The 62,653-nt window shown below is 38.4% G+C and overlaps 2 protein-coding genes across 2 annotated transcripts; one reads left to right on the top strand and one right to left on the bottom strand.

Moving 5' to 3' along the window:
* Window positions 1-25,617: 25,617 nt before the first annotated feature.
* LOC105640024 (uncharacterized) lies at window positions 25,618-29,835 on the bottom strand. The gene is made up of 3 exons (XM_012224227.4): window positions 29,581-29,835; window positions 29,019-29,498; window positions 25,618-26,080 (listed from the first exon to the last, which is right to left on the bottom strand). The coding sequence occupies exons 1-3, from the start codon at window positions 29,729-29,731 to the stop codon at window positions 25,737-25,739; spliced, it is 975 nt and encodes a 324-aa protein (XP_012079617.1). The 5' UTR covers window positions 29,732-29,835; the 3' UTR covers window positions 25,618-25,736.
* A 7,766-nt stretch (window positions 29,836-37,601) lies between these two features.
* On the top strand, window positions 37,602-42,142 carry LOC149498327 (uncharacterized). Its single transcript, XM_089717298.1, has 2 exons — window positions 37,602-38,811; window positions 42,102-42,142. The coding sequence occupies exons 1-2, from the start codon at window positions 37,602-37,604 to the stop codon at window positions 42,140-42,142; spliced, it is 1,251 nt and encodes a 416-aa protein (XP_089573424.1).
* The last annotated feature ends 20,511 nt before the right edge of the window (window positions 42,143-62,653 follow it).

Raw genomic sequence — 62,653 nt, 5'->3', positions numbered from 1 at the left:
TCAATGCGATTGGGAGCGGATTACCAGAAGAGGTAGTATTAGCTGAAGCAGAATGGGAAGAGCAGATGTGTGCTATGTTAAACATATGGGATGACTGTAGTAGTGATGAGGAAGAAAAGGTACCAGTGAAGATTGAAATCGAGAAAAGTATCACTGTGAAAGTAGGTGATGTACCAGAGGATGAAGATGAACAGCTCCAGCTGGCCATTCAAAAGAGCTTAGCCGACCAAGAGGAACAATGGTACTACAGCAGTGAAGAAGAAGTGAATGAAGTAGGTGTTCAGAGCTTGACCCGCAGTGGGCGAGTGTACAATCCCGAGAGCAGTATGCAGGCTAAGGGAAAAGAGATTGCTGTTGATGGAGCGAAGAAGAGAATGACAGAGAAAGGCGGAGAGGAGCCGAAAGAAAAGAAGAATGAGGAAGAGGTAGTGAAAGGGCAAAAGAAGGCTGTCGAAGTTGGAGAAAGCAATCAGAACAAGACACCTAGTGGGATGACCGCCAGTTCAGTGCTGAGTCAATTACAAAGAACCAGAGCAGACATTTCAATATGGGATTTGCTGATAGCATCTAAAGAACATAGAGAGGCCTTGCTTGAAGCCATGACCTTTGTCAGAGTGCCGGCTCGGATCCAGAGTGTTGATATGATCAACGTGCTACAGCGTAGAATCGGTGAAGTTACCTTCTTTGACTCAGACCTTCCACCAGAAGGAAGAAACCACTGTAAACCGTTATACATTCAGATCACCGTCAATGGAAGAGATACCCGGAATGTAATGATTGATAACGGATCAGCACTGTGTGTATGTCCGCTAAAGATGCTGTCCAAATTTAAAATTGAAGAATCAGAGCTTGAGCCATCAAACATGGTGGTCAAGGCTTATGATAACACTATGCGGAATGCAAAAGGGACTTCAAAGCGAAGATATCCACAGGGGTAGTGGAAAGCTGGGTAGACGTAGTTGTGCTAGACATCTTAGCCAACTATGCTCTTTTGTTAGGAAGACCATGGCTCCATCCCTTAGGCGCAGTCCCGTCCACTTTGCACAGAAAAGTGAAAATTCCGTGGGGTACAGATGTGGTGACAGTCAATTCACAGGAAGATCTGAGTGTGGCTACAGTGGAAGGACTAGAGCTGGCAGTGCCCTTATCAGGATTTCAGGTGGCAGTAATTGATGCGCCCACCACCGAGAGCAAGAGTGCAGTGAATCGGATGAGTCCTTTCTCGAGGAAGATGATGAAGAGAATGCAATGGCAGTATGGTCGAGGTTTGGGCCGGGAGCTACAAGGAAGGTTTGAGCCTCTCTCATCGGCATTTGGACAACAAGACAAGCGCGGATTGGGCTATTCCGAAAATAGAAAGAAGGAGAAGTATGAGATCCGGTCTCCATTTAGAGGGTCAAATTTGAATCATATCTTCTTTGTTCCACAAGCTGAGGGAGAATTTCGAAGTAGGGGGAAGACCTATCCCGGTTTGGAGATATTTATGACTGATTATGAGGAGAAGCTGATCAAGTCGCCCAAACCTTCCTTGGAATAGCTGATGGATGGAACTGAGTTTATGGTGGGTATGACAGAAGCAAACACTGGATCTGATTGGTTGAAGAAGATATCCGAGTTTGAAGACTTTTTGGGGATTGGGGATGAAGCTTCCAAGTTAGTACAAGAGCAAAAAGCCAAGGCGAGGATCCTCTAGTCTGTTCTAGCTGTTGAAGATGCCGAAGAGGCAGAGAGGAAGGCGGAGAAGATGATAGAGCATGGAGAGTCTGAGAAAGAAGCTACCCCGGAAGATGAAGGAGATGCAGATCCAGATGAAGTAATCTCGGCAATAAAAGATACTTGTAATGAATGTATTGAACAGGCAATTAATCCTGTGTTTTGCTTTTCTGATGCTTGTTTTAAGAACAATATGGATAGTTTCCCTCTTTTATTTCAATCAATGGAAGTGAACTTTGACTATTTGTTTTCTTGTTTTCCTGATTGTCATGTTCATGGCATTGATTATACCACTCGCATATTTGACATAAATGCATTGCATCATTTTGCATTTAATTTAAGCACCACTGAAGATCCTAAAATAATTGAAATCGGATCAGACTTCAAACCTGAGCTCAGACAGAATCTTCAAGAATGCATTAAAAGAAATTCGGAGATATTTGCTTGGAGTTATGCGGACATGCCAGGGATCGACAGATCAATAGCAGAGCACTTCATCCCTACTGATCCGAATTTCAAGCCAGTGAAACAGAAAAGGAGAAGGGTCAGACCAGAATGGCAGGACAAGATCAAAGCTGAAGTCCAGAAGCAGTTGGATGCAGGATTCTTAGAAGTAGTACATTATCCGGAATGGTTGGCAAATATAGTCTCGGTGCTCAAAAAGGATAAAAGGATAAGGGTCTGTGTCGACTACAGGGACCTGAACAAAGCCTCGCCTAAGGACGACTTTCCACTTCCACACATAGATGTTTTGATAGACAGTGCTGCTGGAATGTGATGTTATTCTATCATGGACGGATTCTCAGGGTATAATCAGATATTGATGGCCTTAGTGGATAAGCATAAGACCGCCTTCACCACAGACTTCGGAACATTTTGCTATAGAGTGATGCCGTTCGGACTGAAGAATGCCGGGGCAACATATCAGAGGATGGCTACTACGTTATTTCATGATATGATCCATAAGGGACTGGAAGTGTACGTAGATGGCATGGTGATTGTAGATTTAATGTGGGAAAATATTTTTTCTATATATGATTCATCAATAGGGACACATATATATACACATACAAGATACTATAAACCTATTAGGAATCTAACTCCTAATAGAGTTCTATTTACAACTAATCCTTAACACTCCCCCTCAAGTTGGAGCATAGATGTTAATCATGCCCAACTTGTTACAAAGATAGTCTACCCGAGGTCCATTTAGAGCTTTGGTAAAGATATCTCCTATCTGTTCACTTGTTTTAACATGCGCTGTAGAGATAACACCCTGTTGTATCTTTTCACGAATGAAATGACAATCAATCTCGATATGTTTTGTTCGTTCATGGAATACTGGATTTGACGCAATGTGAAGAGCAGCTTGATTATCACACCATAACTTTGCAGGTAAAGATGACTTGAAGCCAATTTCCTCTAACAATTGACGAATCCAAATTAATTCACAAGCAGATTGTGCCATAGCTCGATATTCTGATTCAGCACTCGATCGTGAGACTACATTCTGTTTCTTGCTCCTCCATGATATCAAGTTTCCACCTACAAAGACACAATATCCTGAAGTTGATCTTCTATCAACCTTCGAACCTGCCCAATCCGCATCTGAAAAACATTCAATGTTCAAATGCCTATGATTACTGTAAAGCAGGCCACGACCTGGATTACCTTTCAAGTAGCACAAAATTTGTCCTAAAGCTTCCCAATGGATAACAGTAGGAGAAGACATAAACTGGCTCAAGACGCTCACAGAGTAAGCAATATCTGGACGTGTTACGGTAAGATAATTCAATTTGCCCACTAACCTTCTATACATCTCAGGATCATCAAATAACTCACCACCAATTGAAAGTTGCAAATTTGGAGTCATTGGAGCACTGCATGGCTTAGCACCCAACTTTCCAGTTTCCTTCAGTAAGTCAAGGACATACTTCCTTTGAGATAAGAAGATGCCTCTCTTACACCTAGATACTTCAATACCCAAAAAATACTTCAACAATCTTAAGTCTTTTGTCTGGAACTGGGTCTGGAGAAATGACTTGAGTGATGTAATGCCGGCTGAATCACTCCCTGTAATAACAATGTCATCAACATAAACCACAAGTAGAATCAAACCAGTCTTAGTACTTTTGAAAAATACAGAATGATCAGAAGTACTCTTCTGCATGCCAAATTGATGTACCACATTGCAAAATCTACCAAACCAAGCTCGAGGACTCTGTTTTAGGCCATAAAGAGATTTTCGAAGTTTACACACTTTACCCGACTCCCCCTGAGCAACAAAGCCTGGTGGTTGCTCTATGTAAACTTCCTCCTGAAGATCCCCATGAAGAAAGGCATTCTTAACGTCCAGCTGATGTAAAGGCCAGTCAAAAGTAGCTGCTAATGAAATAAATAAGCGAACAGAAGACAATTTGGCAACAGGGGAAAAAGTATCAGAATAATCCAGGCCATAGATCTGAGAATAGCCCTTTGCAACTAATCGAGCCTTGAGACGAGCAACAGTTCCATCAGGATTCACTTTAACGGTGAAAACCCACTTACAACCAATAGCTTTCTTACTTGCCGGGAGAGGCACAAGATCCCAAGTACCATTAGTATCTAAGGCAGCCATCTCCTCTTTCATTGCTGCACACCAACCAGGATGGGACAAAGCTTGGACAACAGTTTTAGGAATAGAGACAGAGTCTAAGTTACTTACAAAACAACGAGATGAAGAAGAAAGATGATTATAATTAACAAAAGAGGAAATAGGGTAGGTACACTTGCGTTTACCTTTTTGAAGAGCAATGGGAAGGTCAAGGTCTGACTGGGGAGTGGATGGTACTGGCTCAGGTTGAGTGGAGAGAACCGAATCTTCTGTTGAAACGGCAGGTGGAGGAAGTGAGTCAAGAGTTCCTGGTCTCCTGGAATAAACCTGTTTAAAACGAGGGCGTGTAGATGTTGGTGCAGGAGCGGGAATAGGAGCAGCAGACGCTGGAGTAGGAGCAGGAGCAAGGTCAGGAATACGAGAAGGAGCAGGAGAGTTATGAACTTGCCGGATAGCATAGACTAAAAGGTCATCATCCTCCCCCTCACTCTTATATATAGAAGAAGGAAAAAATGGAGTATTCTCAAAAAATGTGACATCTGCAGAAATAAGATAACGGTCAAGATCGGGAGAGAAACAACGATACCCTTTTTGATGCCGAGAATACCCAAGGAAAACACAACGAAGGGACTTTGGATCTAATTTGGAAACCTGTGGACGAACATCACGAACAAAACAAGTACAACCAAAAATACGAGGTTCAATGAGGAATAGAAGTTTAGAAGGAAACAAGACATTATAAGGAATTGCACCATTAAGCACAGAAGAAGGCATGCGATTAATCAAAAAACATGCAGTAGAGACAGCATCAGCCCAAAAATGTTTAGGGACCTTCATTTGGAATAAAAGTGCCCTAGCAACCTCAAGAAGATGTCGATTCTTTCTTTCTGCAACCCCATTTTGAGAAGGAGTATCAACGCAAGATGTTTGATGGAGAATACCATTTTGTGACATATAAGATTGGAAGGAACTAGATAGGTATTCTTTAGCCTTATCACTGTGCAATATGCGAACAGAAGTATTAAATTGAGTTTTAATTTCAGCACAAAAAGAACAGAAAATAGAGAATATCTCAAAATGAGTTTTCATTAAAAATAACCAAGTAACACGAGAATAATCATCCACAAAAGTTACAAAATACCGAAAGCCAGTTTTAGAAATAACAGGACATGGACCCCAAACATCAGAATGAACTAACTCAAAAGGGGATGAAACCCGTTTATTGACTCGAGGAACTAAAGGTAAATGATGATGTTTGGCAAATTGACAAGATTCACATTCTAAACTTGATAAAGACTGAAACTGCGGACACAACTTCTTTAAAGTAGACAATGACGGATGACCCAAACGACAATGAACCTCAAAAGGAGATAGAGCACCAGCACAAGCCAGAGATAATGAAACGTGTTCATCCAGAAGATAAAGGCCACCAGACTCACGTCCTCTACCAATAATCCGCTTCGTCAAAAGATCCTGAAACACACAATATGTAGGATAAAATTTGACACAACAATTCAGCATACGAGTAATTTTGCTAACAGATAATAGATTAAACGAAAAACGAGGCAAACAAAAAACAGAAGACAATGGAAGAGATGGAATGGGATTGGCGGTGCCAATACACTCGACAGGAGATGTGGACCCATCAGCTAAAGTAACATGACGATTAAATTGTTTAGGTTCTTTTAATGAGGATAAGAGACTAGGGTTACCTATCATGTGATCGGTGCAACCAGAATCAATGACCCACTCTGATGATGTAGACATAAGACAGGAAGGAGGAGTACCTGAGTTGGCAGCAGCAACAATTGAGGAGTCAGTAGACTTAGAGGAACGGTATCTAGAGAGCTCAGCATATTCCGCAGCAGAAATTGTTACATTGTTGTCAGAAGAAGTAACTGCATAATCTTGATGTGCCATATTTACCCGTGGTGGCTTATTTATTAGTTTCTTGCAATACCGTTTAGTGTGACCAGGTTCATGACAATAATGGCAGATAAGAATGCTTGTCTCCCGAGTGATTGGTCCATTACTGCGGTTATTTCCTGCTCTTCCTCTGTGTCCTGGCTGTCTAGCTACCTGATTACGACTCACAAGGGCACTATTATCAGAAGGGGAAGGTGTATGAGAACCTTCAGTACGTAGCAATCTAGCAAAAGTCTCCTGAAGAGAGGTAACATCACTGCCTGAAAGAACTTGTGATTTGGCAGTTTCAAATACTGGAGCAAGACCTGCAAGAAAACTCATCACAGCCATTTGTTCTCGCTGTGTCTGTTGAACCTTAACATCAGGACTAAAAGGCATTAAAACATTAAGTTCCTCGTAAATCTTCTTAAATTCCATGAAGTAAGTTGTAAGGGGCTTATCTTGCTGGTCGGCCCGATAAAATCCCTTGCAGACTTCATACATACGAGACAGATTACCTTTTCCCGAGTACAAAAATTCAAGATAATCCATTAATTCTTTAACAAACTCACAATGATTAATTAACCCAACCACTTCACTGTCAATAGAGTTGCGAATCAAGAGAAATAACTTAGCATCTTCTCTTAGCCAACTTTGTCTATTGTCACTAATTGGTGGATCATCAATTAGATGATCGTCTTTTTCAACACTCCTCAAATAAATTCTAATTGTCTTACTCCAATCTAAATAATTAGTTCCTTGCAATTTATGTTCTGTGATTTTATTCATTGTTGGGATCAATTCAGTAATAACAACTTTAGAATCTGTGGGTGTAGTTTCCATTAATAAAATACCCCAACAGCAACCAAATAATAGCACGAACCCAACAAATCCAACAGAACAGTAGCAATAAGAAAAGGAACCGAAAACCCAAACAGCAGTAGCAAAAAACAAAGAAAGCGCCTACCAGATGCTGCCGGAACCGAAAACTAACCACTGGAAAAGAATCTGGACGTCGAGTCGATCCTGGGAGACTAAATCCGGTCACCGGAAACTGCCGGACGCGCCTCCACTCGCCGGCGCGTGAGATGACGTCCGATTCTTCTGACGGCGCGTGAGGCACACTCGCCGGTCTTCAGGTCACCAGATTTTGTGGAGACGCCGATCGGAGGTCACTCTTCCTCCCTTGGGTGGCGGTGAGACAAAAGCAAACGCCTAGGTAGGAGACCTAGACTGACAGGCGCGAATCAGAGTTGTCGCCGGACACCGGAAACGTCAACGCAGAAACCGGGAGAAAGAAAGAAAAAAAAAATGCTAATGAGCCAAAGGCTCTGATACCATGTAGATTTAATGTGGGAAAATATTTTTTCTATATATGATTCATCAATAGGGACACATATATATACACATACAAGATACTATAAACCTATTAGGAATCTAACTCTTAATAGAGTTCTATTTACAACTAATCCTTAACAGTGATCACGACAAAAACACAGGAGGAACACGCAGAGATGCTGGAGAAGTTCTTTGCATGGGTCAAGCAGTACAACTTGAGACTCAATCCCAAGAAGTGTGTATTTGGAGTGACAAAAGGAAAATTGTTAGGTTTTGTGGTAGGACCTAATGGGATTGAGGTTGACCCAGACAAAATAAAAGCCATTCAAGATATGGAACCGCCAAGAACAGAACGTCAGGTGAGAAGCTTCCTGGGTAAAATTCAGTATATCAGCAGATTTATTTCAAGGTTATCCATCACTTGTGCTCCAATTTTCAAGCTACTGAAAAAGAATCAGCCAGTCAAGTGGAATGAGGACTGCTAGAAGGCCTTTGACCACATAAAGAAATATCTGATGAATCCACCGGTGCTCAGTCCACCAAGACCAAGAGAACCTCTAATCTTGTACCTATCTATAGAAGATGCAGGAGTTGGAGCAATGTTGGTACAGCCAGACTCCGCTGGAGTAGAAAAAGCTATCTACTACATCAGCAAGAAACTACTGCCCATCGAAGAGAAATACAATCTGATAGAGAAAACGTGCATGGCAGTAGTATGGTCGATAAAGAAGTTGAGGCCGTATTTTGATTCCTTCAGGGTCACTTTCGTCTCCAAAATTGATCCGTTGAAGTATTTGCAGAAAACACCTACTCTAGAGGGACGGCTGTCTAAGTGGTTGATTCAGATGTCTAGTGTGGATGCGGAGTTCGTAACGAAGAAGACGGTCAAAGGCCGAGCCGTGGCAGAATTCCTAGCAAAAAACCCTGTGACAGACGACGAATCATGGGAATTGGAGTTTCCTGATGAACACTTGCTGTGCGTTGAAACAAGAGCTTGGAAGTTCTACTTTGATGGATCAGCTAATAGAAACGGAGCTGGGGCTGGTATTGTTATAGAAGCACCTAATGGCGAAGTCACAACCATGTGCAAGAGACTACTGTTCCCGGTCACTAACAACATGGCAAAATATGAAGCGTGCATCATGGGAATGGAAGCCCTTCTTGCATCCGGTGCTAAGGAAGTTGAGGTGATAGGAGATTCTTTATTGGTTATTGAGCATGCCAACGAGAGATGGAAGGTAGAAGAAGACCGATTGAAGCCTTATGTCGAGTATTTGTTGAAGAAAGCAGCACTATTTGACAAGATCACTTTCACTCACATAGGAAGAACCTATAACAGGATTCTAGACGCCTTGGCAAACTTAGCATCGGCTTGGCAGGATTTGACTAAAGTTTCGAAGAAGCCATTTATCATTACCGCAGCCAATATCCCGTGTTATAAAGATCATTTTGTGAACCAGATAGAACCGGAGGAAGAACCATGGTTCACGGATATTCTGAGGTACATGAAAGATGGTACTTTTTCTGAAGATGCTACGAAGGAAGACTGTGTAGTCCTCAGGAAAATGGCTCTGAATTATGTTATAGTCGATGATGAACTTTACAGGAGAGCTTGGGATGGGGTGTTGCTACGATGTGTGAGTAAGAAAGAAGGAGAGGACATTATGAGAAAAGTTCATGAAGGAGTTTGCGGTACTCATCTAAGCGGCATGAGCTTAGCAAGAAAAATCATGAGGCAAGGTCATTTTTGGATACAGATGGAAGGCGACTGTGTTCAGTATGTGCGTCGTTGCAAAGCTTGCCAATACCATGATAATAAAAACCACTTACCTACGGTTGAACTCCATCCGACAACTCCTTCGTGGCCTTTTTCTGCATGGGGCATAGACATCATCGGCAAAATCTCACCTGCAGCATCCAACGGCCATCAGTATATATTGGTTGCAGTTGACTACTTCTCTAGATGGATCGAGGCTCAATCTTATAGAATCTTAACTGCCAAGCACGTGGCAAGATTTATTAAACAGAACATTTTCTGTCGCTATGGTGTTCCCCATCACATAGTCACAGATAATGGTTCTCATTTTCAAGTAGAGGTTGGCCAATTGCTTTATAAATATAAGGTTGAGCATCACCATTCCTCATCGCCCTCAGGCTAATGGTGCAGTAGAAGCAGCAAATAAGGAGATCAAGAGAATCCTGTCAAAGATGTGCGAAAGGTATAGAAGCTGGGCTGAGAAACTTCCTTTCGCGCTCTGGGGGCATCACACTACCTTCAAGGCAGTAAATGGAGCTTCTCCCTTCGAATTGGTATACGGGATGGAGGCAGTGTTACCGGTAGAGCTCGAAAAGAAGTCTCTCAGAGTGATAGTAGAAGCTGGTCTGACCGAAGAAGAATGGGTCAAGAAAAGGTATGAAGATCTGGCACTCTTAGACGGAAGGAGACTGAATGCTCGATTCCAGGATCAGATGAGAAAAAGGAGGATTGCTCGTTTCTACAACAAGCGGGTACATCCAAGGGCTTTAAAGAAGGGAGATTTAGTGTTGATCAGGTTATTGGATCATGAAGCCCAACATCATCCTGGTGGGAAATTCAAACCCAACTGGCATGGGCCGTTCAGAATTCAGAAGCTGCTACCTAAAGGCGCCGTCGAATTAGTCACTATGGAAGGAGAGCCTGTCAATCGGATTGTCAACCAGGATCAAATGAAAAGGTTCTATGTCTGAAATGATGATTTCAAAAAAAAAAAAAAAGAGCTAAGTTGAAAACCCGAAAGGGCGGCTTAGGCAAGAAATGAGCTCGCTAGGTTGAAAACCCGCAAGGGCGGCCTAGGCAAAAGTTAGAGCACGTAAAAAAAAAATGCAAAATAATGACAATAAAATAAAATCTTGGGATTAACGCGTGGTGCTTAGCTTAAATGTAGAATTCATGCCATGCGTTCGTGACAGATTAGTGATTGGTTGCTCAACGCCATCAACTTGACTCAAAGGAGAATAGGAAATCAAGTAGTTAGAGCGAATGACCATTGTACTAGAATAAACTTTCTTTACTTCTGATAATGTTGAAAAGAAGTAAGATTAATAAAAGATTTGAATTTCAAAATTTGGTTTCTTGTTTTGGGGTTGTGGTCGAAGAATGCAAAACCTTCCTCTCTGCTTATTTAAACAAAGATTGACTCATTCGGTGTGAAATGTCTTGGTTGCTGGCCCCTGCCTAAACAAGGAATTCTTGTAAGACGTTGATCAGAGGAACGAATGTCATTTTCTCAGTGATTTCCCTGGAAGGATCAATAAAACCATGAATAAACCTTGACACTTGCATAAGTTCATGCATACATAAAAGGAGTTACATTTGTTATTTTTATTTGATTTGTGCATGTAATAAAACAGTCACTCCATTCTTTGTTGTTTCCAAGCATAAGCTTTTGTTTTTATAGAATAATTTTTACTTTATGAGTTTTTATTTATTGACCCAAGGGCAGGAGGCCCAAATAACTAACAAATAATTTCGAAAGAAAAGTTTTGTTGTCTCTCGTTGTTCATATGTGCAGGAATTAACAAAGACAAAATCATCAAGATCATTGATTAAAAGGAAAGCAGATACATTTAGATAAAAGCTTATGGCTTGAGTACAAAAGAAAAGCAACAAACGACAGTTTATTCCGATGAGGCCTACCAGCAAAGGTCAACCTCCACAGAACGTGACATCATTGTGGGGTAAAGAACCAGTTGGCATATGCAGGTGTCATAGAATCTTGCATTGTTCCTTCATCTAAATACATGGTGTTTCGATTTTGCCAACGATCGGCCAAATTAGTCAACAGATGGGGTGTTATGAGACCACTTTCAAAGTTGTGGGCTCGGGGAACACGCTGTATCATCCCATACTGACGACTGATCCTATCTGGGAAATAGGCCATGGAACGATCTAGACTGGCATACAACACATAGTTGAGATTCATACTTCCAGTCGTGACTAGTCTAATCCTCCACCAAGGACAAGTCCACCGAATAGTAGGGTTACCACCAAAATCGAAGCGTCTCCGAGACCAAGATTGAAAAACGGCAGGTCCATAAGTTGGAATCAAGCGAGCCGGAACCGGAGGAATCAGGCTTAATTTGTCCAGAGCCCAGGCTTGCAATAGCAATGGACAACCACGATGATGAACATTGAAGTCAGTGATGTGAAGGGCAATATCCCTAACCCAACACATCGTTTCTCCCATGATCATCATGAAGACGGTACGATGGTACAATTGCATGTCACGAACAACGGTCAGAAGTCGGAAATCTCCAATTCCGAGTTGACGATTCTTCATGGCATACACATTCAACAGCAAGAAGCAGCAAGCTCGGATCCAAGGAAGATCTAGATCAGCGGACAAAACCTTGTTCAAGAAAGGTTCCAAGGGAAGACCTTGATCCACATTTATGCCATCAGGAAGGTAAACTGGGCACAAAGCCACGATCTCAGTTAGATCATACCTAGGACCTGGGGGCAAGGCCGGAGTTTCATCTTGCTCAGGATGATGGTCCATTACAGCACACATTTCCTCATAAGTCGGAGTTACTTCAGAGTCTTCAAACCGGAAAACCATGGTGCTAGGATTAAAATGAGCAACGAGCCAAGAAAGGAAACCATAATCAGGCTTCAAATCTTTAAAGTATTTCAACCAGGTGAGTTGGTTCATAGGAGAAACTCCCCACAGATCATCAGGAATGGACTGGACGAAAGTTGAGACTTGGTGTCGGAAAGCCATGAAAAAGGTTATTTAAGAAACGGGTCTGCTTTGAATCCTGGATGTGAAAGAAAGGTGGAAAGAAACCCCATTTGTAGAAGGATAAAGTGACCAATGAACGAACCATTGTCAATGTCCGACATAATAACCACTGTCAGAGGTAGTTGGAAGAACAGTTAAGTATGGACCGCTCGGGTTGGTAAACATTTAAACTCGCATCAATAAGAAGGACGGCATGTACAATAAGGAAGTAGAGTCTTTATGATCGCATTAATCGAGAAAGGATGGTTGAGCCATTGCTTCCGCATTCACTGAGTGGACCGCCCTATCAGGTAAGTACTACGGTACGCTTCCTGTTTGGAAATTGATTTTTGGTCATATTCCGTATTAAGTTCATTATTTTATTCTTTATTCATTTCATTTCATTTATTCATTTACAATAAATCGATTCACTGACTGCTAATAAGGTGAACCATTTTTATGAACAAATGGGACATCGCTATTTTGTGTTTGGTGTTGTGTTCGTGTTTTGTTTTTGCAGGAATAAGACTTCACAGTTATAAAACATAAACACTTGTGATAAAGTAATAAAAATAAAAGTTGTGAAAATATAAATAATATCATAAAAATAATGATATAACTGTACAACTGTTCAAAAATAAATAAATGAATAATAAAACACCGCTAAATGTTCAAAATGTTCAAAAAATGTTCAAAAAATGGAGGAGACGTGCAGCAAGACTACCGCCGCCTACGGCTAGGACCAGCAACAGTCGGAGGGGGTGGAGATGGTGGTGCGCCATCCGAAGAAGAGCCATCCTCATCCTCATCAGAAGAGTCGAGTGGGATGCCCTCGACCTCTAATCTCGTCCGAAGCCGCTCCACCTCTGCCTGAAGCCGGCTCACGGCACTAGACTGACGGGACTGATGCCTCCGCAGCCTCCCGTTCTTCAGCTCCTGTAAAGGCAAGCATGTGTAAGAAAATTTACCAACATAATAAGAAGCTAAAAGGTAAATATGTGTAAAGGTCATACCAGCTCGTGCCGCTCGGAGCAAAGCCGGCCGATGTAGGATCGGGCAAACCCAAACCGCTAGCATATCTCCTGATACCTCTGGGCCGGCACCTGCAAATGAGGAATATCCGTTAAAAGATTACTCAGGTACAATACTCTTAACTTTGTAAATTCGGTTTATGACTTACGTGTGTAGCGTGCTCAGGGTCCAACTGCACCGGAGGAGGAGCCTGTCGAAGATCAGCAGGAATGACGATGCCAGATCCCAAACCTAGACTAGGGTCCAATACCACCTCCATATCCGGTGGGAACGGGACGTCACCCAGCACTATACAGGCCGGTCCAGCCGGAGCCGCCGCGCCACCCGCCTCAGCCGCTGCCTCAGCTCGGTAGTGAGCCGCAGTCTTGTGCGTCTTCCGCTCCTACATTAAGTTATAGAGAGTAATGGCATCAGTGGTTTGAAACAGCGAGAATAGTAATAACAGTAAATAAGCAGAAAAACAGATGAGTTACCTGGGTGTACTCGAGAACCTCGGGAAGCCGCGCCTGCATCCGAGAGGCAAAGTAAGAGGGGAAGTCGCCGGCGGACAGGAAGTCGTTCACCGAGAAGCCTCTGTACTCTACCTCTAGGTCCTCCCGGGTCAAGCCCTCCAGCAGACACATATGCCGAGGAGGGGCATGAGGTTCCCTCCGCTGTGATGGAGCTATCGGAGTGTCAAAAACTCTCTCTCCAAGAAAATAGCGGTCAGCCAAGTATCCTCACATCAGCAGCCTCGACCGGATATGCAACTCAGCCACCTCCCGGCCCGGGTAGGTCCTCCAGGCCTCGCAATCCCATGGAGTCAGGGACAACTACAAAAGAATAAGAAATCAGTATTTGTTGTATATTGAAAAAGAAGATAAGCTGAAGATTCAGAGGTTCTTTCTGTACTCACATCAGATAGCTCCCAGTCATTAAGGAAGCTCCGCTAGTACTCGGGATCCTCGCCACTGGCGTAAGTGTGATGGCAGTGGGCCAGTGGCGAGGATACTTGGCTGATGAAAGAAGAAGAGAAAAAAAAAGTTAAGAGTGAAAGTGTGTTACATCCAAAGGCCGGATGAACAGCCAGTTCGACTCACCGCTACCACGGGTCCAGACGTCCAGACCGTGATAGAGATGAGCCAAACCGAGTGTGGCCCAGTCGAAGGACCCAACCTGGCTCAGATCCCGAAGACATGCCAGCACCGCAGGGTCTCCCTTATTCTGGGAGGTGCATAGTAGCTGGGAGGAAATGATATAGAACAAGAAGGACCGAGCAGCCTGGTCCCTCTCCTCCCTAGTATATGCAGGAGCAGCAGGTCGGGCCTCCTCTGGCAACTCCCTCCAAGCTTCCAAGTGGGTCCTGATCCTCTCGGCCCAGAACCTGAAGACCATCTCATAAGACATGCACCCCTGCACAGTGTATCAGGTCTGTGTCATAACACTGAGTAGGGAACGAACTAGCTGAGCTCCGATAGCAACCGTCTGATACCGAGTGTCTAGTGGAGGAACCGGGCCAGTGAAGCGAAGGCCGGTGATGGCAGCATAGTCCACAGGTGTGAGGGTCATCTCTCCAAACCCGAACACGAAAGTGTGCGTGCAGTCGTTCCACCGCTCCATCAATGCATATCGCATAGCGGGCGGGAAACGAGGCTACGTGCGGCGCAGTCCGGCGGCGTAATCTTCGAATCCTGCAGCGACGACCCGAGCTTGCATAGGAGGGTCCAATAAGTCCCAGAAGGCAGAAGCATCAGTGGCTGATCCCCCCGAACGGGCCTTGCCCAGATTCACCTGTAAGAAAATTTCAATTTCAATAAATATAAGACTAACAACTGTTCATTTTCTTTTATTGCAGGAAAAAAAAAGACCAAATTTTGATTTGGACCATAGCTGCGTCACGCGGCTACAAAGCCGCGTCACGCATCTACACAGCTGCATCACGCGGCCCTGCCCAAGTTGCGCACCTAGAAGCACAGCCGCGTAGCGTATCTCTACACTCGCGCCACGCTACTCCACAGCTGCGCCACGCAACTGTTTGAGATACGTTGCCCTAAGAACTGATGCGCCATGCAGCCGCGAAGTCGCGCCACGCATCTCGCTAGCAGCGTCACGCAACTGTTCAAGATTCCTATTCGATTGACGAACAGTCGCGTCACGCAACTGTTCTTCCAAAGAACAGCTGCGTGACGCAACTGTCGAAGGTACGCAGTGTTTCAATTTCGATCTAATTTCACTACGTTTGTGTTGTTCTCATGCAATTTTCAGGGCAAAATCAAGTCGCCTACGAGTACTAACAAGAAAGTATCATCAAATCAAGGCCTAACACAGTTAAAAGGGGTCAATTCTAAGGTTCAAGGCAAGCTAGGGTTTCTGGCGCCTCGAACAGTTGCGTCACGCAACTGTTCACACAAGAACAGATGCGTCACGCAACTGTTCATTCAAGAACAGCCGCGCCATGCAACTCCTACCTGCGTGACGCGACTGTTGACGCAGGCGCAAACACAAAAAAAGGCAGTTTATCTACTACAGCTACAGATCTAAAGCAGAAAAAACAACAAAATTAAGGAAACTCCGTACCCGGCAACGGAAGAAGCTGCAACGGCCACGTCCCGGGGGTCAGCGGATTTCGGCTCACCGACACCGGCTCGCCATCGAACGTTGGGATATCGGGTAGGGCCCCGAGAGTCTCCATCTCTCGAGTGTAGGGGAAAGCAGGGATTTCAGGAAGCTGAGACATCTTTTTCAGTTGAAAGTTTAGAGAATTTTCAATTGCTTAGGGTTTGTGAATAAGTGAAACTGAATCGGTTATGAAGAAAATCACTTATAGTAAATATCTGGGCCCAAGCCCATTTCTTCAAGCAAAGGGCCCAAGCCCATTCTTCCGAGCCTAAAAGGACCGATGGGCCCATCACCTTCTTTCAACGCCCAATAAGCCCGTGCGGCCCGTTACCTCTTTCCGAGACCAGCAGGTCCACACGGCCCATTTCAACGGCCCGCAATGGTCCGCTTCGGCAATTTAACGTCGATGCACGGCACGTACACTTCAGCGATTTTTATCTTCTCACCGCACAGGGGGCAGAAACATCAAATTGCTAGATTACCCTCAGGTAAGTTTTCTTTCGACCACTATATCATAAAAGGTGTACTTGAAAATGCAGATAACAAATCCTCTGTTAAATCATTTATGCCAAAATTTCTGCATGGGAACATGTGATGTTCCAATATGTTTCTGACAGAAGGCAAGGTCTGTTCGTACACGGACATTGCTATTTTTCTTGTGAACAAATTTTTCAGGCCAACCGGTGATGGTTTTTCGAAGCCGATAGGTCTTACTGATTAGTGATGGTGCATTGTGAAGCTAGTCAGAACAATTTCAAAACAGTGATGATGTATTGCGAAGCTGTTTGAAATTTCTTCCCCAGTCAGTGATGTTGAGTTGCGAAGTTGACCAGGGTAAAATCCACATCTTTCGGGCCGATCAAACCGAGCCTTGAGGATGCCTTTTCAAAATCGACTGGAGCCGACAAAGCCGACCCAACCGAGATGAGGAGGTGGCCAGATCAAAGCCTTTTGAGTCGATCAAACCGAGCTTCGAAGACTTTGTTACCAAATCAACATTTTCGAGCCGATCAAATCGAGCTTCGAAGATGTCTCTTCAGATTCTGTGGAAACCGACTAAGCCGATCAAACCGAGCTGAGAAGGTGACCAAATCTTCAAAACCCTTCAGGCCGATCAAGCCGAGCCCCGAAGGTGTCTTCCAAGCCGATCAAACTGAGCTTTGAAGTCATTCACATGTTGGATGGAAACCGATGAAGCCGATCAAGCCGAGCTTAGGAGGTGACCAGTTGATTGATTCAGCATCTTTCCAAGTCGATCAAACCGAGCTTCGAGAGGATTGCCTGATAGAAGGCGCATCAATGGACCACTTTAACATTAATCGTTTATACAATTAATGATAAAATGGGGGGGCAAACTGTTGACGCGTGATTTTATGCCTCCACCTGACCCGATGATGATATGAGGACAAAGGATAAGGTTTCACAATAAACCGGAAGTGTTTGAACCAAAAATTGAATCAAACCGCCCAAAGGAGCCTGACCCGTGTTAGGGCTGCGTCACGCAGCTAGTACCTGCGTGACGGCACTCTTAGCTGCGTCACGCAGCTCTAACAGGACTGACACCTCTGGCGCGCGCCCGTGCAACGGCCTGCACTGTTTGTATGGATACGCGGCAACTGTACGAAAAGTAAGTCGCGTCACGCAGGTTTACGGGTGCGTCACGCAGCTTCTACCCGCGTGACGCGACTGCTCTGTTGCCCTAGCCATATAAATACAACATTTTACAGCAAAAACGGGACTTTTGGCACTTTTGACACTTTGCTCTCATTTTCCTCTAAGAAATACAACTTTCTGAGTTTAGGTATCTAAAAAAAACGACTAAAGCTCTTTCTCAAGAACTCCACTGAGCAAAATTGAGGTAGATCAAGTCATAGGTATTTAGATTTAAGATCAAAGAAAGATAATACAAAAAGATAAAAAAGAGGAAAAGAGAGGAAAATAATTTTATTTTCGTGAAAGAACTTGGTGATTGCGCTCCTGGGATTGTGAAACATTATCTCCAAAATCAATATCAGCGTATGCAATCCTCAAATCTGAGGGCTAGGTAACGATTCTAACTTTTCTTTTTCGTTTTTTAGTATTCTATCTCTTAAAATCTCATTTTCACATTGTTTGGTTGAATTGTTATTGATAAAACGCAAGTTTGACCATTGTTGAACTCTTTTGGGTTGGTTTTAATCACTTTAAACAAAAAGAACACGTAAAAAGGGAAGGTTTGAAAGGTAGTTGTGGACCAGAGCAGCCGCGTCACGCAGCTACTACCTGCGTGACGCGACTGTTCGTGTCCAAAATCCTTTATTTTGGGTTAGACCACCTGCGTGACGCAGCTGTTCGCGTATTCAGTTTTTATTTTTTTTTTTATACTCTGTTTAGTGTTTCATTGTAAATAAATAATCAATATGTCTGAGTGTTTTAAATAAACTATGAATAGCTCCGCCACGTAGCTAGAAGTTCCGTCACGCGACTGTTCTTGATAGAACAGCTGCGTGACGTGGCTGTTCTAGTCTACAGGATCATAACTAGAGTTCCATCAATAAGAGACAAGAGTTGCGTCACGCGCCTATTCTTCGTAGGACAGTTGCGTGACGCAACTGTCTCCCAGTTTTAATTTACTTTTGTTATTTTATTTTAACTCCACGTCATTAAGTAGATTTTAATCCTAATCCAAGAAATGGTCAATTATGGGCAAATTAAGTTTTGATCAAGCAAAGTCAATTAATTATTGATGATTATGAGATTTTTAAGATTTTATTTCTTATCGTTTATTATTAATTACATTACTAAATTCGGTTTGTGGCCCGCCTTTAACCATAAGGCAAGAGCGGGTCTTTTACTTTATTTGATATGTATTATGGATGGATGATGGATGATATGATTTATCTGTGATGAATGCAATGAATGAATCAAATTGGGACGGCTAATTAATTTTCCACATAGGAACTCGGTTCGATTTATTCGAGTTGGGTTTAAACAATTCGGTTTTTTTTCTAAAATAAAATCAAATTAGAAATCATAGGTTAAAAGAGGCCGGTTTTCTGGGCGTCGGCTTCCAACGGGCCGACGTACCCAATTCCCTTACCTAGAACCTCATTGGTTCGCCTGACCAGTTTTTCTAAATAAAAGGCGTTGAATAAAATGGGTTAAAATGGAGTCACTTTTACGAAATAAAAAATGGAAACGGTCCCATTGCCGAAAAAATGGGTGGCGACTAAAAAAGATTTATAAGACCGATTTATCGGCATCGCATATCCAAAGAGGCTTTTATCACCATTTTCCAAAATAAACACACAACAATAGACCCATGATTTTCTCTGGGGGGGAAAACACAAATGAAAATATGTTAACAAACATTATTCAAACTCAAAAGTATGTAATTTAAATAGGTTTAGACTAATCAAAAGTTGTGATACATTACAGCAGATGCAGAGGACTTATTATGACCATAGTATGTGATCGTAGAGCAATAGTTAGACTACTTGATCTTATAATTCATCCAAATATAATAGATTTTTCTAGTATTACGCAAATCCAATTTATGATTTTTAGTGTTTTAAAACTATCAAAATTAATCTATATACCAACCCCCAGTAGTGAAAAATTTTAAAATTTAAAGGGTTTTAAAGAGCAAATTATTTGAACGGTCAAAAATTTAGGAGGATAAAAATATAATAAATTTTTAAATTTTAAGGATTAAAAATTAATTTAACTTATAAATTCTGTAATTAAATATTTTAACAAATTCATAATTTTATAATCAATGATTAAAATGAAGAATTATGCAATTAGATGTGATTTGATTGGTCTTTTCACTAATGTGGAGAGTAGAGATCTCAAATTTAAGTTCTGTAGACCATAAGAATTTTCACCAATTTGGTAAGTTAAGAGGAGAGATACCCTGTGTTTATATCGACTCATTTTAAGGAATGTACATACAACTAGGTCCAAGAAGAAATTAGTGAATACTTTACGAAAGAGGGGCTACTTGCGCCTAAACGCCCTCACTTGTAAACTGTAAATACTATAGGAACTGTACAAACTGTAGAGCTAATAGGACTGTAGATATTCTAGAATATTGACTTTTCTTGAAATACATTCTTCAAACTCCTATAAATAATACTGTTGTAAATGACACGAAATCTAATAAATACAACCCCAATACTAAGCATTTATTCTATCCCTTACTAAAATTTCTCTCTCTTCTCTATCTCCTAGTCTTTTCCCCTCCTCTCTTTTTGTTTACCTCTCCCCCTTTCTTTTCAAATTAACAAGCCCATAATCCGTTAATCCAACATACTCATAGCCCTCTACCAAAAGGCATTTTGATATTGCATTCCCAATGAACCCTAACTTATTCTGGATCGAACATCCTATTTTGTAGTTTGCTTTGTTATTTCAATTCATTAAGACTTATGATGAATGAAAAAAAATGAGAAATCATGCATTAATAAATTTCATGAACTAAAGTAGCTAATTCTGAAACAATAATGACTAAATTTATTAAAACAAATAGACCTGTTAAGAAAGTTTATTAATCAATCTATGCATACATATTTGATTCAATTTTTAGAGGAAGAGAGTTTCAAGATTCAATGGAATTATTATAATAAAATTATCAAATTTAAATCTATAACCCTTTTTTTTTCTTTCATAGGCGGCCATCGGTGAGTTCTCATTGATGGTCTCACTCCTTTTCCTTCTTTGTGTTTTATTGAAATGATCCTCATATTTGTGCCGTTTACAAGCAGATTTGAATTATTGTTGTCTATGTATTGGAGATTATTGTTACTCATATCTCGAGATTTATTTCCAAATCTAGTCATTTTGACAATTACTGATTTTATTGTGTCACCATTATGGTGATTTTACTTATGGTATTTTGTATTTGGGCAGTTATGTAGAAAGAAATGCAGAGCTCCTCTCTAATAGAAAGAAGAAATTTGAAAATGATAAGATTAGATTTGTAGAAAGACCATGAAGTCGAATAATGACTATAAATAACCATCAAGTGGAGCAAGCAACCGCCTATGGCACATGTATTTAATAACCATCGATTCAATTCGAACCTAAAACGGCCCGAAAAATCCTTTTCAAAAATTTTTCATTTAAAAATATAATCATAAAACCTAACCAATGAAATCAAACGAAAAATATTTTTATTATTACTAAATCGGACCCATAAACCAGCTTGAATTTTCTGAAAACCAAGTGAAAAACTCGAAAACCAAGCAAATTGAGCCAAATCATTGAATCAAACCAAACTAATTTGAATTGAACCGGAATGATCTAGAAATCGACTTATCTCTTTCTTTTCCTCTCTTCTTCTTCTTCTTCCTCCTCAAGCGTATAGTAGCCCCTTCTCCTCTCTCCCTCCACGGTTTTCGACCACCGCACGATGAGGGTGAGTGGCGATCGGTTCCCAGAGCCTCACCGATCATTTTTTCGGCCTCCTTTCACGCGAAAGGAGTCCCCAATGGTGCAAAACAGGGCTGTCACCTCCGATAACTCCCCACCTTTGATTTTTCAATATTTAGTTCGATTCAAGCGGCGAATGGCTTCAAGGTGAGCTCTGATCAAATCCTCTCTCTTGTGTGAACAATTTCCATCCAAGAAACGACTGTTTTGGTGGAAGGAATTGAAAACATCATGGACGGTGGCGTGGAGAGGACTGTGGTGGTTGATCCGGCCAAACAAGTCATTACCTCCTCAAAACGACACTATATCCGGCTTCCACCAACGATTTCGAGCATTTTGGTGTGCGAATTGCAAAATTCTGGGCAAAAGTCTACTTTTCGGCCACTGTGGACGGCGGCGATGACGGCGGTCCGGTGACCGGCTGGCGAGGCACCAAGGGACAGAATTTTCCTCTCTTCGCGAGGATCGTGGAATCGTCGCCCAAATTTCAACTGGTATGCTCTAAGGCCCTGTTCCTAATTTTGGTATAAATTCCATATTTAAGTTTATTAGATAAGTTAGTTGATTTCGAATAAATAGCTAATTGAAGGGCTGCGAAATATTAGGTTGAAGTTGTGAATTAATTGAAGAATTTTTAGGAGAATGTGAACCTAGGATACAATTATTAGAAGTTGTAATTATATTAGATTATGAGTATGTTATTAAAATCACTATTTGCCTTAATTAAATACAATTAATTTTGAAACTTTACAATTTAAGTCCTTTAGAATAATCGTTGGTAATCGAAATGTGAAACATAAATTGGAAACAATTAATTAGATGATTAGATAACCATTAGCCTAAAACTAGTTGGTTATGCATGAGAAAAGCAAAATGAATGCTTAATTGGTTAAGGGTGGTTAGGTGCATAATTCTAATAAGCTTATAATTTAATAAATAATCTTATATGGTTAGTGAATATGTATTAGTTGTTATTAGAAACTGAAACATGTGTATTATATCTAGATGATTATGTAGATCTAAAATGATATATTATAGCAATCGTAATGATTGGTATTATCGTTGGGACATGATTGGAGGAAGATTGGATTTTTGAGTTAATTGAGTGCCCGACTGATGGGCTGTGTAATTTGAGTAAATGATTAGATGAATGATTATAGTTATGGCGGATGAGATGAGTTGATGTGATTTGTCCAATGGATGGACTTTGAAAATTTGTTATTGAATTATGGTTTGATCAAATTCTAGGGAGATTCTGTCGAAATTTCGATAGAACCTAGGTTAGTCTTAATCAATAATTAAATTAGTTGATTTATTAGATTAATTCTTTAACTTAATACATAATAAATATAGTTTTCTAATTATATTGTTAATAATAATAATAATAATATTATTATTATTATTATTTAGTTATTTAATTATTTATTTATTTTCGGTGGATCAATTATTATAATATGTTGTTGATTACTATTTCTCTATTTAATTATAATTAACTATGAATGTCTACTTGTGTATTTGCATCATGTTAATTAATTATTTGCTATGCTTGCATTTAATTGCAATAATTGATTAATTGTGTTGTGATACTGCTATGCCTTGTATGTGTGGAGTTGGGATGAAGTGGGTCACCATGAGTTTGTGAGGGCTGTCTACGATACCGTCGGCCATATATGAGGAGATCGGAGTCCCCGTGTGCATCTGATGATATGGATTTTATGGAAACCACATGGTGGCCTCCTGTTGGTATGAAAAATAAAAGAGAGAATGGAAAAATAATGAGAGGGCTAGTCAAGTGAGGATTAGACCGGTCGACCATGTATGAGGATCGGCTCCCTGGTGCACACGTTATGAGAGGATGGGCCATATGGGAGGACAGCTCATTGGGAGTTTCGGTGACGCTACTGACTAATTTCCACGTGATGTGATTATGTGAAGATATTAATAATTACGAGTGCTGTTGTTGTGCCATTTGTGGGACTGCCCGCGTGATCATATAACTAGTCGGATGACTAGATTTAATTATTTACACATTCGTGTGAATGCACGTGTCGTGCAATAATTATTATTCATTAATAAACTCACATCTCTTTTGTTTAATCTTTCAGGAAGTAGCTTTTTCCTGAATCCCAGCTAAAGCTTTGCTTCTTTCACTGTTAGAAAAGAATTCTCTAATTTTAATATTAATTCATTAAATAGATAAATGTATGGAAACTTATCTATATATATCTGTTAGTGAACTCCGCAGTTGTAGGATTTGTATACCTTTAGTCGTGTATTAATATAAATGGAATAATTCTGTGAGCCCATATTATAAATATGGTATATTGTAAGTTGGGCTAATTTGTAAATGTTGAAGATGTTATAATTTGGGGGCCGAATTATAATATGAATATGAGGTTTATTTTCGCATAACAATATGGGCTTAATACTTAGAATTTACATTGATAAAATTGAATTTTTTTTGTTAGGCTTACTACAGGCCTCGGAGGCCTTAAACTTATCTAGGTTCTAGTGCCGGTCCAGCCCATAGTTTTGGGTCGTGACAGAACCTAAATCGAAGCGTACTATAAATGAACCAAAACGGACATTAACCGTTAGTTCAAGGCCGATTAAGTTTCATATGAATGTTAAAATCTGAATCTGAATTCACCCTAAACCCGCGGTTAACAGACGGTTCCGATCTGGTTTGACCTAAAAATTCTATTTTTACTTTCAAAATTATAATCATCTAGCCTATTCTATAGGTCTCCAAATTTTTACTACATGATACACTTAAGAGTTTTTTTTTTTTTTTTTTTTGAAAAATAAATTTTACTTAAAAAGTTAAAAATTTTAAAAAATAAAATGGTAAAAGAAATTAAAATATTTAGTCTAAAATTATATTATTTGATACAAATAGGAGTTTAAATTTTTTTTTCATTTAAAATTTTTTACTTAGTTCAAAATTACATTGTTTGAAGCATTTTTAAAATTTTTTTAACAATTTATTTAATTATAATATTTTAAAAAAATAAAATGATAATTTATTTAATTATTTTATAAAATTAATTAATTTTATTTCTTATATGAGTATGAGTCATTTTAAAAGCTATTTAAAATAAAATTTATCAATATCTTTTAAACTTATATCAATTTTTTTTTGAAATAAAGATTTACTCTTGGAACCAAAATTTTTTTTTTGAAAAAAAAAATAATAGACATCACCAAAAACTATGATCAGAATTGCGTCAGATTCGACCTGAACCGAAATTGGACCAGATACTCTGTCATGCCTACATGTATTATGCTCTATCATCTCAATTAGATATTTTGAATCAAGTTTGCATTTTTTTATTCTTTATATAACTGATGTATTATTAAACTTTCTACATAAAAATATAAAAACCTATTGATTTGTATCCCATATATATACATGATTTCCTCTTATTGAAATTTTCAATTTTAATTTCTTCTCACAAAAAATTAGAGGAAGAAAAAAAAGAAAAGAAAAGACATCGAGTCACTACCTCAATTAGGTCATTTTTTTAATCTAAATTAGCTGTGAATATTTAATTTATTGGTTCAGTTTCAATAGAATTGAAATAATACAAATTGAACAAACTAAGTTTTCGTGAAGGAAAATCAATCTAAATGGAATTATTCCTATATTCGAATTAATTCGATTTGGTTTAATTTAATTCAATTTTTGAATTAAATTAGTTTAGTTCTTAATATTTTCAGGTTTTTCGATTTTATATAAAATCAGTCAAAAAAAGAATTTATTAAAATAAAAAATCAAATCAAAATTCTTAAAAATCAAAGCGAATGGTTCTGCATTTTCGATGTTTTACTCTGTTGGCTTAATATATAAATTCAACCATGATGATTCAACTTTTTGATGCATTGAAAACTTTAATTTATAAAATTATATATATTAAACACTTTTTTTCATTCATTTGACATCGCAACTTATAAAATTAGATCAAAACACTTACTGAATAATTAAAAAATATAAAAATTATCATTTTAAAAGTTATATTAACCAAATATCAAATCAATATTTTATATAAAAAAAAGTAAAAAACCTAAAATATTTATTGTTTTTAGTGTAAGAATGTTTGTGGTCTTAAACTTTAGGCACCAGGTTTTTTTTTATCAAAACATGGGGGTTAAATTATGTATTCCTGGACCCACATTTAAATTGCAACCACCTACGCGTCCCTTTCTATAAAAATAAATAAAAAATAAAAAAATAAAAAAAAAGCAAAGGCAACTACAGGAACCATATGAAAAATAAAAAATAGACCATTTTTTAAGGGGAGAAGAACCAATAACAATATCACAACTTCCTAGTAGTACATGAAAGAAAACTCAGAAAAGGAAAAAAGAAACAGTAGCGAAGGAAATTAGAAACGCAGTCTTCTCTTACAGGATTCAAGTGGTAATATTGGTGATGGATAAAAGAAATAACATCCCATTTCTCTGACAGTCTCTTCAATAATGTCTCTGAATATATAATCTTGCAAAGCCAAACCTATTCTCCCAATTTCTCTTCTCTGGCCCCAAGCAATGTCCCTACAAACTTCATTTACACTATCTACCATGGCCTTACTACTCTTCCATGGAGGCGAAGAAGCTAACTTCTCATCACTCCTTTCTGGAATAATTTCTGTTTTGTTTCTCTCAAATAAACTTATGTTGATGATATCCTCTTCTCCTGGCTTCCTTTTCCGTTGCTGTTGTGCTCGCCCTGAACGCAAATGTTCAAATATATGTATATATTATGTTCACACACTGATAACAACTTTAACTTTTGATCTATTTGTACTCGCATGACTTTTTTCTTTCCCTTGTTTGCAATTAACAGTGAAAATGATTATAGCTTAACATCACCATCAATAATTCCTTTTTTCTTTTGCTTGTTTATTTGACAGAGGTTTTTAATGGCAGAAGTAGTAACAGTAGAAAAGGATGAAGATGATGATGATGGAGAGGTTTTTTTTTTTCTTTTTTAAAAAAAAAAAAAAATCAAAGATTGATGGTAAAAATGACACTTTCTTATATATGGAAGATTAAATCCTTTAACCGGCTAATAAAATAAGAACTTCTTTTTAATGTATTTACCAAAAAGACAAGTCAAAATAATAACTAGGGTCAAATATATAAATATAAATATATATATATATATATAATGTCAATTTTAAATAATTATTTAAAATAAGTATGTAGACAAAAATCCATATAGACATATGTATACACATGCACACATGGATTCACATTAGCTTAATATTGTATATAGCATAATTACATTAAACTGCCCCTATAGTTTAATGCATTATTTTTTTTTTATAATAATGCAATGTTTATTTAACTGTTATATATGTACAATTGTGTGGATTTTATAATTTCTTTTTTAATCATAAATCATATAATTTGTTATTCTTATCATATGATTTGTGTTGGGTTATATGTCAGATTTGTGGACCAAAAGACCTAATAACCAATGTTTATAATGAATCATTCATCTTTTTCTTTTAAATTTATTTTTCTTAGGCAGTGTTCCGAAACAACTATTCCACAATAAGTTTTTAAATAACTTTTAGTTTTTTTACTAGTCAAAACACTACAACATTTTTTTTTTAGTGTGTTCATCATTTGAACTAACTATTAGAGGTTAAAATAGCATTTTATAAAAAATTAACCCATATAACGTTTAACTTTTAGCATTTTATGAAAAATTACTCAAATAACTAATAACTGCATGCTACTAAACAACTAATAGCTACCAAAACAACTAGATTCTTAATATAAAAGTTTGCTTGTACATCTCACAATTATATAGTTTTTTTTCCTTAAAAGATTTTGTACTTCAAATTTATTAGTTATTTGTAAATTTATCAATTTCATTTAAATATAACTAACTATTGAATTGAAGATAAAAAATTAATTTTTATTTATATCAAACATAACCTAGATTTGCAAATAAATTCCAAATAAATGACAGAAAAAAAAAAGAAAAAGAAACAATGCAAGAAAGGAAGATTGGGATTAAAGTCATGAGTGTGATGTGCTTATTACATGTGGGGGACAGAAACCTGGTGGAAAAAGATTTCTGCCAACTAAAGCCATAAAGTTGGGTTTTCTTTTCCTTTGTGATTATTATTGTTTTGGTAAGTCTCTCTTTTCTCTCTCTCCTTTGACTGTGTCATTTGAATTGCCAGTGTACTATATATTTAGAGGTTGTGGTCCACCTAACAAGAATGATTACTTTTTAATAAAACAAAAATTCTAGTAATTGTAATAAGTTAACAAAAACTAATTGTAAGGTTAATGGAGTTGTTTGCTTTTACAGAAAAAGAAAACAAAAAGAAGAGAAAGGAAAAGCAAAAATGGACGTTCTTCTTTTCTTGTTTATTTTATTTAGCTGTAATCGTTCTCATTATAACAGTTTACATATATGATGGTGTCTCAACTCAACCGAATATGCTATCATTGTTGACTTGGAATCCTAAACAATGGCCACCAGTGCTTTGCCCATTCCATCATCATATCATTTTTAATTAATTCTTTATATAATTTACATTGATAGAACGTTTCACAAAATTTATATAATTTAAATTTCATAATAAAATTTTTATTTAAAAAAAATTCACATTCCATTACTGTTGGATTAAAAAATAATTTAAAATAAAGTTAGTTTATTTTTTGACGTTAGTAAAAGATAATGGAATTGAGAAATTTCATGTCAAATGTGAGATTTCTTTCTAATTCAAAATTATTAATTTGAGACTATATGATAGAATCTATTAAGTTTCTTACACTTATTTTTTAGATTTATTTTTTGTATATGATATACTTACGGTTTTTATTTGTCCTTCGATGGATGAAAAGGGAGTGTTGCTACTGTTTGTTTCTGTATTTTAAGTTAATCTATATTGGGTGTGGGTTCATATTTTTATTTAACTTTTTTAGGATAGGATAGAGTATATTGGGGAAAAGCTAATGGTTTGGCTGTAGTAACTAGTGAGTATTTTTAACATATCTTCATTTTCTGTTTAATTCTTAAATGAAAAATTCTCCTTATAAAAAAATGCATGAAATATTTAAATTCTGTAACTAAAATTCTACATTGTGGTTCCAAACCACCTATATATTTCTTGTTTTTGCTTATTTTGAATCCCCATTAATTATGTGTAGTGCTTATGGACCTACACATGGACCAAACCACCTCTATATTTCTTTTTCTTTCTTTCTTTCTTTCTTTCTTTTTTTCTTTTTTTTTTTTTTTTTCTTCTAGAGAAGAGGCTTAAGGTTTGTAGTTGAAAAGAAACTAATGGGTTAGATGCCTGGTTCTATGTCTCTAACCTGAAAACCGTTACACATGAGAAAAAGACAAAGCATTTCAGCTTTATGAAAAAAATCCAGTCAGGCTTCAGGACGAAGGAATTAACAGACAATCTAATTCATTTTATCACCAAAAAAGAAAAAAGAAAAAAGAAAAAATAGTCATAAACCAAACAAAACTAGCATTAAATTGCCTTTGTAGTTTTATACTAAAGATTTGTCTGTGTTTTCTTGCAATTGGGCTTATCTTTCTATGCATGCATCTGTAATAGATAGATACGCTCAAAACAAAAGACAAAAGCAATTAATTAAAAAAAAAAATTGAATGAAACGACAATACTAACCATTTGCAGTGCAGTTGTTGTGACGTTTTGAGTAACTGCAGAAAGAAGTGAAGTCGTCCACCATTGAAAGAGTACTTCTCATACTCATGGATATGGCTTCCAACTGATTCCATTTTTCTTTTCTTGTTGTCATATGGTAATACAGTTTCTCAATCTTACTATTGCCGTTTGTAGTGTTGCCACTCACGCTCTTCACCACCTCAATCATCTTCTTTAAACTCTTTAGATCCTGGTCGCATTTCTCCAACGCTCCTAACAGTCTCCGCCGTTTCTCCTCCACCGCTGTTTCTGCCGTTGGAATTTCACTCAGTCCCATCAACCTTGCTATCAGCGCTGGCGGAGAACGGTAGTTGTCGGCTGAGATTCTCATCTCTACCGGCAACGTTGGACTTTTCGGAACCACGTCGCCTGACGATTTCGGGAGATCAGTGCTACTTTCTTGTGGTGGAGGAGAGCCGACGTTCTTTTCTTGCTTCTTTCCTGGAAAATATCTTATGTTAGCAGAGAAAGGAAAAATAGTTTTTGATTAAATTAAAAAATGAAAACAAAAAAAGGAACAAACCGGAAGTGATGAATCTTCGGCGATTATGATATTTGCAAACGAAGCGAAAAATTCCAGACATGCAACCGATGCTCTTGGCACGCACATTTTCCGGTGCTGGAGAAATTTCCCGGTGGGAAGACGATGAAGGCAGGGGATCTTGTTTGTTCATCTCCCTTGCTATCTTTCCCCGTCGCTCTTTCTCTATGTCATGAACTGAAGTTAATTAAACTAGAAAGATTATAAATATGCTTTCCTCTATGTCTGAAGTACACGTTTATGTTTTTGCAAAAAGTGAACACGGAGCCTTTTCTAGGGTTAGGACTAGAATAGTAAAATCCTCCCTATGCACACTCAACTTTTATTTTTACGTATTAAATACTTGAATTTATAAAATTATACCAATTAAATATTTCAACTTATAGAAATTATTATATCCAACACTCAAAATTCTAAATTAGATCGATTAAACTTTAATTAAATAGTTAAAAAAATGTGAAAATTATTGTTCCAAAGATTACACATTGAGTTAATATATATCTTGCACATAAATGTCAAAACTACTAAAAGAATGTTATTGCTAGGCAAAATGCATAAATCCACCCATGTACTTTATATAAAAATCTTGTGACTCTTAACTTTACGAGGAACCTATTATGCATTTAAAGTGATATATTTGATGACATTGCATACTTCTTCATACTAAAAATAATAGTTTTTTTTTTAATATATTTAGGTTTCATGTGCAAAATATTTATTTGATGTGTGGTTAGTGCACCTTTTAGAACAATAGTTTCAGATTTTTCAACAAATTTAATAAGTGTTTAATTAATCTAAATTTTAAAGTTAGAGTATTTAATAGAAAAAATTTTGCAAGTTGAAATACTTAATAGATACAATTTTATAAGTTAAGAGTTTATTAGATCAAAATAAAAGTTAATGGTGTCACAAGATTTTTTTGTGTAAAGTACATGGGTTAATTTATGCATTTCTCCGTTATTCCTAGTATATAGAGGGATGTAATGCTCGCAAATTCGTAACTTTAGGGGAAGAATAATAGGTCATTCCAAAGTTTGGGATGCCACAATTTTTTTCTTTTTTATGAAGTACATGGATATATTTATGCACTCAGCCTTTTTATTGGGCTCAATTTATGATTCAATTTTGATTTTAGTAGAACAAACTTACATTTATTTGGTTTAGTTTAGTAAAATCATAAGCTTAAAAATACAAAAAAAAAAAAAAAAAACCGTAAATGTTAAGGGGAGGACAACTCCTATCATATAGCCACCAATGTTATTTCAATATTGATCCTCTTAATGAATAAAAAATGTAAAAAAAAAAAAAATTCAGCTCAAAATAAAATTTGAACCAAACTGATACAGCTTAGTTCAGTTCAAATTAGTTTAGTAAGGTAGATAAATTTGATTCGATTTTATTCATATGAAAATTTGATTTATTCAGTGTTTATTGATTTAGTATAATTTACTCTTTCTACAGTAGTACATCATAGATTGTTATCATTTATTTATTTAAAATAAAATTAATATTTGGGAGATTGAACATGTCTATTTTAAAAGTGACTTTATCTTATTACTGAAATGACCCGGAAAATTTTTTTTTAAAATTATTCATTTAAAAATTTAATTGTAAATTTCAACCAATGAAATCTAACGGAAAATAATTTTTTATGCTGCGAATCAAACCCGAAAACTAAATTTAAACCATCAACCTCGGTCCAAAAACATGTAAATTAGTTGAAAATCAAACCAAAACCCATGGTTTGGACCAAACCGAACTTAAATTGAACCCAAATCACTCCAGAAGTCCCTAGTATATGGCAAAATTATTTTTGGGTCCCATTTTCTCTCCTCTCTCTCGTTCTTCTCTCCTTATCGCACGATAGCCCCCTCCCCCATACACCCTCCATTTTCTGACCACCAGCCTTGGAATCCGGCAGCCAAGCACTGAAACTTCAAGTGCTCGACGAGAGGAACCCATCCATGGTCTCCATTCACGCAGAAAATGCCTGAAGCAAGAGAAATTGCGCTCGAAAGTGTTGCACCCTACTAATTCCTTTTTTTGGCGATCCACGCCGTTTCTAACAGTTTTAGGCGAAGGACATGCAACGATCGATTCAACTCACTCGTGCGAACATTTCCCCTCCATTGAATTCGATGATGGAGCTTGTATGGTGGAAGCGCCATTAAAGGGTGATGCAGCGGCTATTGAGCTTAATTTCGATCAACTGGCTCACCAAACTTGTAGACGATGGCTTTGAGCTCCTTGTAAGATTTTAAGTGTTTTGGTGTAAACCTTGTGAAAATTTGACATAGATCGTGTCACGCCCGACTCTAATCACCAGAGGAATTGTCCGTTTTGGATCAAGCCAAATCCCCCATACAAGATTGGCAGGATCCACACGGTTTTATCCCGTAGATGAAATGAGAAACTTCCCAGGAGATCAACCATCCTAGGATTTCTGTTAAGCGAGCACGCTCAACCCTGGAGTTCTTCCAACTCTCCAGCCATTCCACCAAAAGGCGCCTCTAATGATTAGTGTCCCCATTTTCGATATATGATTCGATTCATTTCTGTGTCCCGCGTTCCACTGTCCTAGCTAGCCTGCCATCCTAGAAGCTAGCCAGGAGCTTCGCTCTACCCTCCCTCTTAGGATCGCTTTACCGGGTTGGGATGTCACAGATTAGTTATCCGACCACCGTACACGGTAGCGCCAGTGGAGGTTCGATGACCGGCCGGCGAGTCTCTGGCAAATCCCGAAGAGGCAAAATCATCTTCTCCTCACGCGGATCGTGGAATCATAGTCCGATTTTTGATTGGTACGCTCTAAGACTTAGTTTCTCATCTTTGGTATAAACTCCAAATTTAAAATATAAGTTGATCGGGATTAAATAATTAATCGAATACGATTCTTGTTAGGGAACCTCGATAGATAAATACACTTAATTCTAAAAATTTAGAATACAAGTCATTAGAATAATTATTATGAATAAATTATTTAATTTTCGACGCATAGTGTAGCTAGGTAATTAATTTCCAACCAATCTCAGTATATTTTATGAATTCCTTGTTGATTAATAAATTTGTTAGACTGTGGGCTATAAGTTTAAGCTAGAATTTAGGATTTCTAAGAAATGGCAGCTACTACGGGACTGTTTTTTATAAATTTGGACTAATCAAGACCAAGTATGAGTGTATTTTACTTTTCTTTAAGATGATATGAACTAAGTCTATATTGGAGGTAAAAACAAGTGTTTCATAATTTGTTGTAAATATTAGAGTTCTAATGATTAAGATGGAATAAAGTGAGAATTATTTTATAATTGCAACATGTATTTTGTTAATCTCTTGAACTATGGCTTTTAATATTGAGTTTAAACTTTTTGAAAGTGAGTTTGTTGAGCAAGAGTAACAAAAGATAATCGTTAATTGTTGGTATTGTCGTGTAAAAAAGGATGGGCATTTGATTTGATTTATTGCCTGATGAATAGGTTGTGTGGATTGAATGAATACATAGAGAGTACTTGACATTATCTTAACAGGTAGAAAGTCCTATTTTAAAGTGAGGTTCTACCGAAATTTTGATAAAATCTACGCTAGTTATATTTAATGATTAGGTTAATAAGTTTATTTAGAATAATTCTTTAACTCGATATATTTAAAATAGAGTACTTTATTCGATTCAATTCTCTCCTCTCCTTCGAATGTCATTTCATTTAGATCGCTCTAGTTTGTTCACTGCTTTAATAGGTTAGGACAAAAAATTAGAGTGTTTTTCCCATCTAGCAATGTAGGTAATAATAAATAGTATTTACCATTTGCATCATACATAAAATCATTTCTATACAGAGCTTTGTCTTTAATTAATTATTTATTATTATTAATATTATTTATATATTTATTTGAATTAGTATATGAATGTCTATTTGCGCTCTTGCATGAAAATTTTTAATTATTTATTATGCTTGCATTTAATTGCATTGTTTGATTATTTGTGTTGTGACATTTATTTGCCTTGTTTGCATGGAATTGGATGAAGTGGGTCACCATGGGTTTGTGAGGGCGATCTTCGATACCATCGGCCATGTATGGAGAGATCGGTGGCCCCGTGTGCATTTGATAATATGGATTATATGGAAAATCACAGGGTGGCCTCCTGTTGGTATGGAAAGAAAAGAGAGTATAAAAAAAATGAGAGGGCTGATCAAGTGAGGATTAGACTATTCGGCTATGTATGGGGAATCGGCTCCCTGGTGCACATGTCATGAGAGGATGAGCCATGTGTGAGGACGGCTCATCGGGGGTTTCGGTGATGCCACTGACCAATTTCCACTTGTGTGATTACCTGAAGGTGTAATTACTTGTGGATGTTGATGTTGTGCCATATGCTTGACCGACTGTGTGTTCATTTTAGTACTTTAGGAAGCATTTCATGTGAATGCTTGTGTTATGCAATAATTACTATTCATTAATAAACTCGCATTTCTTTTGTTTAGCTTTTCCAGGAATGATACGGATCCGCCATCAATCAACCAAGGAGCTCAAGGGAATATGGAGAATAACATGGGAGATTCATTGGTGCTTCCTAAAAGGGGATTACAAGAAGTCATGCAAAGAGATATGGGGAAGCCATGTTCTTATATTCAAGTCCAAATCACACAAGAGCATCATGATGAGACATTTAACAAGTGTTGTGAGGAACTTGAAGGCATTCCTAGGCTTCTTATGTCGTTAGTGGCATGTGAAGTTGGTGTGCTACAGTTGCACGGCTGTGCCAACTAGCACGCCCCAGACCGTGCACTCTACTGACTCTTTAAGGTGAGAAAAGCCCGCTGCTACAGTGCCCATTTTACTGCGCACGCCCGTGCTACAAGACCGTGCACTCCTCTGACTCTTTAAGTGTGCTACAGTACCATGCTACAGTACCGTGCTACTGCGCACGCCGGTGCTATAAGACTGTGCACTCCTCTGACTCTTTAAGTGTGCTACAGTACCATGCTACAGTACCCGTGCTACTGCGCACGCCCGTGCTACAGTGCCCGTGCTAAAGCGCACGCCCGTGCCAATTAGCACGCCCCAGACCGTGCAACCCACTGACTTAATCGTGTTTCTATGTTTTTATGCTTTATTTAGCTTAGTTCTTTGTTATTTTTGTATGGGCCTTTTGTTAATGGGTCTATTCCATAAGTTAGCCTAATATGTTTAGGTTTTAGTATAAATATTCTCATCTTCTTTGTAAACAACAACTTTTGAGATATTGATAAACTTCATTTGTTCAAGCTTTGCTTGTTCTCCTTGCTTAGAGTGATAGTGAGAAATTGCTTCCTCTAATTGCATTAAGAATTAAGGTAAACTTATCAATTCGTTTGTGGCGTTTATCTTGTTCTTTGCTTGATTATTGGTGTTACCGTTTCACTATAAACGTGGGGTGCCATAGAGCGATTAATCTCGATTATTGGTGTTTCCGTTTCAATATAAACGTGGGGTGCCATAGAGGCGAACTTATATCCCATTCATTTGATTCCCGATCCCGGATCCGCGTCAAGGAAGTAGATTCTTCTTTATACCAGCTAAAGCTCTGTTTCCTTTACTGCAGAGCTAGAAAAGAAATTTCTTAATTTCAGTAATTAATTTATTATATAGTTATACATACGAGAACTTGTTTATATTTATCTGTTAATGAACTATGCAATTATAGGATTGTAACCAACAAATGTATGAGGTTGTTTAGTTATTCATTTATGTGAATGCATGAATCGGTTAGCCCATATTATTAATGTTTTGTATTATAATTGGGCCCAAGCTATAAAGTATTTAAGATGCTAGATTTGAGCCAAAGTATAATATAATTATGAGATTTAGTACGTATGGCTATATGGGCTGATTGTTTGAAATTCATATTGATATGATTGAATTTTAGTGGTTTAGACTTACTATGGGCCTCGGAGACCTTATGCTTACCTGGGCCCTAATGCTGGTCCGACCCATGGTTTCGAGTCGTGAGAATTACTAACTGTTTTTTTTAAGAATAAAATGAATCATTTCATAAAACTTAAAGGACCAAATCCTCCAACACAATATGGTTAATAGAGGAAGGGACTTCCTCTATAAGATATGCTCTCCAACATCAATGGAAAGAACATCTTTAGAAGAGTAAGTGCCATCTTATTATAATCTTTATAAATGTGAGAGCAGCCAAAATAATGGAAAGATTCTGCTAGCATTTCCAATGATTCGATTGAAACCTATTTCCACTTTATGCTATGATTTGCTAGACTAAATCAAAGCAGTCAATCTCAAGAATGATTCATTTGAAACCCATTTGCAACGATCATTGTATTGCAAAGATTACTACCTCTATTTCTGCCTCTTCAGGAGAAAGCATAAGCGACGATTTCTTCAATCCATAATCCATAACTTCTCCCCTCGAGTTTCAAACCATGATGCCAAATCCCACACCAACGTGCTCTTTACCTGTTGCATCTATATCAACTCTGAACAGACTCGATGTAGGAGGAGGCCATGTTCGGTTTCCAGTTTTGCTAAAAATAGTATTAGAACAACATCAGTCCCCTGAAAATCATTTAACAAACACAATGCTTATTACACTATCTCATGAATAGTTAGAACCTTCTTCTGGAAAATAAAAAATTTTCTGGCGCGCCATAGAGACACATAATCATCATCAGAATCTCAGAGTGAGCTACCTCAAAATTCATCAGCCTATCTTGAAACCACTCTTTAAAACCGTTAGCAACTATCCCATCCCTAAGATACAGAGAACATAATAACCAAACCTCCTTAGCTAGCGAACATTTCAACATAACATGAGATACTAACCACATCGAGGACACCAAGGCTCCATCTTAACCCCTCTACACACCAAATTTTGGTTTGTGGGGAGATACTCTTTGCAAGCCCGATAATTGAAGTGTTTCACTTTTATGAGGGACTTTTTGCTTCCACATTCTCCTCCAAAATAAAAGATTATGGTTACCCATTGAGGTTTCTCCTTTAAAGTATTCAAAGTTAGCAAGGGCAATGTAATATGCTGGCATAAGTGAAAAAACTCCACTTTCATTACTTGGCCAAACAAGCAAATCTGTCCATATTCGAGAACCTAACAGAATATTTCAAATGGTGTCGATCCTAGATGGAATAAAATGTTATTTATTAAATCAAATCTCCAAGGGAATCATGATCAATAAGTTCGCTAAAATTAGCATTCACATATAAAATGGAGGGAGACGAGTAGACCTGATATCCTTCAAAAGAAGAAACCTATCTGTCTTTCCAAATCAAAATATTGGCTCCATTGTCCACAAGCTATCTAGAACCTTGTTCAATCAACCGTCGTGCATTACATATGCTTTGATAGATAAAGCTCGGTTGGTAGCTAATTTTGGCTTCTGAAAAGGAAGCTCTTGGGTAATAACGGGCTTTTAAAATTTGGCCTATAAGGGAATCAGTATCTTGACACAATCTCCAACCTTGTTATGCTAATTTGGCGTGATTAAAAGAGTGTAAATCCCTGAATCCTACCCCTCCATCATGTTTCGACCTATAAAGTAATTTCCATATTGCCCAATGAGTCTTTTTTCCATAATTTTTTGACTCCACCAAAACCTCGCCACAAAACCCTCAATCTGGTGGAATATGATAGACCACCACGACGGTCAACGAGGGTGATAGTAAGGAATAAGAAGTATTTGGATTAACTATGTCAATTATTTATTGAGCAACAATTATATTTTTTATTTCTTTGTTGTTTACTTGGTCATGATTCTGTTAACGAATCTGGCTAAGATATCTCCTAAGTGCTGTTAGTAGCCATTAGAATAGGAATAACAGTGGCAACTTCTCCTATTTAAATTCATTGTAGCTACAGCTGTTGAATAATGAAAAATAACCAATGCCTCATATTTTCTTTATTCTTTCTTTTCTGTGGCTTTGACTGGGACCTAACATTGGTATCAGAGCCCGCTTCTATACCCTTTTCCTCAGTTTTTTTCCTTTTGTTCATGGCAACCAACAAAGAACGAATTGAAAATCTAGAATTTGGTCTTGGCCAGCTCCAAGATAATCTGTCAAGAATGCAGCAAGGGCTTAGCGAAGAACTGCAGCAAATAAAGGCAGCTATCACTAAGTTCTCTGAACTCTCAATTCCTAACAGAGACACATCTGCTGGCGCAAGCGATCGATCCAGCCAGAATCGCACCAACCAAGATGACTCTAAAAGCGTAGGAAAGACGTTGTATTCCGCCAAATTAGCAAAATTGGAGTTTCCGAAATACACTGGAGATGATCCCACTGAATGGTTCACAAGAGTGGATCAATTCTTTGAATACCAAGGAACTCCAGATCAAGAAAAGGTGTCCTTGGCCTCTTATCACCTGCGGGGAGAAGCAAACGAGTGGTGGCAGTGGCTTCGCAGGACGTATACCGATGCAGGGACAACAGTAACGTGGGAAATCTTTTCTGACGAATTGTGGTCTCGATTTGGGCCTACCGACTGTGAAGATTTTGATGAGTCCCTCTCAAAAATTCGTCAGACCGGCCTCTTACGAGATCATCAGCGAGAGTTCGAGAGGCTTGGCAACAGAGTAAAAGGTTGGACACAGAAGGCATTGGTTGGAACCTTCATGGGTGGTCTTAAACCCGAAATTGCCGAAGGAATTAGAATGTTCAAGCCGAAAACTCTGAAGGAGGCCATTAGCTTGGCACGAATGAGGGATGAACAATTGCTGCAACAGAAGAAGGCAATTCGTCCATCCTTCCAAACAGGCTCTTCGTCGCCAACTAAGAACAAACCCACTACACCAGTCAAGCGGCTGTCTTGGGAAGAGATGCAGAATCGGAGGGCAAAGGGGCTGTGTTTTAATTGTGACGAAAAATTCATTCCGGGCCATCGGTGTTCTAAACCCCAGCTACTGTTACTTGATGGCGGGATTGATTTTGAGGACGATGAAGATGTCGAGGAGCTTGAAATTTCTTTACATGCACTCTCCGGTTGGTCCTCAGCTGGTACAATGCGTATTGTGCTCCAAATTATGTCTTTTGAACTAATTGCCCTTGTTGATAGTGGTTCCACCCATAACTTTATCAGTGAAAAGATAGCTGAATTGATTAAACTTCCGGTGAAGCCGATTGCACCTTTCCAAGTTAAGGTGGCCAACGGGACTCCATTACTATGCAACGGCAAATTCAAGGACACTTCATTCTCCCTACAAGGTATTCCTTTTGTCGCTACATTCTGTGAATACTCAAATTTTGAGGCTTCTCATGTTGTTGGTGGCATGTGAAACTCTTTAAATGGAGGAAAACACGCTGCTACAGTGCCATGCCAATTAGTTTGACTTTGCTACAGTTAGTTTGACTTTTCTACAGTAACTTTGACTTTGCTGCAGCAACTGTGCAAACAGTCCGGCCGGACCGGAGGCCATTTTGGACATTTACTGGAAATATGTCAATATGGTACTTGAAACGTCCGAAATTTCACGAGGATCGCAGAACCGGTCCCGGAATGATTTTTGGAGGTCGGAAACTCCCAAAAAAGCTCCCGGAGCGAGACATGGTGGCCACCACCAACTACGGCGGCGCCGGCTGCCGGACACGGCGGCTCCTGCTGCCCAGCATGGGCGGCACCTGCCGCCCCACCGCCTGGGCAGCAGCAGCCGCCCAGCATGGGCGGCACCTGCCGCCCCACCGACTGGGCGGCACCTGCCGCCCCACCGACTGCGCGGCACCTGCCGCCCTCCCGGCGGCACCTGCCGCCCGGGACCCGAAAATGGCCTATAAATAGGCCATTTTCAGTCCAATTTTGGCACACCTGTCTGTATTGACGGACGAATCCTTCTCCCTCTCACGCTCCTTGCGTTTTCTTTACCGCTTTTTGCATTTTAATTTAATTTTTATTGCATTTTTATTGTGATATTTGGACATTAAAATTAAACAAATTAAAATTAATTAATATTTCCTAAGCGAGGAGCTTAATCCGGAGTTAAGAAGCGGTCGTCGATTAAATCAGGTATGTAAACAAAACTCTGCCTATTTAATTTTAGCACTTCATGCATATTTCTCTTCTACTCTTAATAATTCTACAATTGCATAAATGCATCCACGTCATTATTTTTGGTAAATAAACTGCCTTAATTAATTTGATTAAGCTTAAATGCCCGGTTAATCAATAATCGTGGTATTAAAGTTTAAATCCGACAATATTGGCTAAAAGAGCCTAGTTAATTAATAACTACGGTTCAATTGCCTTATTTCGAACAAATCCGGCTTAAGCCCAATTAATCAATAATTGTGGCTAAAAGCCTTAATCAATCACGTTTCGACAATAAATTGTGATTAAGCTCGAACGCCCGATTAATCGATAATCGTGGCATTAAAGCCTAATCCGCACATTTTGGCAAACTAATTGCCTAAAACAACATCTTTTGGCCAAAGGCCTAAAATCAACCATTTTTAGCAACAAATCGCTTAAAATCAATCTTTTGGCAAAATGCCTTAAAATCAACATTTTCGGCTTAAAACCGTAAAATCAACCATTTTGGCGACAATCGCCTAACTCGCACATTTTGGCAGCAATTGCCTAAATCAAATCATTTTGGCTAAAAGCCATTAAAATCAACATTTTTGGCAACATGCCTAAAAACCAATCAATCTTTGGCGAAATGCCTAAACAAAATGCACAAAGCATACACACACTCATGCACGAAGCATATACACAATCATGCACAAAGCATACACAAAATCATGCACAAAGCATACACACTTATGCACAAAGCATACACACGCACAAAGCATACACACTTATGCACAAAGCATACACACTCATGCATAAAGCATACCCATTCAAAGCCCTTCAAAGAAGGCCTATCGAACTACGTTGACTTTGATCTTCCATTCAAACGGAAGTACGTAGGCACGTTCGGGATTTCACCCCGGGTGGCAAGTCAAAATCACTCAAACATTTCATTAATCCATCATTTACCTTGCAAAGCATTCATTCATTGGTTAGTTTATCGGCATGACATAGTCTCGGGATCCATCTCGGGTTCGTAGATTGTGCCTTAATCATTGGGATAATTAATCTAGTAACTAGGTTAATTAAAAATGGAGTCACTTAGGGTTTTTCCTAGTTTACCCTAAAATAATTAAACAAGGTGGCGACTCACACACATCACGTGTATTTCTTCTCATTCATCATATGCATCACATGCCTATATGACATTTGGGGAAGGGGTTCACAGTTTGGCGACTCTGCTGGGGAATTATGTAATCATTTTGCATAAAGCGGACTACGATTGTTGTGTAAACTAACCCGCCCTTCTTTAGGGTATTATTTTACAATGCTTTGTTTTGCAGGGTATCCTAGCACGAATCAAGTGTTCTTTCTTTAAGAATACTTGATGAGGAAATTTGAACTTAATTGAAAATTTTAATTAAGACATTAAAACTTGTTGATTTATTTGCACGATTGAGAATCTTTTTCTCCATTGCATAAAAAATGAACTTCAAATGAATTTCTTCTTTTCTGTTCAAACTTCTGAGTCTGGATAGCAAGTAGCGCTGATCGGCAGGTCTCTTTGATTATGTCGACGGACAGCCAAAGCGTCCTCCCTGTTACCGCAAACCATCCTTAATCCTTTTGGGGGTGGCACATGGGTATGCGTACCGTTGGACCCACGCGAAACTCCTTGTTTCACATGTGGTTAGGTATATCCATACTCAAGGTTCAAGGGTCCCTTAATGAGCCGATTCTCTATTTGTGTCATAGCCTATAGAACCTATCCTTTAGGACTGTATGCACCCGATGATGCTGAATCATTCCATTAAAAATGAATTATGTTGTGATGCTGTGCGCATTCACGCATTCATCCCATACTTCACGCAAAAAAAAAAAAAATTTTTTCCATTTCAAAGTTGGAAAATCACATTTTGGTCCCTGAGACCTGAAAATTCACATTTTTGGTCCCTAAGACCTGAAAAACTTACATTTTGGTCCCTAAGACCTGGAAAATCACATTTTGGTCCTAAAATTTCCGATTTGGTCACAAAGGCCCAAAAATTCCCAATTTGGCCCATAAGGCCCAAAAATTCACAATTTGGCCACTAAGGCCCAAAAACTCACATGTTGGCCCATAAGGCCCAAAAATTCACAATTTGGCCACTAAGGCCCAAAAAACTCACATGTTGGCCTCAAAGGCCCAAAAATTCACATTTTGGCCCCTAAGGCCCAAAGAAAAAAATTCTTTGAGAACCTGGGGCCTTTCAAAAAGTCGAGGTGTCCAACCCTAAGCACTCTACCTTACATATCACATCCCATTGGGTCTTATCCTAGGTGTCCTAGCCTACCAACACTACCCTACATTGTTTGGTCATACCAACCCACATCACAAGGGTCAAGTCCAAATACCTTACCCTTACACTACCCTACCTCACACTATCTCACATCCCCTATGAAAACACCTTATATAGGATAGTCTAATCCTTTTGACTATGTCCTTTCACAGGTACCCCTCCAAAGACCACCTGCACCCAAAACGCCAACTGAGCTCTCACCCACAAGACCAATTTCACCAACCGCACCAATGGCATCACTCACCGACATCCAAAACCTCATTGAACAACTGGAAGCCAGGATGGAGGCTAGAATGAATGAGGCGTTGGCTGCCCAAAGAATTGCCCTATTAGCTAAACTAGGCGGTAGTAATGGAAATGGGGCTCCAGTTGGGGGAAATGGTAATGCTGCCTCCAATCAAGGACCTGGTGCTACATCTGCATCCTCAAACCCTATCCCTAACTTGGAAGAAATGCCCTCCAAAACTGCTTCTGAGTTGGAAGCTCAGAAAATGAGAGAAAAACTGGAATTGTTAGAAAGATCTGTTACTACCCTTAAAACACACAAAGAAGTGGTGGACATGGACTCCTTGTCCTTGTTCCCCAAAGCAAGATTACCTACAAAATTCAAGATGCCCAACATGGATAAATTTGACGGAACCACTTGTCCCAAAACGCACCTGAAAATGTATGTGGGTACCCTCAACCCCTTTGGCCTGAACAGCGAGCTCCTTGCTCAGTTGTTTCAGCAATCTTTGACTGGTGCTGCATTAAGATGGTTTGTAAGCTTGGATCATTCCAAAATGAAGAATTGGGAGGACATATGCAATGCTTTCAACACGCAGTATCATTATAATATCAAAGTGGATGTTACCCGGAGGGAGCTAGAAACCACTAAACAAAAGAACAATGAGCCCTTCTCCTCATTCCTTTCGAGGTGGAGAGCCAAAGCTGCTCAAATGATCAACCGACCCTCTGAACAGGAACAAGTTGACATAATAATCAAGAATTTACTGCCTGTCTACCAGTCACAGCTTCAAACACAGTACTTGCCTACGTTCCAATCGCTCATTGCGACTGCAACTAAGGTGGAAGACTTAATCCAGTTGGGTCGGCTCAAAGAAGACTCATACAAGAAGCAGAATCATGCTGGGTCTAGTGAGACAAATGAAATAGCCAGTATAATCCCCACGAATCCTTTACGTGTTGGGAATTTGGGAAACAATCAGCCAAGGAGGCAATATACTGATCTCGGCATGCCAATCCTTTTAGTATTCCGAGAAGCAATGAAAGCAAATTTACTGAAGCCCTTAGAAGCAAGGCCATTACCAAACCCCCTGCCCCGGAATTTCAAAGCCAATGAATACTGTGAGTACCATCAAGGACATGGGCATAAGACCGAATCATGCTGGACTTTGAAAAACCGTCTACAAGACCTGGTTGACAATGGGTCTATCATCCCCAAGAGCAAGCTGAATAACAACCAATCCCTTGCCTAACCATGGGATTAATGCAAAAAAAAAAAAAATTGCTGAACAAGAATCGTTCGATCCTTTCGAACTTTTCTTAGAAATGAATGAAGTTTGTGTCTGAGAAGATTGAGATCAAACCTCCAAAAGAACAAAAGAATTATTCAAGACCAACAACAACATGTCTGATTGATTGAAGCATCAAGAAGAACAAAGTCACTACAATCAATCCGATCCTAGTCCATCATAGTCCACCTAGAGTCTATCTTTTAGGGCCTAGTTTCTTTTTTTCTTTTCATTTTTATTTCCATTCAAGTTTTCATTCAATTCAAATTTGTAAATCTAAGTGTCTTTTGTACACAAATTTTGTCTTATCAATAAAAAGGGATCAGTTTACGTTCCAATCATGTTTATACTCTCTCTCTATCTTTTCCTGTGAAAGCACAAAAAAAAAATCAAAAAAATAATGAAAAAAAAATGATGATAAAAAAAAAGATAATAAAAATTGGCAAAGAAAAATGCATTCATCCATTCATTTGCTCTGCATCAATCAAAGCTGGGGGCATCTTAAGAAGCACCATCAAAAGGGAAGTTTTGAAGGGTAATCATGGAAAGGATCCAGCAAAGGGTACGCAAGACTTCAAACAGTACCGAGACAAAGCCGATTGAAGAGGTTAGGGCCATAATGGTTTCTCCGAAAACCCAAGAATGGAAGATGCTCCGATAGAGAGGTGTCTGAATTTTGAGCTTAAAAGCAACAGAATAAAGAAGTTATGCTTGGAATTGGGTTGGGTCTGCACGAAGTCGCAATGCTATCCATACACTACTCAAGTCATCTCAGAATCAAGTTGCCTCGAAATTCTTTATGGAGAGGCTGCTTCTAAGTAAGCAAAAGGAAAAACGGGACAAAAGGAACCCCTGGTCAAAAGGAAGCAAACAAAGCAAAAAGAAAAAAACGGGTCAAAAGGAACTTCTGCACAAAAGAAAGAAATCAAAGCTACAGGAAATCAAGTTGTCAAGAACGGGTCAACTACGAACTCTCCGACAAATTCAAGCCCATCAAGGGTAGAGGACAAATCATTTCAGCCATAAGGACAAAGACCAAGCGGCTGCTCACATTTTGAAAAAGCAAGTTAAAAGTAGTCATTTCCACAAATTGGATGACAACAAACACCTTGAAAATCAAGCGCCAAGCATGGCACAAATACAAGTGTCCTTAATAAACAAGGACCATTTCTCAAAACAAGGAAAAGGAAGAGTCTCCTCAAAATTCCTTATGGAGAGGAGAACCATTGAGGAAATAAGTTTCAAATTCAGAGGAAGATAAAGTTCAAGAAAAGGAATCAAATTAACCTCAAGAATTCAAACATGGCGAAGCCACAAAAGCATAAAAGCTTCTTCGACACTCAAGCCACTCAAGTTACCACCACAATGTGGGTATTCAAAACCCTTTGTGATGAATAAAAGTCATATTTCAGTCAACCAGTGGTAAAACCACTACAACAACAAAATCAGATTCGCCTAGGGTCATCACTACCATACGAGCTCGAGTCAATAAGTTGATTCAACATCATCAAGCCGGGAAGGAATCCCGTGAAGATATCAAGTCAGAAATGAACTCTGCATCAACATCAAGTCGGGAAGGGAATCCTGCAAAGACATCAAGCCGGGAAGGAATCCCGCGAAGACATCAAGCCGGGAAGGAATCCTGCGAAGAAATCAAAACAGAAATGAATTCTGCATCAACATCCAGCCGGGAAGGACTCCCGCAAAGACATCAAGCCGGGAAGGAATCCTGAAGAAATCAAATCGGAAATGAATTCCACAATCAGCATTAAGTCGGAATTGAATTTTGCCCCAACAGCAAGTCATTCCGCACCAAGTCGGAAATAAATTCCGCACCAAGACGGAAAGGAATTTCGCACTAACATCAAGTCGGAGATGAATTCTGCACCAGCCGAGCACGAAGTTCGCATCCCAGAAGGAACTACGAAAGACCTGATTCTCCCCATCCCCCGAAGAGTTCTTGGAGATACGTAGGCAGCCACAAAGGCGCGGTCATAAACATAAGTTTGCATCATAAAAAGCATTTTCTCTTTGCCAATATAAAAAATATATATAAATATATATATATATATATATATATAAAAAAAAGCGAAGAAAAAAAATAAAAGCTGGAGTTGAAAACCCGAAAGGGCGGCTTCAGGCAAGAATTGAGCCCGCTAGGCTGAAAACCCGAAAGGGCGGTCTAGGCAAAAGTTAGGGCAAAGAGCCTGCTAGAGTCGAAAACCCGAAAGGGTGGCTACTAGGTAAAAAAAAAAAAAAAAAAAAAAAAAAAAAAAAAAAAAAAAAAAAAAAACAAAAAGTGCTTTCATGAATTCTTTTAGAGAGTCCATTTTTGTAGGATGAACACTAAGTTCCTTCGAGTCAAAATTCACTACAAGAAAAATTTGAGTCTCTAAATCGAGTCTCTAAAATCAAGTCTCCATCACCAGTGGTCATTCCACAAGGAGTAACAAAAAATTGAGTCATTCTCAAAAGTTCATTTTGAAAGCGTCACTCTTTGAGTCATTCCTCGAAAAAAAAAAAAAAATGTCAATCCCCTGGGTTTCCAAAACAACCCTAAAAATGTCAAACATAATCGTTGAGAGGTAATTCTTTAATACCTCGTCTCCACTCGGACCATCGTTTCTTCGATCCTTTCAGACGAGTGATGTCATCAACATTGTCTGTTTCCTCGAGTCATATAAGTGACTTTGTTCTCTTTGATTCCTCAATCGATTGGACAAGTACAACACCAATGTTTTGAAGTATTCCATGGTCAGCACCATTCTGGGGCAAGAAGTGATAAGAACCTTCACCATTCTCCCATCACAAAAGTAATCACGGAATTTCTAGTCTTTCATTAAGAAGAAATTCTATTTCAGCTAATAAAGGCATCAAACAGGGGGCGAAATCCTCCAGGTCGGATTCAGGGGCAAGTGTTAACATACACAACCCAGGATGAAACCCAACTATCGTCGACCTCTTTTTACATAAAACCTAGGGTGAAACCCTAACCAATAGCCAACCATTCTTCATCCAAAACCAAGCCATTTGATCATTTCGACTTTAGGTGGACCCTTGGTTCTCAAAAAAAAAAAAAAAAAAACAAACACAAAAATAAAACAAATCTCTTTTCGAGCCCTCTAAGAGGCAAAACATCTTTTCAAGTCCTCTAAGAGGCAAAATTTCTTTTTAACTCCTCAAAGAGGCTAAAACATCTTTAAGTTGCAAATATAATTCCATGCATTTGATCATTTCATAAAAAAAAAAAAAAAAAAATAATAATAATAATAAAATAAAAATCACATTCGGCCACAGAGGCCCAACAATCACAATCAGGCCCTAGAGGCCCGAAGAATCACATTCAGGCCACAGAGGCCCGAAAAATCACATTCAGGCCGCAGAGGCCCGAAAAATCACATTCAGGCCGCAGAGGCCCGAAAAATCACATTCAGGTCAAAGTGGCCCGAAAATTCACATTCAGGCCACAGAGGCCCGAAAATTCACATTCAGGCCACAGAGGCCCGAAGAATCACATTCAGGCCAAAGTGGCCCGAAAAATCACATTCAGGCCAAAGTGGCCCGAAAAATCACAATTCAGGCCCCAGAGGCCCAAAAATCACATTCAGGCCGCAGAGGCCCGAAAAATCACATTCAGGCCAAAGTGGCCCGAAGATTCACATTTAGGCCAAAGTGGCCCGAAAAATCACATTCAGGCCAAAGTGGCCCGAAGATTCACATTTAGGCCCCAGAGGCCCGAAAAATCACATTCAGGCCCCAGAGGCCCGAAAATCACATTCAGGCCCCAGAGGCCCGAAAAATCACAATTTAGGCCAAAGTGGCCCGAAAAATCACATTCAGGCCAAAGTGGCCCGAAAAATCACATTCAGGCCAAAGAGGCCTGAAGATTCACATTTAGGCTCCAGAGGCCCGAAAAATCACATTCAGGCCCCAGAGGCCCGAAAGATCACATTCAGGCCCTAGAGGCCCGAAAAATCACATTCAGGCCACAGTGGCCCGAAAAATCACATTCAGGCCGCAGTGGCCCGAAAAATCACAATTCAGGCCAAAGTGGCCCGAAGAATTCACAATCAGGCCCCAGAGGCCCGAAAAATCACAATCAGGCCCCAGAGGCCCGAAAAATCACAATTCAGGCCCCAGAAGCCCGAAAAATCACATTCAGGCCACAGAGGCCCGAAAAATCACAATTCAGGCCACAGAGGCCCGAAAAATCACATTCAGGCCCCAGAGGCCCGAAAAATCACATTCAGGCCGCAGTGGCCCGAAAAATCACAATTCAGGCCAAAGTGGCCCGAAGAATTCACAATCAGGCCCCAGAGGCCCGAAAAATCACAATCAGGCCCCAGAGGCCCGAAAAATCACAATTCAGGCCCCAGAAGCCCGAAAAATCACATTCAGGCCACAGAGGCCCGAAAAATCACATTCAGGCCAAAGTGGCCCGAAAAATCACATTCAGGTCAAAGTGGCCCCAAAATTCACATTCAGGCCACAGAGGCCCGAAAATTCACATTCAGGCCACAGAGGCCCGAAGAATCACATTCAGGCCAAAGTGGCCCGAAAAATCACATTCAGGCCAAAGTGGCCCGAAAAATCACATTCAGGCCAAAGAGGCCCGAAAAATCACAATGCAGGCCCCAGAGGCCCGAAAAATCACAATTCAGGCCCCAGAGGCCCAAAAATCACATTCAGGCCGCAGAGGCCCGAAAAATCACATTCAGGCCAAAGTGGCCCGAAGATTCACATTTAGGCCCCAGAGGCCCGAAAAATCACATTCAGGCCCCAGAGGCCCGAAAATCACATTCAGGCCCCAGAGGCCCGAAAAATCACAATTTAGGCCAAAGTGGCCCGAAAAATCACATTCAGGCCAAAGGGGCCCGAAGATTCACATTTAGGCCCCAGAGGCCCGAAAAATCACATTCAGGCCCCAGAGGCCCGAAAGATCACATTCAGGCCCCAGAGGCCCGAAAAATCACATTCAGGCCACAGTGGCCCGAAAAATCACATTCAGGCCGCAGTGGCCCGAAAAATCACAATTCAGGCCACAGAGGCCCGAAAAATCACATTCAGGCCGCAGTGGCCCGAAAAATCACAATTCAGGCCAAAGTGGCCCGAAGAATTCACAATCAGGCCCCAGAGGCCCGAAAAATCACAATCAGGCCCCAGAGGCCCGAAAAATCACAATTCAGGCCCCAGAAGCCCGAAAAATCACATTCAGGCCACAGAGGCCCGAAAAATCACAATTCAGGCCACAGAGGCTCGAAAAATCACATTCAGGCCCCAGAGGCCCGAAAAATCACATTCAGGCCCCAGAGGCCCGAAAAATCACAATTCAGGCCCCAGAGGCCCGAAAAATCACATTCAGGCCAAAGTGGCCCGAAAAATCACATTCAGGCCAAAGTGGCCCGAAAAATCACAATCAGGCCAAAGTGGCCCGAAAAATCACAATCAGGCCCCAGAGGCCCGAAAAATCACAATTCAGGCCCCAGAGGCCCGAAAATTCACATTCAGGCCACAGAGGCCCGAAATTCAAAACTCGGCCTAGGGTCCGAAAATTCACAACTCAGACCAAGGCCCCACAATCCCAATTTGGCCCAAGGTCCGAGTTTTCGCCTTCAAAATTTGCTCCATCAGACAACCACTGGCTCTCATAAATCATTTTTATGATAGCCAGTGGGGGGCAACTGTGAATACTCAAATTTTGAGGCTTCTCATGTTGTTGGTGGCATGTGAAACTCTTTAAATGGAGGAAAACACGCTGCTACAGTGCCATGCCAATTAGTTTGACTTTGCTACAGTTAGTTTGACTTTGCTACAGTTAGTTTGACTTTGCTGCAGCAACTGTGCAAACAGTCCGGCCGGACCGGAGGCCATTTTGGACATTTACTGAAAATATGTCAATATGGTACTTGAAACGTCCGGAATTTCACGAGGATCGCAGAACCGGTCCCGGAATGATTTTTGGAGGTCGAAAACTCCCAAAAAAGCTCCCGGAGCGAGACATGGTGGCCACCACCAACTACGGCGGCGCCGGCCGCCGGACACGGCGGCTCCTGCCGCCCAGCATGGGCAGCACCTGCCGCCCCACCGCTTGGGTTGCAGCAGCCGCCCAGCATGGGCGGCACCTGCCGCCCCACCGACTGCGCGGCACCTGCCGCCCCACCGACTGGGCGGCACCTGCAGCCCGGGACCCGAAAATGGCCTATAAATAGGCCATTTTCAGTCCAATTTTGGCACACCTGTCTGTATTGACGGACGAATCCTTCTCCCTCTCACGCTCCTTGCGTTTTCTTTACCGCTTTTTGCATTTTAATTTAATTTTTATTGCATTTTTATTGTGATATTTGGACATTAAAATTAAACAAATTAAAAATAATTAATATTTCCTAAGCGAGGAGCTTAATCCGGAGTTAAGAAGCGGTCGTCGATTAAATCAGGTATGTAAACAAAACTCTGCCTATTTAATTTTAGCACTTCATGCATATTTCTCTTCTACTCTTAATAATTCTACAATTGCATAAATGCATCCACGTCATTATTTTTGGTAAATAAACTGCCTTAATTAATTTGATTAAGCTTAAATGCCCGGTTAATCAATAATCGTGGTATTAAAGTTTAAATCCGACAATATTGGCTAAAAGAGCCTAGTTAATTAATAACTACGGTTCAATTGCCTTATTTCGAACAAATCCGGCTTAAGCCCAATTAATCAATAATTGTGGCTAAAAGCCTTAATCAATCACGTTTCGACAATAAATTGTGATTAAGCTCGAACGCCCGATTAATCGATAATCGTGGCATTAAAGCCTAAATCGCACATTTTGGCAAACTAATTGCCTAAAACAACATCTTTTGGCCAAAGGCCTAAAATCAACCATTTTTAGCAACAAATCGCTTAAAATCAATCTTTTGGCAAAATGCCTTAAAATCAACATTTTCGGCTTAAAACCGTAAAATCAACCATTTTGGCGACAATCGCCTAACTCGCACATTTTGGCAACAATTGCCTAAATCAAATCATTTTGGCTAAAAGCCATTAAAATCAACATTTTTGGCAACATGCCTAAAAACCAATCAATCTTTGGCGAAATGCCTAAACAAAATGCACAAAGCATACACACACTCATGCACGAAGCATACACACAATCATGCACAAAGCATACACAAAATCATGCACAAAGCATACACACTTATGCACAAAGCATACACACGCACAAAGCATACACACTTATGCACAAAGCATACACACTTATGCACAAAGCATACACACTCATGCATAAAGCATACCCATTCAAAGCCCTTCAAAGAAGGCCTATCGAACTACGTTGACTTTGATCTTCCATTCAAACGGAAGTACGTAGGCACGTTCGGGATTTCACCCCGGGTGGCAAGTCAAAATCACTCAAACATTTCATTAATCCATCATTTACCTTGCAAAGCATTCATTCATTGGTTAGTTTATCGGCATGACATAGTCTCGGGATCCATCTCGGGTTCGTAGATTGTGCCTTAATCATTGGGATAATTAATCTAGTAACTAGGTTAATTAAAAATGGAGTCACTTAGGGTTTTTCCTAGTTTACCCTAAAATAATTAAACAAGGTGGCGACTCACACACATCACGTGTATTTCTTCTCATTCATCATATGCATCATATGCCTATATGACATTTGGGGAAGGGGTTCACACATTCTACTCTTTACCTATTATGGGTTTGGATGTGGTTTTAGGAGTGCAATGGCTACAGCAACTGGGTACTGTTCAGTGTAATTGGAAGGACTTGACTATGGATTTTGAATGGGAAGGTCATCAACGCCATTTACAGGGTATTCGTCAAAAACAAATTGAGCCACTTTCTTTGAAGGAAATGTCTAAGGAACTTCATCATGGCAACTCAATCTTTGCTCTTTGCATGGAATCCTCCTCCACAGTCTTGCCCGACGAAATTCACCTAGAAATGCAGCAATTATTGAGCCAGTTTGCAGACATCTATCAGAAACCAACTGCACTTCCGCCACGTCGATTCATTGACCACCACATCAACCTCAAGGAAGGTACCGACCCTGTTAATGTTCGACCCTACAGGTATGCTTACTATCAAAAGGCTGAGATTGAGAAACAAGTCCAAGATATGTTGAGTTTGGGTCTAATCCGGGCTAGTTCAAGTCCATTTTCTTCCCCTGTTTTGCTCGTTAAAAAGAAAGACGGATCTTGGCGTTTCTGTACAGATTATCGTGCACTTAATGCTGTCACCATCCGGGATAGGTTTCCAATTCCAACTGTTGAAGACATGTTAGATGAATTACATGGAGTAGCCTACTTCACCAAACTCGACTTTATTTCTGGATTCCATCAAGTTCGAGTTCATCCGGACGATATTCATAAGACGGCCTTCCGTACTCACAACGGCCATTATGAATATCTGATCATGCCTTTCGGTTTGTGCAATGCGCCATCCACTTTTCAAGCTCTTTTGAACACCATTTTTCGCCCTTACTTGCGAAAATCTGTACTTGTATTCTTTGATGATGTTCTTATATATAGCCCAGATTGGAAGACGCACTTGGATCATGTTCGACAGGCATTTCAATTACTGAGGGAACACCAATTCTTTATTAAACTCAGCAAGTGTGCCTTTGGACAGCAGTAAATTGAATATTTGGGTCATATTGTAACTCGTGATGGTGTCCGTGTGGATCAAGGAAAAATCAAAGCTATGCTTGACTGGCCTAAACCCACTAATATTTCTGAATTACGTGGTTTTTTGGGTCTTACAGGTTATTACAGAAAATTTGTTCGTGATTATGGTGTTCTCGCACAACCCCTCACCAATTTACTGAAAAAAGGGAAATTTTTCTGGACTGCTGAAGCAGATGCAGCCTTCTCTGCATTAAAACAGGCCATGACGACCACTCCTACACTTGCCATGCCTAATTTTGATGAACCCTTTGTGCTCACAATAGATGCTTCGAATACCGGCATTGGGGCTGTCTTATCTTAGCATGATAGACCCATTGCGTTCATGAGTCGAGCCTTGGGAATTTCTAAGCAGTCCTTATCTACATACGCCAAAGAAATGCTGGCAATCCTTCAAGCTATTCGTACTTGGCGTCCTTATTTGCTTGGCCGTAAATTTTACATTCAAACGGACCAGCGCAGCCTCAAATACATGATGGAACAACGGGTAGTAACTCTGGAACAACAAAATTGGGTATCCAAATTGCTGGGTTATGATTATGAAATCATTTACAAGCCGGGCAAGGAGAATCATGTGGTAGATGCCTTGTCTCGTGTGAGTGGCAGCCCAAGTTTACATGCTCTATTCCTTCCGCAGTCTTCCTTTTGGGATCAGATCCGAGCTACTATGTCAACAGATCCTTATATGCTTTCTGTGGGAAAGTTAGCTGCTGCGAAACCTGGTGAACCATTTTCATTGAGGAATGGTCTACTTTTTTACAAGCATAGAGTGGTAATTCCTCCTAAATCTGATTTAACTACTCAGCTTTTACAGGAGTTTCATGATTCTCCATGCGGCGGCCATTCTGGTGTCTTGCGCACCTACAAACGAATTATTCAGCAATTTTACTGGCCATCAATGAAAAATCAGATCCAACAATATATTGCAGCGTGTTCAGTTTGTCAGAAGACCAAAGCTTCAACTTCCTCGCCGGCGGGTCTTCTTCAACCCTTGCCCATTCCACACCAGGTTTGGGATGATATCACCATGGATTTCATTGATGGACTACCTTCTTCCTGTGGCAAAAATTCAGTCTTGGTGGTGGTTGATCGATTAAGTAAGTATGCACACTTCTTGCCACTCTCTCATCCTTATTCGGCCAAAATCGTTGCTGAGAAGTTTGTCGATGGCGTTGTGAAATACCATGGAATGCCCAAATCAATCATTAGCGACCGTGACCCTATTTTTATAAGCCACTTTTGGCGAGAGTTTTTTAAATTGTCTGGCACTCAATTGCGAATGAGCTCTTCTTATCATCCGGAAACTGACGGACAATCTGAAGTTACCAATAGATGTCTGGAACAGTACCTGCGATGTTTCGCGTCACAGCAGCCACGCAAATGGTGCTCCTTCTTACCTTGGGCCGAATTTTGGTATAACACTTCTTTTCACATTTCCATTGGTATGTCACCGTTTTTTGCATTGTATGGAAGACAACCTCCATTGATTCCACGATATGAATTGGGTCAATCACTGGTTCATGAAGTTGATAGGACATTGGCTACTCGGGATGAGATACTGCACGATTTAAAAATTCATCTTGCTCGAGCTGCTAATAAGATGAAGCAGACAGCAGATTTCAAACGTAGAGATGTTGAGTTTCAGGTGGGAGACCTTGTTTACCTCAAGTTGCAGCCTTATAAATAACATTCTGTTTATAAACGAGCCTTTCAAAAGCTGGCTAGTCGTTTTTATGGGCCATTTCGTGTGGACAAAAAAATTGGTCAGGTCACTTACAAATTGCAGCTACCACCTGGATCCAAAATTCACCCTGTTTTTCATGTTTCGCTTCTGAAAAAACATGTTGGGGCTGATGTTCCTGTTTCTTTGGATTTGCCTACTCTTGATGATGATGGTTTTACTGTGCTGGAACCCGAGGCCTTGTTGGATACTCGTTGGATACGTAATGGCTCCCGGATTATTGAGGAAACTCTAGTTAAATGGAAAAATTTACCATCAGAAGACGCTACTTGGGAACTTTCTGTAGATTTACATACCCGGTTCCCCACTTTGAACCTTGAGGACAAGGTTCCTCTCGATGGGGGAGGTAATGATAGACCACCACGACGGTCAACGAGGGTGATAGTAAGGAATAAGAAGTATTTGGATTAACTATGTCAATTATTTATTCAGCAGCAATTATATTTTTTATTTCTTTGTTGTTTACTTGGTCATGATTCTGTTAACGAATCTGGCTAAGATATCTCCTAAGTGCTGTTAGTGGCCATTAGAATAGGAATAATAGTGGCAACTTCTCCTATTTAAATTCATTGTAGCTACAGCTGTTGAATAATGAAAAATAACCAATGCCTCATATTTTCTTTATTCTTTCTTTTCTGTGGCTTTGACCGGGACCTAACAGAATATCTCTTTTGGCAACAAGAAGCGATCCTCAAAAATACTTCTTTACCAACTTTAGACAAGGATCGTTCCTTCTAGTCTTTCATTTTTTTTTTTTTTTTTTGCAACTCTATCAACGATGTTGCTAAGTATCAGCTTCTTTTTTCTCTCTATCACAGTTCGTAAACCAAGACACTTTGAATGATGGGCTACTCCACTAAGTCCTAATAAGTTTTTGAACATAGCCCATTGATCCATAAACACATTTGGTGTAAAAGATATATCTGATTTAACCAAATTAATCTTTTGACCTGAAGCTCTCTCATAATCTAGGCATGATCGCTGCTGCTTCCAGTTCGGTTCCGGACGGTTACAATGCATTTTTAATGAATCAACGATTCCTATCACGGTTTTCCGGAGATATATATTCTTTTAAAAAAAAATCGATTTTAATATTACATCTTTCTTTCGAAAATATTAAAATGAGTTCAAAAATATTGATAGACTTTATTTTAAATAATAGATAATAGAAAAGTATATTAATTGAGGTTTTAAGTTGGTAGAAATGATCAGGTGGTACTTCCCATGATTCTGATCCAGAGTATGCTCCTATCCACCAATTAAAGAAATAATATAAGGAATGAAATAATCCTTTCTTTTAGAAAGAAGAATAGGAATGAAAAAATAATATATTTTTTATTCTTTTTTTCTATATCAATGTTCATAAAGATGCAATTCGTGTCATGGTCAATTCATCCAATAAAAAAATATATATATACAAAATCGTCTCATATCTAATTTTGAAATTTGGTTCTTTTGAAAATTTGTGATACATTATAACACTGTCACGACCCGATTCCATGGGCCGGACCGGCACTAGGGCCCAGATAAGCTTAAGGCCCCCGAGGCCCGTAGTAAGCCTGAAACACTAAAAACTTACTATCTCAATATAATTTTAAACATTTAGCCCATATTTATCAGTTACAACATTCTACAAATCGGGCCCAATTAACATTTCATCACTTTTTTAATATGGCTCACATAATAATATCGTCTATGTTAATACATGACTAATTGTTCACAAATTCTACAACTGCGGAGTCACTAACTATTTGACATACATAGCTTTTTATACATATAGTTACATAACAAAATAATTACGGAACTAGGAAAATTTCTCTATTGCCCTGCGCCGAAGAAACATAGCCTAAATCGAATTAAAGAAAAACTTACTTCCTAAAAAAAAATAAACAAGACATGTGAGTTTTCTAAGGAGTAATAATTTTTGCACCACACACGCAGTCACACAAATGTGTAAACATATTAATCTAGTCGTCCGACTAGTTATATGCTCACGCAGCCAGTCACACAAATGGCAAATCACCAGCACTCACAATCATTAACATCTTCATATAATCACATCACGTGGAAATTGGTCAGTGGCGTCACCTAAACCCCCGACGAGCCGTCCTCTCAAACAGCCCATCCTCTCAAACATGTGCACCTGGGGAGCCAATCCCCCATATCTGGCCGACCGGTCTAATCCTCACTTGACCAGTCCTCTCAATATTTTATTTTGCATTCTCTCTTATCTTTTCCATATCATCAACATCATTTCATCAGTTCATCAGGTGCACACGGGGGCGCCGATCTCCCATTTACCCGGCCGACGGTCCAATTTCATAATTTCATTAGGATCCATATTTATCGACCATCCTCACAAACCCATGGTGACCCACTTCATCCCAATTCCACACAAACAAAGCACAGCAATACACAATTAATCAAGTATTGCAATTAAATGCAAGCATGTTAATCAATTAAACATCGTAATGCAATGAACAATTAGACATCCAAAATCAAATGCAAATAAATAAGTAAATAGTGTTAACAATAAACAACAATAATAAAATAAATAATAATAATAAACAGTAATAATGAAAATAAATAAATAATGGAATACTTAAATGGATAATAATGATAATGAATAAATAAATAATTAGAGCACTTTATTTATTATGTATCGAATTATAGAATTTATCTAAATAAGCTTATTTATTATGTTCTATTGAAATTTTGGCAGCACCTCCCCTAAAAATTGGACTATCTACCTGCTCAGATATCACAATATTATATATATTTATCAATCAGCACACACAGCCCATCCGTCGGGCGATCAAACAGTTAAATTTCCCGTCCTCCATTCCAAATAACAAAATCAATATTACAATCAACTCTCAACATATAAATTGAAATAATCTTCATTGATCCAAGCGCATTATCAGACATTCTCACTTCACCTCAATATAATTAGCTTCTTTAGCCAGTTATCAAATAAATGAAACATTTTGTACACACATATATATATAAATATAAATAAATCTATATTCATCCACCTTACTCGGGCAAAAGTATCCTTTAATAAAATCCTAGACTAGTCGCTAAGAATCATTGCTTTAATTAAATTACACTTAGATAAATGCATCTTTTAAGTAACTAAATTCACCACTTCCAATTAACTTAATAAACAAATCCATTACTATATTAACTTATATAAATTGGCACTAGCTTCACATTAGTTGCCGCTTATTAGAACAATAGGTCTTACTTTACTCAAATTTACATATTATGTTCTAAGTAACTCGCATCACAGGGAGAATTTAATTCACGTCCTCATTTGGTTTATAGTCCAACAACAATCATTAACTCAAGCTAAACTAACTTAAGAACCAATTTCTCCTTTATAGTCTCACTAAAATACACCTACTATTACGAATTAACCAATCACTTAATTATCCATTTCTTAAACCAAGCTTAAAGAGGGAAAAGTTGCTTAACACATTTCCTACTTAAGCACTTGATTACAACAATCATATACTCATATGTTTATACCATAAGCTATAATTCAAAGAGTCAATTAAAATGGGTGCTGCCAACCCAAGGGAATCAAGGTTTCCTAAACAAAACCCTTACACTATATGCCAATTACCTCACTTTCCCAATATAAACTAGATTATTCACGAGAAAACTAAAATATCCTAAAATTTTCGATTAATTGCAAATTAAGCAAATAAATGATTTGTAAAGGAATTAGAAGGGATAGTCAGCCGACCTCGTTGGTGTCAGTCACCGGAATCGTTCGAGTGGCCGGAGTTGATCATCGCAACCTCTCTGTTTCCCTTTCTCTTTCTGTCGTGCGAGAAGTAGGCCAGGAGCATGGAATGGGTCGGATGGTTGTAACGGTAGGGACTAGAAGTGAGGTTCAGGTGGCGCGAATGGCGTTCCTTGCCGTTGATCGGTCTGAAAATGCGGGAGGAGGGGCTGAGGGTGCTGCGATCGCAGCTTCCTGCGACAGCTGCGCTAGCTACGCTAGCCTGAGACAACAGAGGTGATGGCGATGGAGAGCGGCACGGGAACGGCAGCGGGAGGCGATAGAAACGGCGCTGGCTTCAGGTGACCGGAAAGGCAAAAGGGAAAGGGGGAGGGGTGGAGGTCGACGCTGGAGGAGGAAGAAGAAAGGAGAAAAGAAAGAAAAAAAAATAGAAAGAAAGAAAATAGGTCGGTTTCTAGACCATTCCAGTTTGATTCGAACTGGTTTGGTCTAATTCAATGGTTTGGCTCGATTTTCTAATCCAATTTGATTTATTTTGATTCTTTTAGTTAGGTTCTGTAACTATTTCTCCATTTACTCAATATTAATAATAAAAATATTAATAGTAACAATATTTGGTTTTTGGATAATTAATTTATATATATTCATATAAGTTAAATTAAGGGGTTTCGTATTATTTCTCAAAAATTTTAATCGTTCTCAAATCGACAATTTCGATGATATATTTGGGCTTAGGCCCAACTCACAAACTTGGGCTCGAATTGAGATTGTTTGATATATATATATATATATATATATATATATATATATATATATATATAGCCCAAATAGTTGAAAGTCGAGATTTTTTATTTAATAAAAATTCGAAAGCTTTGAAAATAAAAATTCGGGGTGTTTCAAACACATATAAGATAAACTATGGGCAATACCTGTCCAATTTCTTCATTTCAATTTTCATAGAAATGAAAATGTTAGTAAAACATACTAAAATCAACGAAAAGAAAAACGAAGATCTTTTTATATCATCAAATGAAAAAAAAATTCATTGAATTAGAGAATCAAAATCACGACGAAGAAGAAGAATCCAAAGACAAAATGGACTTTGGATCAGTTCAAAACCCCCTGTAGTATACAACAAAAAACTTTATAGCTGAATACAGATGTTTTTTTCCTCCCATAGTGATAGAAGTAGATAAATGGGAATTAATTCTAACTCCCACATGATAAAAAAAGTAAAAGATCTTAAGAAGAAAATAATGCTCATACTCATATAAGAATAAAATTAATTAATTTTACAAAATAATCAAATAAATTATCATTTTATTTTGTCTAAATTTTATTAATTTAATAAATTATTAAAAAATTTTGAAAAATGCTTCAAAGAATGTATTTTTAAACTTATTAAACAATGTAAAAGGAAAAAAAAGTTAAAAACAATATAATTTTAGACTAAATATTTATCTTTTTTTATCATTTTATATTTTTATATTTTTAACTTTTTAAAGTAAAGTGTATTTAAAAAAAATTTTAAGTAAAGTGTATCATAAAGTAAAATATTATTGAGACTTTTAGAGGTATATTGAATAGGCTAAGTGATTATCATTTTGAAAATAAAAATAAAAAATATTCAATTCGAACAGGATCTAAACCGCCGATTTCAAGCCTGGTTTAGGTTCAGATTTTAACATTCTTATGAATTTTAACATTCTTATGAATCTTAACCTGCCTTTAAACCGCCGATTTCGGTTCAAAACTTTGAACCACCGGTTCTGATGCAGTTCCGGTTCATCTACAGTACAGTTCAGTTCCAGTTCAAAATGAATTGGTGGCCATGCCTATCATAATCTATAAGAATTTTCACAATAGTATTGCCCTCCCCACAAGACATCTTCCAAAGATATGTTGTCATCTGGAAAAAATAAGTGAGACTTTGAAGGCGCTCCATGACATATTGCAATCCCACCTAGATCTACATTCCTTTTTGCCTACAAATTAGACTAGAGAAAATTTCTGCACAAATCAAAAATAAATAAGGAAATATTGGATGACATTGTCGAAGTCCTCTCTAAGGGAAAAAGACTTCTTGAGGTTCTCCATTAATCAACAAGGAATATGAAATAGATGACACACATTTCATCACTAATCCAACCTAATTTGAATTAAACCGCATTTTCAACATAGCTTTTTCCAAAAAATTCCATATCAAGTTTAAGAGCAATGTGGCATAACTTACCTTGAGATTTATTTTTCATAAAATGGAAAATTTCAAAAGCCATAATAGGATTATCAGTGATAAGTCTACCTAGAACAAAAGCCGCTTGAGAAGGTTTAGGAAGGATTAATTTAAGCCTATAAACAATAACTTTAGTAATTAATTTAAAAAAAACATTACAAAGACTAATATGCCTGAAATCTTTAGGAGATTCATGATTATTTAATTTTGGAATAAGAGTAATAAAAGTATGGTTAAGAGAAGCTACAGACTCATTTTGATTAAGAACATATAAAGTTTTAGATTCAATAGAGTCTCCAATAATATCTCAATATTTTTGGTAAAAGAAAGGAGGCATACTCTCAAGGCCCGGTGCTTTAGAGCTGCATACTCATAGCACAAACCCACTACGTGGTTCGACCGTTTAAGAACAACAACCAAGAAAAGCAATTATCCATCAAACAAATATGCTACAACATTTAACAAACAATATAGTAAAACATTCATCTCACGCAAATTCAACCAATTAAACCAATATCCCCAAATTCGAAGTCATATGAATTTCCATATTTAAGTATTTGTAAAAGATATTTTCACCAAATTTAAACCACATGAATATCATTTCTAAACATGAATTATCAAATAAAAGCAGGAAAATCACATGGCATTTTCTTATCCTTAGGTTCGGCCAAGCTTGGAAGAAGTGTAAAGAAGGATTTCCTTCCACAATTCGACATTCTACCAAGTCATTCATACCCCCAATAATACATTTAAATATCTAATTTGCCCAATTTTTATACAAAATCTCAAAATCCCCAAATTTCTCAAGAACACTAGAAAATAAAAATGAGAATTTGAAAGAGGGAGAAGAGATAGCAAACTAGAAATCCCCACAAATTTCAAGCCCTAGCTTTTCCTTTGTTAACTTTTGATGGCTCACCAATTTCCAGTCAAAGCAAAATTAAACACTTAAGTCATACCAAGAAGAACAAAGAAACATGCTAGGAGATGAGAGAAAACAAAACCTCCAACTAAAATCAAAACCTAACTAAAAATCACAATTTAATCACTTGAACTATAGCCAAATCTTGGATTCCTTGGAAAAACAAAGGTTTAATCCTCGTGAATACACTTTAATCTTCATGCATTATGATTTAGATTTCATAGGACTTGATTAATTTGGTGAAATTTCATAGTAAAAAATTGAAAGAAAATGAGAGGAAGGAAGGCCAGTGTATTCGGCCAATGAAGTAGAAAGGATGACAAAAGAAAAGAGAAAGAGAAAGAAAGGGGAAAAAGAAGAAAGAAAAATGCAATAGCATGTGTTTAATGCATTTTTGTAATTATCAACAACTTACTCATGAAGTTGTTGATAGATGGCTAGGATTAATTGACTATTCCAAGATCTAATGGCTACAATTCAATCTAATAAAACTTTCGTAATTTATACTTTACTCCACATAACTTATTAAACTCATCTAATAATATTAATCTCTAATTTTTATAATTTCTAAAAATACTGTGAAACACTATATACCTTTAATTAATTTATATTCATAAAATCACAACTTTTATTCTACTAATTAAAATCAGACGTACATAGTTAGAATAAATCCTAAAAATATTAACTATGAAAAATAACATTTTCAGGTTGGAAAAATACCGGTTTCCTCTCGAGCGGTTCTATTTATAGCCCGATAAGTTACTATTCATAATTCAGAAAATCCAGGGCATTACAAAACCACTTCTCTCTCCTCCCTCTCTCAAATTTTATTCAAATCTTACTAAGAGAACTCATGAAAGTGATCAAGTCCCATGATTTTAATCTATACTACATGAAAATTAAAGCTTGTTCTTTGAGTTATATTTTCCAAGAAATCCAAAGGAAGGCTATAGTTCAAGTAAGTGATTCTTTAAGATTTTGAGTTAGGTTTTTAGTTTTGATTTGAGAGTTTGATTTTCTCATCTCCACACATGTTTTCTATGCGTTCTTGATTGGATATTGAGTTTGTTATAGTTAGTTTCTTTGTTAGAGGTTAGAGAGCCATCTAAGTTGGATATAGAAAAATCCAAATTTTGCTTATTAAATTTTGAGTCCTCTAAGCTTGCTTTCTAAGGTTATTACTCAAATTCTCATCCTCCTATTTCAATTTTTTATTTTTGAATTTCTAGGGTTCATAGCATAAATTGGGAATTTTGATTTAATTGGGTGAAATTGTGTGAATTGAATGTTTAATATGTTATTGTGAGATTTATATAACATTATTGTATGTTGAATTGATGGAGAAAAACTCTCCTTGTGAATTTTCTACTATGGCCGAACCTATGAGGAATGTAAAGCTTGAGTTTTTCTTACTTTTTATTTGATGATATCCTTTTCTAAGTAATGCGAATTATGTGGTTTTGGTATGGTGATAATACTCTTAATGAATTCTTAGAAATGAGAAGTTCCTATGACTTGAAATTTGGGAATCTGTGAAGGACTTTGTTTGAATAGAATTTAATATGCTTCTAAGTGTTAAATTAACTTTAATAATGATTTTAATGTAAAGAGTAAGGCTAGTAAAGTCAAATTTGTGGCTTGGCCGAATTACCATGTAATTTCCTCGATGAGTTTATTGTTTCTCTTGTATATGTATTCTAAGATTTCACTCTTGAAAAGTTGTGAATTTGATTTAAAGTATAAATCCTAAACTTCTTTTATTGTAAGCAAAAGATAGATTCTTCATGTAATTTATTTATATGTAATGAGGCTTTTTGGAAATAAACTTTAAAATGTGACTTAACTTGTG

The sequence above is a fragment of the Jatropha curcas genome, chromosome 2 (genome assembly GCF_041381405.1).
Source record: "Jatropha curcas cultivar XTBG-Jc1 chromosome 2, XTBG_Jcur_1.0, whole genome shotgun sequence".
Taxonomy (NCBI): domain Eukaryota; kingdom Viridiplantae; phylum Streptophyta; class Magnoliopsida; order Malpighiales; family Euphorbiaceae; genus Jatropha; species Jatropha curcas.
The sequence above is the reverse complement of the archived record's forward strand: the minus strand, read 5'-3'. Positions and strand labels throughout refer to the sequence as shown.

What these genes read in the sequence shown, in the direction of transcription:
- LOC105640024 (XM_012224227.4), bottom strand. Translation starts at nt 29,731, where the DNA reads ATGAACAAACAAGATCCCCTGCCTTCATCGTCTTCCCACCGGGAAATT. An exon ending in CCGAAGATTCATCACTTCCG is followed by an intron (nt 29,499 to 29,580) that starts GTTTGTTCCTTT and finishes GATATTTTCCAG; the next exon opens with GAAAGAAGCAAGAAAAGAAC. An exon ending in CAACAACTGCACTGCAAATG is followed by an intron (nt 26,081 to 29,018) that starts GTTAGTATTGTC and finishes ATTTGCGTTCAG; the next exon opens with GGCGAGCACAACAGCAACGG.
- LOC149498327 (XM_089717298.1), top strand. Translation starts at nt 37,602, where the DNA reads ATGGCAACCAACAAAGAACGAATTGAAAATCTAGAATTTGGTCTTGGC. An exon ending in CACTTCATTCTCCCTACAAG is followed by an intron (nt 38,812 to 42,101) that starts GTATTCCTTTTG and finishes GTCCTTTCACAG; the next exon opens with GTACCCCTCCAAAGACCACC.